Source organism: Silurus meridionalis, chromosome 29, assembly GCF_014805685.1.
Source record: "Silurus meridionalis isolate SWU-2019-XX chromosome 29, ASM1480568v1, whole genome shotgun sequence".
Taxonomy (NCBI): domain Eukaryota; kingdom Metazoa; phylum Chordata; class Actinopteri; order Siluriformes; family Siluridae; genus Silurus; species Silurus meridionalis.
In genome coordinates this window covers 7,996,169-8,068,257 of record NC_060912.1, presented here as the reverse complement: position 1 = coordinate 8,068,257, position 72,089 = coordinate 7,996,169, and the positions used below count along the sequence as shown (strand labels likewise).

At 39.3% G+C, this 72,089-nt stretch overlaps 4 protein-coding genes across 4 annotated transcripts in view; 2 read left to right on the top strand and 2 right to left on the bottom strand.

Annotated features, from left to right (window-relative positions):
• srd5a1 (steroid-5-alpha-reductase, alpha polypeptide 1 (3-oxo-5 alpha-steroid delta 4-dehydrogenase alpha 1)) overlaps positions 1–2,513 on the bottom strand; it is a 5,956-nt gene extending 3,443 nt beyond the window's left edge. Inside the window, exons 1-3 of the mRNA XM_046843649.1 lie at positions 2,084–2,513; positions 555–721; positions 135–236 (exon numbers count right to left, since the gene is read on the bottom strand). Coding sequence (XP_046699605.1) covers positions 135–236; positions 555–721; positions 2,084–2,403 — 589 coding nt within the window. The 5' untranslated portion in view covers positions 2,404–2,513. The remainder of the gene's footprint in view (positions 1–134; positions 237–554; positions 722–2,083) is intronic.
• Positions 2,514–3,067: 554 nt separating this feature from the next.
• nsun2 (NOP2/Sun RNA methyltransferase 2) lies at positions 3,068–21,540 on the top strand. The gene is made up of 19 exons (XM_046844329.1): positions 3,068–3,280; positions 3,987–4,144; positions 4,269–4,373; positions 5,321–5,426; positions 5,639–5,710; positions 5,808–5,892; positions 6,000–6,192; positions 8,126–8,200; positions 8,813–8,943; positions 9,418–9,491; positions 9,617–9,747; positions 10,216–10,312; positions 10,806–10,930; positions 11,058–11,150; positions 12,000–12,135; positions 13,377–13,457; positions 16,649–16,787; positions 17,871–17,910; positions 20,873–21,540. Exons 1-19 carry the CDS (start codon positions 3,206–3,208, stop codon positions 21,219–21,221), a joined length of 2,265 nt encoding a protein of 754 aa, XP_046700285.1. The 5' UTR covers positions 3,068–3,205; the 3' UTR covers positions 21,222–21,540.
• An 11,356-nt stretch (positions 21,541–32,896) lies between these two features.
• On the bottom strand, positions 32,897–50,078 carry ube2ql1 (ubiquitin-conjugating enzyme E2Q family-like 1). The gene is made up of 3 exons (XM_046844203.1): positions 49,419–50,078; positions 48,282–49,250; positions 32,897–36,840 (listed from the first exon to the last, which is right to left on the bottom strand). Exons 2-3 carry the CDS (start codon positions 48,990–48,992, stop codon positions 36,709–36,711), a joined length of 843 nt encoding a protein of 280 aa, XP_046700159.1. The 5' UTR covers positions 48,993–49,250; positions 49,419–50,078; the 3' UTR covers positions 32,897–36,708.
• A 235-nt stretch (positions 50,079–50,313) lies between these two features.
• med10 (mediator complex subunit 10) lies at positions 50,314–55,124 on the top strand. Its single transcript, XM_046844204.1, has 4 exons — positions 50,314–50,578; positions 52,417–52,500; positions 54,384–54,486; positions 54,610–55,124. The coding sequence occupies exons 1-4, from the start codon at positions 50,457–50,459 to the stop codon at positions 54,703–54,705; spliced, it is 405 nt and encodes a 134-aa protein (XP_046700160.1). The 5' UTR covers positions 50,314–50,456; the 3' UTR covers positions 54,706–55,124.
• Positions 55,125–72,089: the final 16,965 nt, after the last annotated feature.

Here is a 72,089-nt window from a genome sequence, read left to right as displayed (position 1 = left end):
ATTATTCATATATAATGTGGTGAGAAGATTCTTTAATTAACTGATTGTTATTTTAACATTCTATTATTATTTTTTTGATTATAGCTAAAAATTGTCTTATGCTATGTGGGTGTGATCGAGCAACTCTCTCTAACCTCTGGGTATCTTGTAGTCCGTTTCTCCTGGACTGCGCAGGTTCCTCAGAATTTGGTCAGAATGAAGGTTAATTATCCATCCAAGAAGCCACAGACAGGAGCCTGCATGAAAACGACCGATTACAAATCCATCACATGACCCTCATCAGACGCAGATCACAGTGATAAATGAGGTTTGTGCCTCAGAGAATAAAATACAATCTAATCAGATTGCCAGAGGTGTGAGATGATTAGTTAAAGCGTAATTCAATAAATAAAATAATATCAATAACAATGTCCAGTCATGTAGGATTAGTACAGACGTTCACCCGGTGACCAGCAGTGTAGATATCAGGACTCATCTGTCCTCTGTTTTATGCATCACCGCACCGCTCTTTCAGACAGTACGTGTAAAAAGAGGCTCCTTACTCCGTTACCCACCTGTGATAAAGCAGGGATGGGAAACCCAACCCTGAGGGAAGTCTGCATACTGGCTCAGGTATCTCACTTGCAGATATCCGTTATAAATGCAAAAGACAAATGCCAGAGCAAATGATGCAAACGGTGTAGGCTTTCCTCCTCGGATTAAAAACGGATATACGAGTGACCTGAATAGAAAAACAAAAAAATACAAGAAATCAGATTTTATCGGGTTTTATGGAATAATCTGCATGTAGAACATTACAGACTGTAGTCAGGATAATCTCAGTGAATAATCCAAAGTTTAAGATCTTTCCATTTGACACAATCTTGTCTGTTTATGGGTGTACAGTAATCCTCTGTTTATTGCGGTGTTACAAATTACATTCCAAAACCGCCGCCAAAACAAACAAAAAAAATGATAAACGGACACCACTGCATAAATGCTATAAATTTTAAGAATACAGTAGTGTACTGTATTTACATTTTACTTTATTAATACATTTTATTATCTCAACATAAAACTCAATAAAAAAAGTTTTTTTAATCTATCGTGCTCTCCGTGAGAGAGCAGCAAAAATCAGCAAAACGAATTATTTATGTGGCATAATGCAATTCCGTGAAAAAACGGGGGGCGCCAGATTCGAACCGCAGTAAAGCGGATGATTACTGTATATGTATGTATGTGACAAATAATGTGCGATTGTGATTATGCACCATAAAAAAACCTATAAACAACACAAATTAGTGCAAAATGAAGAAAAAGTATATACATTTTTGGCAGACACGCTTATCCAGAGCAAACTCTTACAGATGAGCGTTAAGGGCCTTGCTCAAGGGCCCAGCATTGACCTGGGATAAAAATAAATAAATAAATAAATAAAATAATAATAATAATAATAATAATAATATATATATATATATATATATATATATATATATATATATATATATATATATATATATAAATACAAAAATATAAATTTATATATATTTATAATTATAAATTTTTTTTCTTTTTTTTTTTCCTTTTTTTTGCAACACCAACAATCCCAGTATCTAAGTGGCCACCATACAATAAAAATATGCATTTATAATAAAAAAAAGGCCAAATATTATAATAATTATTGGATCAATGTTAGGTGTTATAATTAAATAAAATATAATATAACAATATTAACACTGCATAATATGTTCTGGATTTAACAATTATGAAATAAACCTTTTTGAAAGTTTTTTTTATATGCATTATGTGCAGAACTTTGTTTGTGAAAGGACAGGATCTTGAGTTTCCTCAGGTTCTCTGGTTTCCTAGCGGGTGCACTGGTGACTATAAAATTGCCCCTGTGTATAAAAAAGTGTATGAAAGATCTTCATGCGTCCCATCCAGGGGGTAATTCCTGCCTTTCACCCAGTATTCCCAGTATAAGCTGTGGATCCACTACAACCCTGACTGGGATAAACTCCTGACCTGAATGAATGGGTGAATTGGCTCAAGTGCATAAATGAATGAATGAAAATATGTGTAATGAAATTCCACCACCTCTTACCTTTGAACATAATGGCAAAAGTACATGCATAGAAGAAGCTGGTTAGGTAGGTGTGATATCTTCAAGGCTGAAGCCCAGAATATTAAACCCACAGGCACAAGCAAAGCAGGGAGCTCCTGAACAAACCAAGCCACTTTAACATTCACCGGAAACCCATATTTACTCGAGGTGTACCTGCCGTAAGGTACATTCTCAAAGAGCAAAGTCAAACCTGTCAGAAGAGCCAAGAGCATCATTAAATATGAGAGACAGTCCAAAATATAAAGTTCCTCCTCCGAGGAGGTAAACAGCATCTCCACAATACTGTCCATGAACTCCATAAAAGTATTAAGAGCACCTCAAATTACTGTAGTTTATCGCGATAGTATCGATAACAACGATTTGTATTGCTTCCGTTTGATCAAACCGCAGACATGTCTACCTAGGAGCACATGGCTCCTCCTCCTTTCCTTGCTCCGCATTTTTCCACCAATCAACACGTGGTAGGCGGGACTTGTATTCAGAAATGGACCAATAGGATGAACGCGTTGGGCATTTTTCTTATTTCTAAGCCACGCAGCATATTTATTGCATAATTTACGAATATTTATATCGAGAAAATGACTGTACTACTTTATGTTCTGCAAAATAATATTATTTGTGTTTAATGTTTATAAATCCGCCACGTTTTACATTGATTATTATTTTATATTTAATTTAAAATTGTTGCTGTTATATACTTGAAAATATTTTTTCTACTACTACTACTACTACTACTACTCCCACAATCACTAATTATTAATATTATGATGATTTTTATTATAATTTGTAGTCTAAAGATTTCAGGCAACACCACCGCCACCACCAACGGGTCCTAAACGCGGCTGCTATGCAACCGAAATTCAAATCTCTCCTCACTCCCTACATTAGTGCACTATCTAGTGTTTCAAGCAACGGCTATCTCATACCGAACTAGTGCACTTCATATTGACTACCGGGTTGTTTGTTATTCGGCGCGTGTTTCATAAAGAGTCCCCACGAGTTTCTTCTCTCTGTTGAACCTAGTTTTCTCTGAGCGTCTTTACTTCCCGGTGTCACAAAACGCTCCGTCGCTTTATATCCCGAGTTGTGTGTTTGTCCAACATGGGAAAAACAAACAGGAAGAGGCAAAACTATAAAGATGGACGACCGGAAGTGAAGAGGAACAGAGATGATGCTGTGAGTGTGTTAGCATGCATGGAGCTGGGGGGGGTTTAAGGGTGATTATTTATTTTAATAAACTACATCCTAATGACAAAGAAGTGATTGTATCCTAGTGATGACTCACTTGGTTATGTAGATCCTCCATAACGTGTGTGTGCGCATGTGCATATGTGTGTCTTAGTGTCCATGTGCTTCTCCAAACGTCTCCATATTCTCCTGATTGAACCTGAACATCACCTGATCACTTGTTATGATGTCCTGGATCAGGACCATTTTCAATCCCCTGGGTCCAGAACCACAATACTGATCCTAACACTCCTCACTTTCCTCTGAATGGTTTTGAGGAGTGAGTTAAAGTGATCCCTTTAAACTTAATCAAAAGTATTTGCCTTCAAATGTACTTAAGTATCCAAAGTACTATGATCTATTATGGCTATAACTTCATATTATCTAATTTTTTTGCCTAATCAACTGGAAATATGATATGAGTCAAAAACTGATCTATTCAAATGATCATGAGCCCAAAACCTTCTTTTCAACTCCCTCAAATAAATCATGCAAATAAGTCCACAGGTTCTGTGGCGAGTTCGAGTCAGGAGTTTCTCTCGAAAATGTTCTACTCGCTGTCAAACTGTATCGCCAATCAAAAGTTGAAAATGGAGATCATCTACTCTTCTGGTTATCGTGTTATTAAATCCCAATTACGATGCTCTGGTCTCAGGGCTGGGGTGCAGGTTACGCCGAAATCGTCAAGGAAAACAAGCTGTTCGAGCAGTACTACCAGGAGCTGAAGATCGTTCCCGATGGAGAATTCGAGCAGTTCATGGAAGCCATGAGAGAACCGCTGCCTGCCACCATCCGCATCACCGGCTACAAAAGGTGACGTTTCAGAGGAACGTCCACGACCGCTCTGGCTGCGGAGATTCTGGTTTGCATCTCCATCTCTCATCGTGGATCAGTTGGACACCACAGTAATTCACTTTCTTTTGTCTTTGTGTTTTAGTCACGCCAATGAGATCCTGCATACCCTGAAGGAGAAATATTTCAAAGAGATACAGGATCTGGAGATCGACGGGCAAAAGATTGAAGCTCCTCAGGCTTTAAGCTGGTAAGATCCAGAGATGTATGATATTTATATATACTGTATATATACTTTTTAAAAAAAATTATATCGTGTATGTTGCTTTAGAGAAATCACAGCTATAGAGTTCAGGCATACATTATGTAATGAAGTCTAGAAGGTGAGACATTTACAGTACGTTCTTCAAAAACGTGTATGTGTTTATAGTTTCAGTGCAGTGAATCGATAGCGAATCGTTAAAAACGTTTCTCTAAAAATAAGTGATTAAAATGTTATAAAATTAATTTTATTAAATTTTAAAATACTGTTTATTTGTCTGTAACAGCCAAAATGTCAGTCAATTAGAATTAAAAAAATTTACAAATTTGACTCCAAAAATATTGCGCACGTAGAAAAATGGCTTTATAAAGGTAAAAAAAAAAATTGCCATTACGTATAAATTGATTTTTAGCATATTGGAAAAGATTTATTTGTTTTGTGCAACGGATCGCTCATTGTTTTTTAAATTTGGCGATTAATCTTTATTTTTTTTAAGGATTGACTACATGGAGCGGTCACGTGTCGACGTGAACTGGACGTGTTAATGGCAACAGCGGCGGCTAGCGCATTCAAATCGCACGTACGAGTGCGTTTCCTTGCTGTTACTTTTCTTGTAATAAAAGAAAAGCTAATTATAATAGTCTCCTCCCCCTTTTTTTTTTTGCTGATCTTGAAAAAAACGTAACGTGATCCGAACCGTGAGTTTGGTGAACCGTTGCATTGCTGTGAATTGACCACCACACGCAATATGAAGAATATCACACATTTCAGGAGGCATCTGTCCACATTGGTTCTTTAAGGTTATCAGCACAATTGCGGACTCGGCAAAAAATCATTGATATAATGTTTTTTGTCGATATCGCACACCCCTACCATTAGCTGTGTTTGTGTTCATTTTAATATGTATTCAAAGAATATTTTTTTTTGGATCTCAGGTACCCGGATGAACTGGCATGGCACACCAACATGAGCAGGAAGATCTTGCGCAAATCTCCACTTCTGGAGAAGTTCCACCAGTTCTTAGTGAGCGAGACTGAATCTGTACGTATAAACGTCGGCTGTTTGACATTATTTATTGAAATGTTCAGGGGTCTGAGGTGAAATTTGCAAGAAACCTGACACAAACCGGTGCAGTGAAGCACGGTGGTGGTTGTACCATGTTGAAGTTACTCCTGGTTTATTTTAAACTGAAATCAGACCACATAGATAGAATTGTAAATCCCCTAATGGAGCATTTCCTTTCCGTTTCTCAGGGAAACATCAGCCGCCAGGAGGCGGTCAGTATGATTCCTCCTCTCCTGCTGAAAATCGAACCTCATCACAAGGTACAGTTTGAGCCTTTGCGATGGAATCCTTAATTACGTTGTTTTTTTTGGAATCTGTACAAGTTTGCTTGTTTTTGGGGGGTTTTTTTTGGGACAGATTTTGGATATGTGCGCAGCTCCAGGATCAAAAACCGCTCAGCTTATAGAGATGCTCCATTCTGATATGAACGTGCCCTTTCCTGGTAATGAACTTTTACTGCGCTTTAAGTCGTGACGAATGAAGGTCATATCTATAAAACTGACTGACTGTCTGTCTGTCTGTCTGTCTGTCTGTCTGTCTCTCTCTCAGAGGGTTTTGTAATCGCGAATGATGTGGATAATAAGCGCTGTTACCTGCTCGTGCATCAGGCTAAGCGGCTGAACAGTCCGTGCATCATGGTGGTGAACCACGATGCCTCCTGCATCCCACGACTGCAAGTGGAGAACAACGGCCAAAAGGAGGTCCTGTTCTATGACCGGGTGTTGTGCGATGTTCCCTGCAGGTGAAGGAGAATAAATACACACACACACACACACACACACACACACCTCAAAAGCACACCCCTCAAAAGGGATTTTTTTTTTTATTTATTATTATTATTGTTTTTGTGTTTTCTCCCTTTCTCCAAACCATTTGTCTCTTTCTTACCATTTCAACGTGTAAAAATACATAGAAGCAACCGGTTTGAGCGCGTCGCTAATAATTATTGTAGCACGTTTACCAGTCACTAAAACAATCCATCTTTATGGGCAAAATTGGCATGTTTTAAGAGGGAAATACAGGCAGTTTTCTTCAATTCTTCTTTGGGGGGCCGTGTTTGCATCTCTCCGAAATATCGTAAATCCTTTTGTGCACCAAGTGTGTGTACATCACCGGTACTGTATACCACGATCACTGGCATCTAAACTGAGAACAAATACAGACCAGGTTCATTTACTGTCCGTCTCTTACTGCAGTTAGAATTTAGTTTTTGATATTATTGTTAAAATTTATATACGATGCTCCGTTTCTGAGAGAACTTTTTTTTTTTTTTTTTCCCTTACGTGGACCTGACCACGGGTTCCACACTCATACCTGTTTTCCCAGCATGCACTCTTGGTGGCTCTTTGTGGGTCCTTGCGTTTCTACCCGGCACGATTCGTTTGTCGCTGCAAAAGAAGGCAGAATGTCGGCCACCCGCCGTGCGGTCAGTCTGTCTCAGCGCTTCAGTATTCGTGAGATGATCAGTGCTCTAAAGTAACGTATGATTACAGCTTGTGGATCGGGATGCTCAGAGTTTGAACTCTTCACCCAGAATAGACGAAAATGTGCTGTTTGCATTTCTTTTCTTTCTGGTTAAAAGAAATAAAGCCGTCACTGTGTGGATGAGGTCATCTGATCACAGGACGCATGCTCACGGTTTTCCTGCCTGGAAATATTGGACGCCGTATTGACCTGTTTTAAAAACTTATTTTTTTTATTATTTGTCCACAACAATTTGCCACCTTTCCAGAAAACTACCCTTCATCCTGAGCTCTTTCATACTCGCACTGGAGACTCCTTACGTAAATGTTATAGAAAAATTCTACATTTTGTTACCACTTTATTTCAAGGATCAGAAATTTAGTCAGCAATTATTGACTAATAACTGCATTCTATGTATATACCATTTTCCAGCTTTTTATTAGGCCTCAATTGATTTATTTTTGTCTTGTATCCCCTTTACACTTATTTTTGTCTTAAAGAAGAACGTATTAGCTGGAAATAAAAACGATTCGTCTTGTATTGTGCAAAATACGTTTGTTGATTTCTAATAAGAGAAGAGACATTAAATCATTTCAATGCAGTGAGGAATTCAGACTTTATTGTTTTGTGGTTCGACACGAGAACAAACCGCACGTGACCCAAGTCTTGAATAATAACAGTTCGTCGCCGAACACGAAACATCTGCTTTGAATCGTAACAATCTGAAACGTTTGTTTAACATAAGTTGAAGGACTCCTTCTTTGTGAGGACAAAAACAAGTGTAAGACAAAAATAAGATGATGACAATAAGGGTTTTGTACTAAATTTATATCTAGTATACCTTCTACTTTTGGCTTCTCCTATTAGGGGGCGCCACAGCGGATCATCATTGTAACTTGTCACTTACAAATGCAGTTTTTAATCATTAATTACTGACTTATTTCGAACCTTAAAATAAGCGATACCTACGTTTAAAGACATTTTTACGCATCCCTGTGTACATTTCTTTCTAGGGAAACAATGCTGTATTATAACAAATGCCTTACTGATGGCGTCCACCACTAACCAGATTTAAGTCACGGTGTTTTAAATGCAGCTGAAAATGCCATTTTAGAGAAGCACGGTGGCGGTAGCTTTATATTGTGCATGTTTTTATGAGAACGGAAAAAAACGTGTGATGCCGTGGACTTACATTTTCCGTGCATCCTCAGCGGAGACGGAACAATGCGAAAGAACATAGACGTGTGGAAGAAGTGGACAACCAGCAACAGCCTCCATCTGCATGGGTAAGAGACAGACATGTCGATTCTTTTTTTCTTTTTTTTTTTTTTGGCCCAGAAGTATTATATACACACCATATGGACAAAAGTTTGTGGACACCTAGCTGTAAGATTTTCATGCTTTTTTTTTTTTTTTTTTTAATCCTCCCAGTCTATATTTAGTTCCCATTTGCTGTTATGATAACCTCCACACTTCTGGGAAGATGTTCCACTAGATTATGGAGTATGGTTGTGGAGATTTGTGCTCATAAGCATGTTGGTACAGGCAGGTACTGATGTAAGGTCGGGAGGTCTGAAGTGCTGCCTGCGTTTTAATTCATCCCAAAGGTGTTCAATAAGGTTGAGGTCAGAGATCTGTAGCAGGCAACTCGAGATCTTTTATTCCAACCCATGTAAACCGTATCTTCATGGAAAAATATAATGCTACAGCATCCATAGACATTCTATATAACTGTGTGCATCCAACTTTGTGGTAACATTTTGAGGAAGTGTGTGTGTGTGTGTGTGTGTGTGTGTGTGTGTGTGTGTGTGTGTGTGTGTGTGTGTGTGTGAGAATCATTTGCATATGTTGGTGTCTGTATAGCAGCAAGTTCTTATTGACCTGTGTGTGTATCCCAGGCTGCAGTTGAGGATTGCGGTGCGTGGCGTGGAGCAGCTAGCTGTAGGCGGCAGGATGGTTTACTCCACCTGCTCTCTGAACCCGGTCGAAGATGAAGCGGTGATCGCCTCCCTGCTGGAGAGGAGTGAAGGTACAGCTCGTCCTCCTTTTCACCACTTGATCTCGAGTAGACAGAGTTCTCGATTTTTCGTACACGGAAACTATTCTTAGCTCACGGGTGTGTAGACAAGCTGGAGTCTGCTAGTAAAGGCTGATGATTTTAACTAGGAATTAGATGGGAATCAAGAATGGGGAAAAGGTGCTTTAAGTGTATTGGGAGGCCATGATGACATTACTGTGTCTTGTTTGTCAATCAGAGAAAAAATTATGAATGTGTTCCAGCTCCTGGTTTTCTCCAAATTTTGGTCAGTTGCACTAAAGCTCATATGAGTAAAGATCCCAAATTCATGTGTCTCAGAGGAACCAAGTTTGGAAAACGGCTCGATTAATTTGCTATGTAACATTTTTAATAATCAAAAAAAAAAAAGTCTGCCCTATTTACATACTTGCGACGTATTTATACGAGTCATAACAGCACACAGTGACTATGCCCTCTATCCCTCAGGTGCCCTCGAGCTGGCTGATGCCTCTGCTGACCTGCCTGGTCTGAAATACATGTCCGGAATCACATCCTGGAAGGTAATGATCTGTTAAAAAAGACACTGTATATATTCTCTAAACAGACCTATGGGCCATGTAATGTGCAAGTTAGGGCTCTACACAGAGTAATATATGATTCTGGATTCCATGTATTCATTTTCCAGGTGATGACCAAAGAAGGGCAGTGGTACTCTGATTGGTCCGAAGTTCCCTCGAGCCGTCACACTCAGATCAGACCCACCATGTTCCCGCCTAGTGACCCTGAGAAACTGAAAAGCATGCAGCTTGAGAGATGGTGAGCTCAAAAGAGTGGAGTGTTATTCTTGTGGGTTTTTTTTTGTTCCCTCACACATGTTCCCCTTCCAGCACAGTATATCAATGTACTGTAATTTGGTGATACCACAAATCTCCACCAGGGGGCGATGCCTGACAAGCTGTGTAATTTTACCTGTTTAAGGGTTTTTTTTGGTCTGAAAGTGAGATTCTCATGAGAAAACTCACGTGTGAGGAGAGCTCTGTGACGAGTGCGCACGTGGTCAGAATATTGTCAATATTGTTGTTTATTGTCGCATGGCTTCTGATGTACTCAATGACTTATGAAATTCGGTTCTCCCTGTGACCGTGCACGCAGCCTCGTGCTGCCATCTGTTGGTGTGTTACAAAACTAGACTCGAAGCTTTTTGATACCACCAGCTAGCATTTTTTTGTTGTAAAAAATGAAATAAGATTTTTAAGATGTTATATGGGTATTGTTTGTTTGCAGTATGAGGATACTTCCTCATCACCAGAACACCGGCGGCTTTTTCGTGGCTGTGCTTGTGAAGAAGGCACCCATGCCGTGGAACCGCCGCTTTCCGAAGGTTAGTTTGTTTTGTAAAAGGTGGATGGTATATAGTAATATTATTTGTTTATCCAATCAGCTTTCTTTTCTTTTGTTCAATGAAAAAAAACCTTGGGTGATGGAATTACAGGTTGGTAGTTTTTTTGAGATTTGACATGAGATGCAGAACTACCCGAAATTGCAAACCCTAAGCTGCATCGATTGATATGATTTTTATATCCGTGAGCACCCGAGGCTAAAGCGCACCTCTCAGCCGAGCTGTACAGCAAGGATTTCTGTCTGTCTGAGAGGAAATGGAAGTCCATGCCCTCAGAACTCGATGGAAACGCGTAAAGAAGCCTCCGGACGTTCTCCTCCAGAGCTCGCATGTTTTCGTACTTTCCCCTTTCCCTTCCGATTTATGATCTCATCTCTTACCTGTCTTTTCGCAGCCCAATTAGAGCCCTCAAAATAGCTCGTGGGAGCGATTTCTAACAATACCATGTTCTCTCACCTTTTTTCCCTTCCTCCAGCTCCGGAATAAAGAGGCCACCAGCACCACGAGCGAAGAAGCGCAGGCTGAGGAGGCAGAGGCAGAGAGAGACTCCGTTGTGGAAAACCCTCCAGAGACCGAGGCCAAGAAAGACGGAGTGTGTGGGTGAGGCTCTTTTGTGTCCGTTTTGGTTCTTTTATTCTCTTTCTCTCTGTGTGTGTGTGTGTGTGTGTGTGTGTGTGTGTGTGTGTGTGTGTGTGTGTGTGTCCTGATCAGCTCTACTTTGTTACAGTCCTCCACCTTCAAAGAAGTTGAAGCTCTTCGGCTTTAAAGAAGATCCCTTTGTGTTTCTGACGGAGGATGACCCAGTCTTCCCCCCCATCCAGTGAGCGCACACACACACTTCATACGGTTCTAATTTGCCATATCATACACAGACTTCCAAATATTATAATCTACTTTACATACATGGATGACATGACACACACACACACACACACACACACATGCACACCATAAAGCTCAAATATATAAAATATTAAAATACATGCTATGCACACATGTTCACACACACCCCATACAGCACAATTTGGATAAAAATCATATACACACTTCCAAATATTTGCCAAAGTTTAAATACATGGATTACATGCTACACACACAAACTAGATTAAATGTTCTCCTGCAGCACACACACTTCCCAGACTTCAGATGTATTCAATGTGCTTATTGATACACCAATAGACTCAAAGATCTCAATAATATAAGATGATGCTACCACCATCATGCTTCACCATAGTGGGAATTGTGTTCTCATGCAGCACACACATTTTACAACAACTTCAGACGTCTGTGCTGTGTGTTGATGTAGTGCAAGACGCCATGTTCTCAAGCGTATCCATGGCAGCAGCAGCGTTTCCTCTGGAATGTTAAATGAAACATTCTCGATTCTGATTGGGCAGAAGGTGAGCGGGTGTGCGGGAAGGATAAATGACACCTTTTGGCTTTGTTCAGGCGCACCCAGCCACTCCTCCTCCTCGATAAAATAAACAGTGTCAAAAAAATCCTTGCAGTGATTAAACTCCATATGGAGACAGATGTGAGCTTCACACTTGGCCCGCTTCCAGGTTGATTCAGACGCGATCGACTTCCACCTCTACACCATATGTCTCGATAACGAACGTTTTGGACTTTCATTTTCTCCTGCGTTTCATTTTCTTCTCGTTTGTTCCAGAACGTTCTACGACCTCTCTCCAGACTTCCCCAAGCTGAACGTCTTGACCAGGACGCACGAGGGAAAGAAAAGGCACTTGTACATGGTGTCCAAGGAGCTCCGCAACGTCCTGCTCAACAACAGTGAGAAAATGAAAGTGAGTCACGCGCGCACACACACACACACACACATACACTTGAGAATGGGTTTATTGTAGTATTCAGCTTTTCAATACTTATTAAAGAAAAAAAAATCATAATGGTTAAAGGCTTTGTTCTTTAATATTAAAAGAAAATCTTTAATCACGATTTGTATATGCGTATATTGTATAAAAAAAAATCTCTTTCCCCATTTGCTCTTATAACTTCTAGAAATTTCCACTAGAGTTTGGAGCACGATGGTAGAGATATGGGTTTATTCATCCCCAAGGGTTTTGGTTATCAGGTACTGATGGAGTGATCTTCCATTCCAAACAATGTATGGCTGATCTTCATGGAGCTTTTTGCTGGAACAGGTCTGGGTCTCCTAGATGCTTCCACGTCCAAAGACATCTTGTACAATTGTGTGAATCAAACTTTTGGTAACAGTTTGGGGGGGAAGAACCACATATGGCTGGAAAAGTCAGGTGTCCCCATACTTTTGTCCTTGTATCTATGGGATAATTGTACGTTGCTCTGGGTGAGGCCAAATACTGTAAATGTAATTGAATGGATCTTATTTTGTTCATTTCAGGCTCTGATTTCAGTTTTCTGTCCCAGAAAAAAGCTCCAACCCCAGTCTATGCATTGCTACTCAGTTCTATGGTTTTTCTGAAACTAAAGTCTTTGACATGTTGGAACTAAGCAACATTCTGCCAGGACCAATATGCTTCATAAAACGCTGTAAATTAACTAAAAACTAACCCGGAACAAAAAGACTTGCATATATGAAGTGTGATGATTGGAAGAAATTGACCATATAGATATATTTTTCTACAAAAGCAATTAACATCCCTTCTAAATAGGTAATTGTTATAAATGTAGAAAAAAATACCTCCATTATATATCTATTATAAATCATATCGGCCAGGTGCTTATATTTGCCGTGAAATATTTGCCCTAAAGTAGACGATGTGTACAAGAATGTATTGTGTAAGTTCTGAAACACTCATCACCTGTAGAAGTGGTTGAGGAGCAGATGGGCTTCAGAGCGGCTTCAGCTACATCTGTGTTCTGGGCATCGCGCTAGCACTTTGACTTGCCATCTGCCGAGAGTGGGATGGGGTGGGTGGCATTTATAAGACTGAGACAGATCATTCAGGAGCATGCACACACACACACACACACACGTCTGTAAATGTCAGCAGCTTCAGTCGGAAATGTTCCTCTGTGATTTATGTGGTGCTGTTTTCCTCCTCAGGTGATCAACACGGGAGTGAAAGTGTGGTCGAGGAATAATGATGGGGAGCAGTTCGGATGTGCCTTTAGACTGGCCCAGGAGGTAGGACAAGAACCCAAATCAAAAGAAATGGAAATGTGTACAAGCTGAGTAGAACGTATACTTCCTGCAGCGCTGAACTCCAGCTTGAAACACACCATTGCTGAGCTTTAGATTCAATCCTATGTATAACCTGATTCAATTAAACACAACCACAACATGGATGAGATTGATGGGTAGATGAATGTGGATGGTGGGATACGAGGATGGATAAATGGTTTGATATAGGGGTGGATAAAATAAATAAATAGGTGGATCGATAGATTGATGAATAATTGGATAGATGGATAGTTGGCAAGATGGATTAATGGATAGATACAGTATATGGATATACAGTATAGATAGATGAATGTTGAATAGATGGGTCAGGTTAAAAAAATGGATGGCTGGGTAGATAAGTGTATGGATGAATAAACTGCATATATAAATGAAAGAATGGACGGAGGGATAGCTTGATAGATAAATGGTTTGATTGATGTATAGATAAATAGATGGATTGATGGCTTAATGATTGGATAAATTGATTGTTTAAAAACATTATCAATTTAGGGATAACTTGGTGGTTAAGATGTTGGACTTCTCTTCTTCTGTTGAAGGTTGTGAGTTCATATCCCAGTACCACTAAACGGACACTGCTGGGTCCTTTAGCAAGACCCTTAGCCCTCAACCGTTCACTTGTATAAATGAGATAATTGTAAGTCGCTCTGGAAAAGGGTGTCTGTCATTATAGTTCCATCATTGTTGACATTTACGACGTTTGGCAGACATTTTGGTTGATTGCTGATGTACACGTAGGATCCGGTCATTGTTTTGTGCCATCACATACTCAATCTGTCCATGGAATTAAAAGCTCATAATATATTGATACATAGCTATTTTCTAAAATACCATTTTTGTTGTATTATGTATTATTTTCATGTTTCCCATTTAGAGAATAATACAATAATACTGATACGATTCCTGAGACACAGGATATCTGCACAGTGTATTAACCTGTTTTCTATTACTTAACCTCCATACATTGACTAATTTACACACAGTTCTGAAGTGGTGACTTGAGAGACACAGGTAGTAAAATGGCACTCAAAATGCAAACTGTAATTTTAACACAAATTGCCATAACCATTGGGGGAAAAAAAACCCATAACCAACAAGATAATGAGAACATGAGGGACATCATTAAGGGACATTGGGAGAAAATCTCTGACCATGCTGATAATGTAGCTGGTTTAGCTTTATTAATCATAGCAGCAGGTGACTCAAGGGAGACATCATTGCTACAGAATGACAACTGTTCACATGCGTTTACATACATACATGCTACAGGTTAAATGTTTGACCACACGTATGGAATTATGCAGTAAACAGAAAAAGTGTTAAATAACCCAAAATATGTTTAATATTTTCAATTCTTCAATGTAGCCCCTTTTTGCTTTGACATCATTGCATACTCTCTTGGCATTCTCTCAGTCAGCCTCATCAGTTATTCACCTGGAATGGTTTTCCAATAGGATTGAAGGAGTTCTTAGAGGTGTTGAGTACTTGTTGGCAGCTTTTCCTGCACTATCTGCTCCAGCTCGTCCTAAACACTCTAAACTGGATTTAGATCGGGGGTTTGTGGAGGCCAGGTCATCTGATGCAGTACTCAAGCACACTCCTTCTTGGAGAAATGGCTCTTACATAACCTTGATGTATTTGGAAGGGGTCATTTTCCGGTTGGAAAACATGATGATCTGAGTGCAAACCAGATGGGATGGAAAGAAGGGATTAAAGAAGGGATGCGAAATGCTGTGGTAGCCATGCTCTCAATTTTGATTAAATCACCAACACCAGCAAAGCTCCCCCACACCATCACAGCTCCAAACCACACATTCAGGAACAGTCCGGTCAACCTCTGTACGTCTTACAAAGGTGGTTAGAACCAAAAGATAAAGAGCAGAGGACAGTTTCCCACTAATCTAATGTGAATTTCTTGTGTTTCTTGCCCCAGGCAAGTCTGCTTGTTCTTCTATTGGTAATGGTTTCTTTGATGCAATTCGACCATGCAGTATTGATTCACATCATCATCTCTGAAAAGCGGATATGAAAATGTCTGCCAGTTGAACTCTGAGAAGCATTTATGTGAATCATCAGCTTCTAATTTTGGTTAATTCTTATAAAGATATCATATGCAGCAGAGGTAGCTCTTGGTCTTCCTTTTCTGGGATTGTTCTCATGTGAGCCTATTCCAGCATTGCATTTGCTGGTGTTGGAGACTGCACTTTTACAGAGATATAGATTTTTTTGGACTGACTGACTTTGATTGGATTTCACAAAGTAATGATGGACTGACTGTTTTTTTTTCATTTAACTGAATATTTCTTGATTTGTACAGTAGTAGTAGCACTGATAGGGCTGTTGACTCTGTACTCGGTCTGTCTGACTGTCTATCCAGCCATCTATTTATTCATCCATCAGCAGGTGGCCAACAAAAGCAAAACGTTTACTAAATACAGACCAGGATTCTGGTTACAGGCAAATCAGATAGCATTAATAATTCAAGACCTAAACCTCACTAACCACACCACAGCCCCAAAAATAGTTACACGCCATATCTGTGTATCAGATAAGCTGTGGAATCTGTGTCCATTCATGAGATTGATTGTGTATGCATTTAAAAGGAAATTATTTGTAACAAAGTATTTGAAAACATAACCAAACATGGCTCATGTGATGTTAGAAAGACATGCCATTGCAATATGGCTCTGCCATTGTGCCTCATTGTCACTTGCCTTGTGAGGGTTTGTTTTAATAGCAACGCCAATACTTTGAATCTGTAATGAAAATACAAAGCAGGCAGTGCAGATTTTGCAGACTTTTGTGTCATTAAGTGAAAAAAAAAAAATGCAGTCTGATGCAATAATTAGGACGTCTATGATGTTTTTGTGTGGTATTTTGTAGCCCAGACTCTGCTTTTGTTATACGTGGGTAAGAAGGGTAACCAAATTCAGCATTGGTATTTACGATTGTGACAATTGAAACGGTGACAGTGTAAAAGATTGTGGGTCATTTTTTGGTGTGAGATATTTTAGACTTCCAGTGCCATCCTGCTTCTACAAAAACCTTAATTTTACAAATGATGATCTAGGGGGCAAAATATTTGACCTGTGCACCACTCTGAAGCTTGGTCCTGTTTCTTTTTTTTCCCCATTAAGGGTATCTACACTGTGTGTCCCTACATCAGAGCACGTGTGATCACCATTAGCATGGAGGACGTGAAGGTTCTTTTAACCGAGGAGAATCCTTTCTTCAGCAGGCTGGGTGATGACGCTCACGCCCAGGCCAAGAAACTCGGTCAGTGGCTCAAATCGCACTCCAATCACAAAACCCTTATTTACAGTCAACTACAGAATTACAGTTTTTCTCGCAAATAATGGCATGAACTTCATATAAACTCCTTAAGTAATAAGTAGCATTCATAGCTTTTTTACTTGTTCGATCTCCTACTAATACACTGCTATTACCAGTGGTATTATATGTAAATGTCAGTGTAATAGCAGGACAGCTTCGTATAACCCTCCTGTGATTGACATGACTTGATTTTTTTTTTTTATATATATATATATGTCCATGATTTGTTCAGCAGCATTAATTTAGATGTGTAAAATGTCTTAAATTACTACAAAGTACCTCAGAAAAGCTGGATATCTGTGCTTTTCCCTCTTCTACTGCTGATTCCATGTCAGCTAGCATAGAAATGATCACGTTGTTGTTTTGTTTTTTTTCCTTCATATCAACCCCTTTTTTCTTATTCTGAAAACTCCCCAATGCATTAAACATTTCATAATAAAAAAAATGGGAAAAGCTCATTATGTGAAGATTAAGTCAATAGCTAACAAAATAAACATCCTTGCTAATGGCAGCAAAACTTGCTGCTGAGGTACATTTTCTTGCTAGTTAGCAAACATCACTGGGTAAACGTGTCTGTTTGTGCTTCCTCTGTTGAATTATAAAGTCCAGTAAGATTTAAAAAAAAACATGTTTTTGTTCATTTAGACAAATATTTGGCTTTGAAAAACAGCTCTGGAGCCTAGTTTGGTTAGCATTAACACAAGTTTGTCTGTAATCTAGCTAGCATTCATAATGGCCTGAAGTAAAATGCTAATTTCTTCCAGATGCAATTTGAGCATTATTTTGACAGTCAAATAAAGTGTTAATCCCTTCTTTCTTTAAAGCCGTACAATCGATAGCATCGTAAATGAAATGCATTTTGTTTATGCAGTCAGTTCTTTTCAATGTGTAGCCAATATCTGCCTTTTTTTTTTAAGCTAAGCCAAAAAAAAAAAGGATTAGCTCAGTTATGGTTGTATAAATTACATGAAAAAATATATTAAATGTGAACCATGTCTTTTTGTTTTTTTTTTCCTCCACTTCCAGAAATGGGCAGCATCGTTCTAAGATACGAGCCCGATTCTAAGTAAGTGCTTCACTCATTCTATCGCTTTATTTCTCTATCGTTCTATCGCTTTATTTCCCTAATTGACACCGGTGCCAAAATACTGATTAGGCCCCGCGATAGCCGAGGCTTCAGGGAGGCTGCCAAGACTCTTCAGCTGGTTGTGTTTGTTTGTGTGTGCCGGAGGAAGAGAGGCAGATGCTACCACTTTAGCCTCTAAAAAGTCGTCTTGTTTGTACACTAAGATCTATACAACGTTCCCCGTGCTGTTCATCAAACAGTAGGGCGACAGAAGGTGGAGAGCAGCCGCCGCTTCTGTGTGATAATTAGACGACTCGGGACGATCTCGGGCCTCTTGTTCTCTCTGATTAGGGAAATGCACGGTAGCTTCTTATTGTCTGTCTCACCAAAAAAATAAAAATAAAATGCTTGTCTGTCTTGCTAGGAAGCCATGTTACACATCAGTTGTCAGGACACCATTTACCAGAGTGTGTGTAAGATCTTCACTGATGCATGTAATATAGCATATAACATATTTGGACTGAACCCAAGTTAAACATCCTTATTCAGATTTAAGGACAGGCTTTTTTCCCCACCCCTACTTTGATATTACACAAGTTGTATTTATGGTATATAAAAGAGAGAGGAGGAAAAAGGGAGCCATTTTGAATTCAGCTGTGGATTAACGGTAACAGTGATGCATCAGTAGCCCATGACTACACCAGACAATCGCTTGAATGAAGAAGCCCACAGTCCTGGAGTAAATTTACACTAGAAGTGTTGAGTGTCACTTATGGTTTGCTTCTTCCTGCTCACTGATGCGTTTAGATTTTGATTGTAGTGCAGCTATTTATATCTATTTATATAGTAAATCATGACTCTTCTTTCAGCAATTAATATTTCTGACAGGACTCATATTAGTTGCTTGATTATGGGTCTGATTTCATATTGTGAAAAACCTCCACTCCATATTTGTTTGCATATGAAATATTTTTGTCTATCTGATGTTACACACTAAAGATTTGGTCCTCAAAATGTCAGATTGTCAAGAAAGGGAACCCTTTTGTTGTTTTTTGGATATTGGTAAGATTTTAAATATATTTGCTAAGCACTAATTGCTTTGCATGAAGAGAAAATCTAATTTCTCTTAAAAATAAAAATAAAAATAAAAAAATAAAACATTTAAATCCCTGAATTTCAAAATTAACTGCATATTTCTCTGCTTAATGTTTATGGTGTATCAAATTATCTTGTATCATAATATTTTGATATACCAAATTCCTTATTTACCTAAATCACACAAAGGCGTCCCTCAGGGATCAGTACTTGATCTTTTTTTTTCCTTGAAAATTCTAATTTTTTGCGGATTAATTTGCATAGACTCCCCCTTTTTTTTATTTTTTTATTTTTTTATTTTTTTCCCCATTAACCTAATTGGCTGTTATTTCATATTTACACTTCTCTATTAATTAAATAAATTTTTCTAAAGTGGTTTTAAGCACTGTCCATTTTCCAGGCCTCTACTTGTCCATTCACTCGAGGTGATAATGACTTTTGATCTTTCTTGTCAAGTTTAGGGTGATTTTTCTTTTCAGTCAGAAATTGCCCTTGTCTTAGTTCTAAGCTTAAAGGAAAAGGTGTAAAGAACGCTGCAGTGAGGCTTCTCAAACATGCTGTAGGTGTGTTCATCAGGCTCCATTGGCTAACACGGAATTCCTGTGCATGTTTTAGCAGGTCCTGTTTTTTTTTCCTCATGATTGAGCACAACAGCAAACTTTCAAAAAAATGAAAGGTGTACCGTACATATGCACTTAATGAAATCAACAGGATGGATTTGAAGGTTTTTTTTAGTTTCATACTAGTAGAAACCAATATTAAATTGACCTTGCACTGCAATATGTGGTGTGAAATCAAGTGAGACTGTAAATGTAATAATGTAAGTAAATTAATTTTTATTTGTATAGCACTTTTAAAGTCCTATTAAAGAATGTATAATGTATATTTAGGACAGGGAAAAACTCCCTGAGATGAAATTTGGAAGAAACCTTGAGAGAAGTAGACAAATTTACAAAACAATTCTCCGAGTGTAGTTAAATTGCTAAACAAAACAAAGCAAACGTTTATTTCTATTCAAATTACTTGATTTACTGGAGGAATCATTTCAGGTCTACTCAAAAGAGAACCCGTACCTCATCTGGCACCGACTGTCCGTTCATTACAGTTCATTAATTATTTATTATTCGCATAAACAAAATGGACGTGTGTCGTTTCAGTTTGATAAGTGATTCATCAGTAATGCTGCAGGACACATCATGCGTGATTTTGATATTCTGATATTGGAGGTTGGCTTGGAGACCACTAGCCGTCCGGCTGTGCTACGTTGCTGATGCACTTGTTAGTTTCCGGGAATGCAAATTGAGACCTGATAAAACTCCTGTTTGTCCCAGACATAAACGGGATTTTATTTGTCCCCATGTGGACAAATAATCATTTTATTAGCATGATGAGTGAATGCTTCTAACACATGGTTTGGTTGCACAGAAATTATAAATATCATGTGTAACACAGTGTGTATTGATACAAAGGGAAATGTGCGTATGTAATAAGCGAATTGCCATTGTGCTTTTAATGCTTTGGATGCTGTATTACAATTTCATTTGAACTAGGAGACCCAAACCTGTTCCAGCATGGCAGTGCCCCTGTGACAATATGCTTTACATGGTTTGGAGTAGATGATCTTCAGTGGCCTGCTATAGAGCTCAGACCTCAACCTCACCTACTTTAGTACATCAGCAACTTAAACCCTTGTGGCAAAAAAGCAATTACACCAATAATTGGTGGAAGGGCTAAATGGAAATTATTTGAAAATGCATTTTTCTTCTTTTTTTTTTTTTTTTTACTTCCAGTTGTGGCAGATGTGGAACAGTGTATTATCTCCCTGTTTGATTTGTTTTCCCTGTCTTTTGAATCTCTTTCCCCTTAGTGATCCCAGTGCTCCTCAGTGCCCCATAGATCTTTGTGGTTGGAGAGGAAAGACCTCGATCAGGGCTTTCGTGTCCCGGAACGAGCGCTTCCATTACCTGCGCATGGTGGGCGTGGAGGTCTTCCGTGACAAGCAGGGAAAAAAGGACGCAGGTGCTGCAGAAGCTCCGGATGGAGGCGCAGGAGAAGCTCCGGATGGAGGTGCAATAGAAGCTGAGGATGGAAATAGGTTAGAGGAGGCAAAGAAAGGACAAGAGGAAGGAGACCTGCCGAAGGAGAACTCGGATGCTGAACCGAACGGATCCTCAGAATCCGAAATAAACAGAGCAGAGGAAACGAGAGGTGTTTGAGTTGGACTGAACCAAACTGGAAGAGCTGGGGGAGGTTCTCCTGCCAATAAAACCTTCTATGGTCCATATATTTTGCCAAGCAACTCAGTAAGTCTGTTTAGGAATCAAAACTAAGGTTTAACTCTCTATTTTTGTAAGTGTTTAATGGCTCTATTTTATTTGAATCTAATTGGACCATCGAGACGTCGACCTGTGAGCCGTTCCAGTGCTCCCGTTTTTATTTTGTTCCATCGAATTCCCCCAAAACTGTATTTCATTTAACACCTGTATGTGTTCTATAGAATGTAAATACAACTTTTATTAAAAGCTTTAAATCTGAGCGTCCGTGTTTTCTCAACGTCCCTGTGCTCCGGTTCCGATTCTCCCTGAGCAAGCATTTTTCTGTCTAATTGGCGTCTCGAATATCGTTTCAGACACGCTGCTGGTCTATTTGGCCGGCGTTTAGCTTGGCACAGCCGTCCTTTCCCCAGCGCCGTGACCATAGTAACAAACTCCTTGGTGTGCTGATCTATTCTGTGTTCGACAAGCCAAATCACAGGGACGTAGAGAAGGGACAAAGACGAGACAGCGGCAGACAGGCCAAGGACCCCACATATGCTCTGTAGGTTCATGAAGGGGTTATGTCAGTGTCGTGCAGCTCCATAAATCGTGTTCCAGAAGAGGGATCATTAGATGCTGTGGAAAAGGGGGGGATGTTTATTTTTTTTATACTTAATTTTTTTTTTTTATTAAAAATTAATTTATTACATTTATTTAAATTTTTTCTCTCTATAGCAGTGTCTACACCCTCATCTCTCTTTACCCTTTTTAAAGTCTAAGATGTGGGCAGAACGATGGCAAAAACACAACGTATTATTCATTAATTAAAAAAAATAAATAAAAGGCCTTCAACTATATATAAGAAAAAATCTTTCCTTTAATAAACATGCACAGTACGACCGTGTTCTTATTTCTGGTACATAACAAAACCTCAGTGTCTGAGACAAAAGGAGTTCATGACGAGGGCGGAATATATAAGATGGGCTCCCCCCCCCTCATCCCTGGCTTCGGGCACTAGACTGTGCTAAGCTAGGCTAAGCCTGCTGGACATGAATACACATCAGGGATTATATAATAAAAAGGTTATGCAACGAGCATGAGCAGACACTGAGAGAGAACGTCTGCTAGGGATGATCTAGGGTTTTGTGGGGGATTAGATTGCTTCTGTAGCTCTGGCGTTAGAAGGGTCTGGGTTCAAAATCTCTTTTTCTATTTGTCTCTGTCTATTTACAATACTCAAGCTTACTGCTGTCAGGAACAATCACAGATGCACATTTAGGTATAGAACTGTACATTCTGCCCCAATTATACAGATTTCTGCTCCCTCCTGGTAGGATTAGCTGCAGTAAGTGCTTTAAGCAGGAAACACAACCCATCAACATCCATTCTTAAACTCGGAGGCAGTAAAACCTGATTTATTTCTGCATCTGGGTGTTCGGACGCATGATGCGGTCGTGCGTGAGCATATACTATACGCGGGTGGAATATCCCATGAATGTGTCCACTAGAGGGCAAACTTCTCGTAGCGATGTATACCCGAAAAAGAGTAAGAGAAGAAAATGAGCGAATGATTCTAAGAAAATCTTTTAGAGGAATTTAACGATGAGAAAATGATGATCGCATAGTGGAATGCAGCAACTAGCAAAAATGCTAATCTCGTAGTGAAACGCAATTACGCGAAAATAAAAATCTCGTAGCGGATCATAGCTATGAGAAAAATCTTGTAATGGAACTGCGTCAAAAGACGATAATCTAATCGCGGAATGTGATTTATTAGAAAACAAATTTGTAGTAGAATGTAGTTACGAGAACAATTTTGTGGCGGATCTTAGCTATGTGAAAATGATAATCTCGTAGAATGTGGCGGCGAGCAAATAATCTCGTAGTTCAAAGCGGCTATGAGAAAACGGTAATCTCGTAGTAAAACGTAGTTACGAGAAAAACGATAATCTTGTAGTAAAACGTAGTTACAGAAAAACTATTTTGTAGCGGAATTTAGCTATGTGAAAATTATAATCTCGTAGAATGTGGCGGCGAGCAAATAATCTCGTAGTTTAACGCGGCTATGAGAAAACGATAATCTCGTAGTAAAACGTAGTTATAAAAAAAACGATAATCTTGTAGTAGAACGTAGTTACGAGAAGATATTCTGTATCTTTTCGAGGAATTTGGCTACAAGAGAAAAGATAAACGCACGGTAGAACATGGCTATGAGAAGATTATAATCTTGTGAAACACCGATCACGTGAACCGGACAGAACTTGTAGCAGAACTTGGCTATGAGGAAATCGAAATCTCGTTATTAATAGTTTAAAACTGTTAATAGAATCAAGGTTTTCCGAGGTTCTTTTGTGTATATATATGAATGACCCCCGTGTGCCCTACATAGAGTTCCGATAGAAAATGTGGAGAATTCCTTGAACATGAAGTGCATGGGATGTGCGCTTGAGTGATAATGACGCTCTGAAAATACTGCAAGAGACGATCATTACATCTCTTTTCTCCACCTCTCCTTTACCTCAAGAATCCCCTCCTCCACCTGCTTCCCTCCCTCCCTCTTTCTCTTTCTGTGCGTCACAGCTCGGTCTCCAGAGAGCCTCTGCAGTGTGTACTTCTGGGTCACGCTTAGCGCAACGGCACCTCCAGGTAACTGTTGATGGAGTGTGTCAGTGATTGAGGGTTTGTTCCTCAGGGCCAGCACACTGTCTTGTCCCTAAAAAAAAAAAAAATCAGCTGAATCCTCTAGCTGAGTGGCCTGAAGATCTCAAGCATGAGTACAGTGTGTGGATCAATCATTTTTTCCCCAGGTTCGCTAGTTAACCTGTGGGGCTGCTGTAGTCCTGCTCAATGTCCAGAGTAAGGGATTATGGGAAGGAATGAGAGGTGGGTTTAGGCTCTGAAAGCTGGGTGCTAATCTTTATTTAGCACATGCCTGTGGGTGTTGCCTAGTAACAGAAGCGAAGCAGTATGATGAGGGGAGGAGGTGTGGGTCTCTCTCTCTCTCTTTCTTGTTTTATGCCTTCCATCTCCTTCTTCCTCTCTTTCTAAAAACTCTAATTGCTCATCCATGCTTCTTTTAGACTCCCCACACACACACTGATATTGTTTAAATAATGTATACAGAGGGTACAACCTGTTGCCAGTTTATTAGAAATATCTGCTGATTTGTGCATTTATACAATCAGCCAATCACGTATCAGAAACCTTTTTATTACACGATCCCTAATGTGAACTCATATTAATTAGCCTAGCTAAGCATAGCGAGGAGGAATGGGATGCCATTATGCAACTGGCTACTCACGTCTCAGCAGCCCAATGTGAAATAATAATACAATCATCTTGAGATGATCGGTGTAAGACCGTTGGAGGTTTCTGGTTTCGAAAACTCGTCTCGGAAAATGCTGAACTCCTGGGATTTTGTTACCATACAACAGCTGACTGGATGACCACTATTTACAATTGTGGTGAGCAGAAAAGCATCTCTGAATGTAGAACATGTCAAAACTTGAGGTGAATGCGCTATGAAAGCAGGAGGCCAAATCTAATTCCACTTCTGTCAGACAGTATAAAAACCCGAAGCTCTCTGGTGGGAAGTTCATGATTTAAAAAAAAATCTCCAGATCTTTATCAGGAGCCTTTCTTCAGCAAGATATCATGCTTCTTAAAAATCATAAAAGAATATCTTGGTGAGACAAGTGTGGTGTTGCTGCCCCATAACTCCAGAATCCCCAAGTTTGATCTTGAGCTTGTTATGTTGCTGGAAAACAATGAAGCTATTCTTGGTGAGGACACCAGCTTTGACACTGGAGACTTCTTTCCAAACAGTCTTTTCTTGTTGATCAGTAACAGCATGAACTACTTCAGCAATTTGAGCCACAGGAGCTTGTCTGTTGGATCGGACCACACGGACCAGCCTTCGCTGCATCAATGAGTCTCGGCCGCACACAACCCTGTCGCCGGTTCACCACTGTTTCTTCCTTGGAGTACTTTTCATAGATACTGACCACTACAGACCAGGAACATCCCACAAGAGCTGTAGTTTTGGAGATGCTCTGACCCGGTCGTCTAGACGTCACAATTTGGCCGTTGTCAAATTAACTCAAATCCTTACGTTTGCAGATTTTTCCTGCTTCTAACACGTCAACTTTGAGAACAAAATGTTCGCATACTGCCTAATAAATTCCACCCACTAACAGGTGCCATGATGAAGAGATAATTTGTTGTTCACTTCACCTGTCAGTGGTCATAAAATAATGTCTGATCAATATAAAATTATATTTGGCTGACACCATTTTCCAGAGCGACAGTTTCCTCATTTTTTTCGATCGATTGAGGATTAAGTGCCTTGCTCAAGGGCTCAGCAGTGGCAGTTTCGTGATGCTGGGATTTGAACTTGCGACCTTCTAATCCACATTCCGACACCTTACACAGAGGGAATGAAATGAAAACGAAAAGAAATGTAAAAAAAAAAAAATACTATACATTTACTATTATAATACTATTACATTTATTCTAATGTTGAAAATTAGAACTATTACGAAAACAGTGCTTGTACATTCTCTTGTATATACGAGTAAAACTGATAAACAAATGGATTATAGTCGCTAATGGAGGCCATTGCTGCAGGCAATAAAAAAAGCTTCCCTGCGAGGTCCTTGTACAGCGAAAGAGCGAGTGAGGAAAGAATTCCTCTATTTTAATCTAGGCTAAGGGTCACGGTGTTGCCATGGTTTTTTTCTCCTGGCTTCTACTCTGATTAGCACATCACCATGTACTAATGAATGTTCTTCCACTTTGTCTCGTGTGCATTGTATCTTCAGATAGACTTAATGGACAGAATTTTTTTAAACACCAGACTTTTAGAGGTATATGTGGTTCTTCTTTAGACTGTAACCACAAACCATGACAATGGAGTGGAAGAGCTTGAGTGGTCTGGGATGAGTTGGAATGGTGACCTTCTCACCCTACTTTAGGACCTGACTTTACTAAAAACCCTTGTGGCTGAATGAACCCAAATCTTTATGAGACCACAATTAAATCTAGTGGAATATCTTCCCAGATAAGTGGAGATCATTTTAACAGGAAAAGGGGACTAAATGTGGAACAGGATGTTCAAAAAGCACATGGTCAGTTGTCCACGTACTTTTGTCAATATAGTGTATCTACAGCGAAAACCTAAAACTAGCGTAATGTTAAGGCTTTATTAGGATTTTCTTGATGTATTACTATTACTTGCATGCTAACGGGGTTTTCTTACATTATTCCAGGAAATATTTAAACGCACTCATTTGTGCGATGTCGTCTTCTGAAACCTGAGCAAGTTGACAGCTTTGCATCAGTTACTTGTATTAAATATGTAACAGGTGCAGTGGTAATAGATAGGCTTAGTGTTTCTGGTCTGTTCCAGACTAGAAATCACCTCACAATATAAAAATAATTAGTCACTGTTTGGCTCGAGTGCTACAGGAGCATGTCCTGATTGTCTTTCCTCCCTTTTTTTTTATTTCATATTCAGGGATTTTTTAATGTCGTCCTCTTGACCTTTACCACAGCTTTTGGCTGCCAAGAGGAGGATGGCATATGGACATTTGTTTTTTTTTGACCTTACATTTGTTCTCTCTCTCTCTCTCTCTCTCTCTCTCTCTCTCTCTATCTATCTATCTATCAATCATTAATCACTCTGTGAGACCCAATCACAGATTTCTCTGTGGTGTCATGGCCACTCTATTTACCATATTTACTAGTCATCATAAGTGCAACTTCCCACAGTGTAGATCTCAAAACACTCAAAGAGGAACGTCTTAAATGATAATAGCCTCTGAGGCAAAATCCACAACAATGGTGACTAAGGGAAAATCATTTCAGTAGCCATGGCAGATTACTGAGAGGAAACATGGCTTTTTGTATGGCATTAGCCAACACCATGGCTATTAATCGTTTGTCTATTAGTTCATGCAGTTTATATGCCCAAGATTTTATGCCATATGATCAGAAGGTGTGGATTTATACCAATCAGACACAACATGGCTGCCTAATATTGTGTTGGTTCTTCTTTTGCTGCCAAACAGTTTTGACCCATTGAACATTACCAGCTTTAACTTCTTCAACAATGTCCACTACAGGAGCTTGTCTGTTGGATCGGACCACACAGACTAGCCTTCTCTACCCACGTGCATTAATGAACCTTGGCCGCTCATGACCCCTCTGGCGGTTTACCACTGCTCCTTCATTGGACACTTACATTTTTTGTTGGAGGCGCACAAATGTACATGTTTTTTTGAATGTGTTACTAGTATTAAACTTTCTTTTGATTTGATTAGGAAATCCAAACATGTTCCAGCATGACAATGCCCCTGTGCACAAAGCCAGCTCCCTGAAAATATGGTGTATATGGGTTGGAGTGGAAGATCTCGAGTGGCCTCACAAACATCAGTACCTGACTTTACCAACACCCTTGTGGCTGAATGAGCATAAATCTTCACAAGCACACTCCAAAATCTAGTGGTAAAATTTCAGAAGAATGAAGGTTATCATGAGGTGGTAAAACATTTCTAGTTTTGTAACATGCTAACAGATGGCAGCACAAGACTTCATGCACAGTCACAGGGAGCACCAAACTTCATAAGCCAGTGTGCCAAAAGACTTTGTCCTGTTTACATTGTTAGCTGTGCAACTGCTGCTATTCTGACCATGTGTCCACTCTGTCACCGAGCTCTCTTCACACGAGTTTATTTTGCCAGAAACAACACAATCTCACTTCCGGACACACGCCAGATTAGGCTCTTGCGCACTTCGCCCTCGTCCCGAAAATGCCGCTCAAGGGTCTCCATTTTGACACCTTTTCAGAGATCCAGCAAAAATAGCAGAAGGTGCTTGACACATTTAAAAAAAAAATAGACTTTTTAGGACGTATTCCAGAAGTGGCAGGAACGCTGGGAGCGCTGTATTTCTGTGCAAGGGGACTGTTTTGAAGGTGACAGTTTATAAACGTAGATAAATAAGAGCGAATCTTGCAACTTTTTGATACCACATTGCATAACAGCAAATGGGGCCTGGTGGTCTAGTGGTTAGGACGGGGCGCTCTCACCGCTGCGCTCCGGGTTTGATCCCCTGGTCAGGGAACCAACCCCAGCCACTCTTAGTGCAAGTCCCAAGCCCGGATAAATGGGGAGGGTTGTGTTAGGAAGGGCATCCAGTGTAAAAACGTGCCAAATCAAACATATGGATGATCCGCTGTCTATACAGTGCATACTACACATAACAACATACTGAAGCAATCAGGTAATTAGGAATATGAAAATGTATTTGAGTCATCTCTAATCCCTGTGTGTACTGAATAATAGAAAAGGTGTCCTCTGTGCTACGTGTATACGTACTTAATGCTGTAATATTCTCTCTCTCTCTTTCTCAGAGGTCTTAGCCTGGGTTCTGTATTGAAGCCAGCAACCTGGTGGTAATTCCCTATCTGACTCTCTCTCTCTGCTCTGTCCTTTCCCCCCTCTAACAACAGACCATTACATAAATCACTCCATTCCTGCGGGAGAGGAAAGAGAGGAATCACCTTCAGTGTGATCCGCCTGCAAGAGACAGCAGGACAAGTGAGAGAGAGTGACACACAGTGAGAGAGAGAGAAATAGATAGAGAGAAGGAGGGAGAGATAAATGTATGTGTGTGTGTGTGTATATGTATGTGTGTGTCTGCTTCCCTACTGAGCTTTCGAAAAAGAAATGTCCAAAAATACATTTTGTCCTCATGTGTGCTGTGCCATAAAACATTTATAGTCAGTCACAATCTGCTACAGTCCGGTGTTGATGCAAGAGCACTGAAATATTCATGCTGCTTGTTGCAAGCTTGGCTGGAGCTGGCGAAATATGACAGAGAGAGAGAGAGAGAGAGAGAGAGAGAGAGAGAGAGAGAGATGCTTACCTAATCAGCCAGCCATAGACACAGGTCTATACAGAACATTTATTCCACACACACACTTCTCTGCTGCAGCACAATAGGACATTATACTGCTTCTTCTGTGTTACTGGATCATACAATTAAATATTAAATATATATATAAAATATCTGTTTTTAGATCAAAATGATTTTCTTCCCTAACAGCAGTCATTCCCCTCAACTCCTCTTCAACATGCACCACTTTGGGTCATACAATCCCCTATTCTAAAGACTTTACTGTGGCAGAAAAACTTAAATCTTTGCTTCCAGCTGCTACAATAGAAAAATCTTTTCACAAACCAAAGTGCTTTGAACGTCTTATACGCTACATGGTCAAACGTTTGTGGATACCTGACCATTAGGTTCATGTGCTTTTTCCTCACTTCTGGGAAGATGTTCCACTAGCTTTTAGAGTGTGTTTGTGGAGAATTTATGCTCATTCAGCCAGAATGGTGTTAGTAATGTCAGGTCCTGATGCAGGTTGATGTGAGAAGGCCTTCCAAAGCCACAAGTGTTCAGTAGGGTTGAGGTCAGAGCTCTAAAGCAGGCCACTCAAGATCTTCCACTCGAACCCATGTGAAGCATATCTTCAATGTCATGCTGGAGCAGGTATGGGTCTCCAAGTTCAAGTGAGGGGAATATTTTATACTACTGCATCCAAAGACATCCCATCTATATATATATATATATATATATATATATATATATATATATATATATATATATATATATATATATATATAGCATAAGTAGCAACGATTTATAATTCCATCTATTTCTCCCCACATTTCTGTTCCTGTGTATTTATCAGGTTCGCCTTCATTACCGTGATAGAGAAACCGTGAGCTTCTGTGATGATGTTCTTATATTTAAATGAGGAAGCAGCTGAAGAATATGAATATGTATCGTTGTTATCAGAGTTATTACATAGTTATAATTATATTATTATTGTTAGCATTAAACCACCTGCCCTAAAGCGCGTCCTCTTGCTCTATTTCACGCCGTTCCATCAGCCGAAGGGTCAGGCAGAAATCAACCTCACACCGCACGCCAGTGCTGCAAATCTAATCAGCGCCACCCTGGGCCATTAATACCCGAAACACGCCCGCTGGCTTAATGAGCGCTGGTTTTGTTTGGCTTTGTCGTGCTTCGTTTTGTCTGGTCAGAGAAGGAATAACCTTCAGAGGACGAGCGGATAAGAGGGAAGTGCATTATTTACTGCCGTCCTGGTGCCCAGCGTTGTTTGTTTACTGCTTTCACTTGATGCTTCTTGGCACGATATCTGAGCACAAGACACAACGTTCCCCCAACAGTGCGAAAATTATCTTTATACACCGCAGTAAAACATAAAATTATTATTATAATTTTTTTTTTAATGCCAAAATGACATTTTTTATTTCCCATTTGTGTTTGGAAATAAAAGCAACCTCACAAAGCTTTTTTTTTATTTATTTTTTTTTTACGTTGGACAAAGCTTGAGGTTAACGCTCTTGTTTCCGAACAACACACCCATGACTAGTAAAATTACAATTTTCCTCTGGCACAGCATTTGGCAGCAAGCAAGTTATTGCCCATCCCTGACTCTTCATTTCCACGTGCAAGGAATCAACAAAACCAAGGTTGTGCTCAATTACGGGAATTTCTGCCACGAAACTCATAAATAAAGAGATAAAGATACAATATATGACCTACTCCAACATACACACTTCTTGCTAGTGTGTTTCACCATAGTCTGAAAGTTATGTCAAAATTTACACGTGGAAAGTTCTGCAGATTCAGACTCTGGTTGCGCACATGCTTTGGTCAGATTATAAAGAAATCACCTTTGAGTACTCCTTTAAAAAGGCATCTGAGATGTTTGATATGTTAAATTTATCCCTTAAACATAGATTCTTGTTCTAAAAACTAAAAAAAAACAAAAAAAAAAAAAAAAGGAAAAGAAAAGAAAAGACAGACTGAAAAGCAGATGGCGCTTTTCTTCGTTCCTGCCAAATGAAATACGATTAAAGGATATTTTATGGATTTAAGATCAGCCTTCCCATTTCATTCCAGGGTGGGTTTTTTATTTGTGTGTGTGTAAAATATTGTGATTACATGAAAATATCAGACAGCCATGATGGACTTCATAATAGTCTTCAATTTGAACTGATTGAGTAAAACCACAAGAACAATCGAGAACATCAAGGAATATTGAAATCTAAGATACTACTCTGTTTTTGGTGAAACTCCCACTCTGCTCCGACATGAGGCACAACATGAGGCATAAGTGAATTAGTATAGTGAATTACTATTAGTGTACTTCCTCAAACTATTAACTACGAAGATCTCTGATTAATCACAAAATGATTTTTTCACTGTTTTTTTCCTGTGGGATGTGTTATTCTGTGTCTGCAGTGACAATATTTTATTTCTCTGTCATAATACATCTGTGTAGCCACTTATAGATTCAAGCAACATTTTCTTTCCAAAAGCCATTCTGATGAAAGCTGAACAGGAACACATTCTACCAAACGGCTCTTGTAGAGCATCTGTGCCATCTGATATTAAAAATCAAATAAAATATATATGCAAAAAAACACAAAAGTGAACCAGTTTTAGGGGTCAGTGGCATTAGCTTGAATTCTGAAAGTGACTTTTTTGATGATTTTCATGGTGATGCTCAGTTTCTCCACACGAAATCTTAAAATAAATAAACAAATAAACAAATGTTTATTTACCTCATATATAATTTTCACAGCTCCAGTAAAAAGTGACCCAGAGCAGCACAGTTAGCTAACCAGCTTATTAACATTATCCTACACTGCCAATGAGCAATGTTGCATTAGCTTAAACACATGACTAAAAATAATAGCTACAAGCTAAGCAGTTAGTAGTTATACAGCTTATTTAGTTTTGAACACAAAAGTACACCGAAGTGATGGTTTATGGTTTATATAAAATTCGAATTTTATTTGTATTGCAGAAATATAATCTGATTAATAAACAATGCTAGCTAGCTAGCAAACTACCACTAGCTACCTAGCGTGTGCCATATACAACCTCTTAGATAAAGTTTTATGTATATTGTTTATGATTGACATTATTTATATGATATAAAACTTTCTTCGCATTAAAGAATCACCTGGCTAATATATATTGCTAGCAAGCTACTTAACTCATGCTAGTTATCTAGGATGTGGCACATACTGGCTAGCGATATAACTTAGCTACAGAATTAGTCTGAGTGATATATGTAAGCATATCTGATGGGTTATAATTTGTATTATTTTAAAACTTTTTGTATTAAAGAATAAGCTGACTAATATATCTTGCTAGCTAGCATTTTTTAGCTACAGGACTAGTTTAAGTAACGGTGATTAGAAATCATGGTTTACTTTATCTCAGCGTAGCAAAAAAATATAAATAAATAAATATATGTTAACTGTTTTTTATTTACTGTGTATTAAAGATTGATCTGACTAGCATATCGGTCAAGTTGAGTATGAAGTGTTAGCTTGCGTTTTGCGCCAACCTATGACTAAATATCACTGCGATCATGGACTCCAGGATTTATCAGTGAGCATAAGCACAATCCTGAACATTTGAAGTGTGTAGAACCAATATCACAGATGCAAGACCTTGTAAAGGTCTACCACAAAATTCTACTGACCAGTGCTGAACGATCAGGACGAATCAACACAAACACAAAACAGAGGTGCAGGTTTGAATAAGCCTACAGCATTTATTGCACATTCCTGTTTGGTTTTGTTCCCATCGTGTCCTGTGATGTCGCTTGTGCAGTCTTGAAAAGAACAATTCGTCCCTCGGTTTCATTCTTCCACGCTGGAGCCTGAGATCACTACACCGAATCAGGCGCTTCCTTCAATTCTTATCTTTTTTTTTTTGGAATCAGTGACAATACCTGCAACATGCTTCCGAATCGTCATTTTGGCAAACCACAAATAAATTAAAACACAAAACATTCATATAACACAATCTGACGTTTTAGACATTAATGAAAACAAACAAACAAACAAAAAAGGACAATAACAGGGAAAATAATTCTTTTTTTTTCATATTTTCTCCATATTTTTCTGCCTTTTCTCTAAAAAAAAAACGCTAGCTAAACAATCACAGACCACATGCAGATATAATACAATTGTCATCTCACTTGTTTGGACATTTAACTCAGTTAGTGTCTGCAATCTACCAGTCTAGGCTATATCACAAAAGAATGCTCTTAAAGCCGGCAAACATCCACGTTCGAGATATCGCGTTAATTAGTCATTGTTTATAGTATCTCCTCTCGCTAAATCCGTAAGGTATACACACACGAGCACTTTTTCAAAAAAGAAGGACTGTCCAAACGGAGACTGGAGAAGACCAAGAGCGTGGACGAGATGTTTTTTTTGTACCGGATTTTGAGAGAAAAAAAGGCTGGAGTAAGTCGGGACGCACGAGTAGCGTAATGATGCTTCGAATCCCTGCTGCGATACACACATCGTTAAGTCAAAATCCACAAATTAAAGGCAATGACTTCGAATTGCTTTAATGCACTTGTACATATCCAGTTTGTTGCATTTTGTAAATTATGCTAGAAAAACAAACCAAAAAAATTGTGAGCAAGAACCAACACTTTCATTTCTGATTCTGAATCCTCGAGCTTTGCCTTGACATGAACAAACAATAAAAAAAAAAAAAGAAAACACATCTGGGCTCAGATCTTGTCTCGACACGACAGGCCTGAACTGAATCATTTTGAGAGCCCGTGCACTTGGGCGACGATCCGACGCGTCGACGTTCTGAGTCACGTTCTGAACCTGCATCACGCTGCCTGAAAGGGCATCGTCAAGCTCGGAGTGTCTAGAATTTATCCGCCTAGAATTACTTTCCTTTCTCTTTTTTTTTTTTGGTCAAATGTCATGTTAATTAGCAGCTTCCCGCATGACATTTAATGTTCCCCCGATGCACCGGAGGCTATAATCAGGCTTTTTGCCTGATGCAAAGCGTGCAGTCATATAAACCAAGAAATACGAGATGTAAAAGACACGCTGGCTCCTTCCACACTCAATCCTTCGTATGAAGAACTCGTTAAAAAGGAGAACTCAAACACCTTCAGCAGGTTTATACGGAAATATCTGTGATGTCTTAATGGATTCTTGGTTGGTGCTGTACAAAATGTCCTTTGTTTAACAACTCATGATTTGCTGTTTTATCTTTTAACAGGGTTTCTGCAGGTTTCACAAAGCCAATTTTTTAAGATCTTTTTAAGACCGGTGAGAATGAAATTCAAGCCTGAAATCACGTCAAAAATGCACACACGTTCATTTTGTTCACGCAGAGTATCGCTAAACTTGCACTTCATCGTAGTTAGAAAAATGTAATCCGTTTAATCCAATCCTTGGTACAATCTAAGAGAGATTCGTGCTTATAACAGAAAGCTGATTGGCTGTTGCATGTTGGTCTCATTTGTAGTCGTAATACATCGAGTCATATTTGGACTCGTGAAACAAAGAAAATGCCACGGTACTGACTGCACGGTACTGACTGCACGGTACTGACTGCGGGTAGCGGTAGCGTGAACGTCGGATAATGAAGACTCGTTTAATATCATTTAAGACCTAAAACAGCGTATTTAGATTTTTTTAATTTGAGACTTTTGTATAATACTGCATATACTGCATTTCATTGGCTCTGTACATGTACCCTGCACAATGACAATAAAGTTGAATCTAATCTTATCTAATCTAATCTAATCTAATCTGATAATGTTCGAATACAGTGTGCAGATGACGAGAGAGCTGGACTGACTATTCACTCTATTGTGATGAAGTGAGGCTTAATGTTGGGTCAGTCGTTTCTGACATCTGACATGCCTTGAAAAACCAAAGAAAACCCTCTGTCTAAAAGTGTATTTTAGATGTTGTCTGGCTGCTAAAGGCGTTAGAGGCTTTTTTTCTCCACTTTGTATCTCAAATGCAAATCCAAAGTGAAACAAGTCATATCAACTTCAAGTAAATCGAATGCGGCATGATTTCCAATAGCACCACTACGAGCAGGTGACAAACGGCAATGGGGGTGACAAAGGGAACCGTTAAACGAAGCAAAAATTGACTGACGTGATCAACCAATGATCTAAATATTAATATGCAAAACCAGAGTGTTCCTATAAATGCTGTACTTCCTAAAGACGTCGTGTCTGATTGCGTTCAGAATTAACGCTGGTATTTGTCGAGGCGGTCAATAAATACCAATACACACTGCTGAACAAACAACCCCTCCTCTTACGCTCCATTTTAATTAGCCTTCTATTATCAGTCTGCGGTTACAAGAAGAAAAAAAGACGACGCAGACTGATTATTTTAATGTGATTGAAGCTGAGGCCTGAGTCGTTAGACATTTTGCCGCCTGTGCACTGAGAACTGGGGCATGTCTCACTGTCAGCATAACCACACACCGGTACATTCGGTCTCCGATTGTATTATTTCTATTGTCTCGCTCAGAAGAAAAAAAAAACCCTGACCAGATTCTTGCAAAAGAACGAAAAGAAAATATAAATAATAAATAAATAAATAAAAGGCTCATGCACATTTTTAAACCTCATCACGGACGTGGATCTGCTCCTACTGCGTACACACCGCACGCACACTCGTGCTTCGGGACTCTGACATTCAGTTCTGCCATCTGGTATCAACATCGTCAAAGCTTTTGGTCTTCTCCGAGGGTGGAAAAAAAAAATTGGATAATACTAATGATCATAATGATTAGCAAGAATGGCTCACTACCACTCTTTAATCTTTACAGTACCTCTGCATAAGCAACGAGTGTTTTTTTTTTTTTTTTTTTTGTTATCATCTCCACGAGAAATCGATCACCAGCTATGCAACACAGTGATGTCTAAATTTAGCCACGCGCATAGAGAGAGAGAGAGAGAAAGAGAAAGAGAGAGCACAGCTCCACATAAATTACAATCTTCATGTTGCATTGAAACCATGAAAAGAAAAAAAAGAAATAGCAGTCGCAGAAGAACAGATCTTAAATGTACTGCACCCATCTGCCTTGCTATTAAATATCGTTACAATGCAATTTAAATGAGTCTGATGGCGTTCAGTGCAATGCGTCATCATCTTCAAAATGGTGAACGAAGAAGAAGAAGAATGGAGGAAAAAAAGGATTGATGTGAGCACACCGATAAACACATAGAGGTATAGAGCGATAAAGAGGTACAGAGTCAGCGTGAGGGTTTTGGGCCTGTCCCAATTACTTTCCCCAAGACTTCCTCAAGACTCAAACTTCCTTCAAGCAGACACATCAGTAGAATCCATTCATTGTTCCTAAATGTGATGTCACGGCGAGCGAGTGGTCCATGGCACCTTAGTGAGGAATGGCAGACGACCAAATGAAGTGTCATCGACATACGATGTGAGATGATACCTCTTTTTAAAAAAAAAAAAGGATGTTTGGAGAGGAGAAACTGGAGAAAGCTGTGTGGAGAAGGGTAAGGGGATGACGTAGAGACGGTAAGTTCTCAGCCGTCGGAAACGGGAGGAGAAACCCAGCCGTACTTCTCGTGGGTCTTCACGAGGCTCTTGAACGTGGCTTCGGCTTCCTTGCGACTGAAGGCTTTCTTGGACTTGCCCGCTTTCCTGCAGATCCGGCCCTGGGGAGAGGACGGAAAAAGAAACAACACAAACGCTGGTTATAGGAAAGCCATGCTTTAGTTTTGTATCTCACAATCACCTGAAAGTGCTATCCACCCCCTTTTACATTCATGAATGCATGGTTATGATTATTCAATTACTCTCACTCGAGCAGAGGAGAAAACGAGTCAGTAGTTTAAACATCGGTCTACTGAGTGGAAGGTTGGGAGCCAATCTTCCACCGCTGGGCCATTCAGTGAAGCCATTATCCCATATTTGCTCAGTTATATATATATATATATGAAATATGACAGAAAGTCGCTCTGTCTGCCAAATCCTGTAAAAGTAATATTCTTCGTTCTTGTCACTCAGGTTCTACTATATTGAAAAGGTGTCTGAACAAAAAGCGTAATACCCTGAAAAGCAGCCAGTTTTGCTCTCTTGGCTCTTTGTCACGGTTTACTGAAAAGGATCTGGACATAATCTCCCGATGATAGACTGACCACTTTTCAGTTGTGCCACTTCAGAACCCAAAACCTGGTATTTAAAAGGACTTATATTATAAATCGTTCCTACTGCAGAAACAAGGGATGGGATGAATAACAAGCAACTCTTATAAATCTAACCCCTTAAACTTAACACACAGGATTTTGCTGTACAACACAAGAACAGCAGACACAAGAACAGCAGACACGGTCTGGATCCAGTTTACCGATTTGTTTCTATCCGCTAGACTACGAGGCGCAGGATACGATCTGACCAAATATGACGAAATATTGTCACGAAACATACCACAATGACACAATTCCGACACAGTATACCATTCACATGCTGTAAAATATACAGGTTTGCTTAGGGCCGTAGTTGAATTCTCGATTCTGATTGGTCAAAAAGTGTCGATTAATTTTCACAGGATTTTATATATTTCTTTATAGACAAATTTACACACTGACTTTGAAAGCTTTTTTAGTACCGTAATTTCCGGACTATTAAGCACACCCATATATAAGCCGCACCCACTGAATTTGACAAAGATTTTTATTTTGAACATAAATACGCCGCACCTGTCTATAAGCCGCAGGTGTCTACACTGAAACTAATGAACTTTACACAGGCTTTAACGCAAGACAGTGTCTGTTACACGGTGTAATGGGTGAAATATGTTGTGGCTCCTTTAAGAGCAGAGCGGCATTTTGGGAATAGCCTGCCGCTGCATTTTTCCGCTATTACTGCATGTGTGCAAGACCGAGGAATATGTCCTTATTATTTTCTGATGCTGATTTCTAAGTTTATTTGACTAACTCGTAACGCTGTTGCCAAGAAAAATAAAAAAGCACGAGTTTTGGAAACCTGTCTGTGCTTATATGATTTCTGTTGCAACTGGAGTTAGCGAGCTCTCCCTTCACCCAGACTCAACTCGTTACAACGGCTTGTTTCTAAACAGTAGCCGACCAAGAAAGTCATTGTTCACTGTCTTCCGCCTTCCTTTCACAACTATTTCTCTCGGGAGTTTTTCTTTTGGCATCGTCGTGCGTTTAAAAAAAACCTTTTTTCTCCCGATGCAGTGCAGCTCAGAACACAGGTAAGGTGCGTTTTTTCGTTTCCGTTCGGAAATTTCATTGGTCTAATGTTATGGGGCTCAGTTTTTTTGGCTTGAAGTTTGTAAAACCGGGAAAAAAACAGGAAAAATTCATAAATAAGCCACTTCGTTGTTTAAGCCGCAGGGTTCAAAACGTGGGAAACAAGTAGCGACCTATAGTCCGAAAAAACCTGTATTTTTGTCCATCTAATATGTAACATGCTTCCAATAAAAGGCAACAAATTACCAGTCGAAACCCACAATTTACGTTCAAACCATTATAATTCCTATATTCCTATAATTTCTATATATTTTTTCTCCCTATAAAAAAGACTTCAACACATTTGCCGTTAGACAAAGTGAGAGACAGAGTGAAAAAGAGCAAAAACAAAAGGTGATTTCATCTTATCTTAAAGGAATCTGACTCCTTTCCAGACTACAGATTCCAGTTGAGGGTCTTGTTACCCTGTTTGTGTGATGTCATTCCTTTAAACACCCCCCTGAGCAATACTGCACATCGATACTTGACCTCTGGCACTATAAATGCAACGGTTAACTGGAATTTATCTTAACAAATTCACCTACATCACAGCTAAATAGCTTAGTAGCGATTCGCTAATTCTGGATTAGCGGCGAGCTTTTTTTGTGGTGATTTTTTTCTGAGGTGGTCTTGTTTTCTTGCATTCAATACCAGGATCGAACTTGTTTCACAAACACTAAATGTAACTAGAATCGGATTTAAAAAAAGGACGCTATGGTTCATCGTTAAACTACCACAAAGTAGGAGGTACACAAATGTTCCAGCATGACAGTATTCCTGTGCACAAAGCCAGCTACATGAAAATATGGTTTACATGGTTTAGAGTGGAAGATCTTGACAGGTCTGCTATATGTAGGGCTCTGACCTCAACCCTATTGAACACCTTGTGGCTGATTGAGCACAAATCTTTACAACCACACTCTAGTGAAACATCTTCCCAGAAGAGTGGAGGTTATTACAAGAGCAAATGGGGATTAAATGTAGAATGAGATGTCCACAAACCTTTGTCTATATAGTGTATATTCACACAGACTAACCCTAGTGCTCTTAGAGCAAGCCCCGAACGTTTCCATCTATTTGGATAAATAAGTATCCGCAAATGTTGCAGCTGAGATCGTCTACCAATTAAACAGAACATCGTCATGGAGAAGAGCTAATGATCCCGAGTAAACTAATCTGCTGCCACTGGCCCCTTTTAACACCTGACTTGAATAAGCATTGAAGCAAAACACTACTCTCGGCTTACACCTGCTCACGGACACTCTGAGTACCTTTAAACGTCCCTTTTGCATCTCATCCTTCCCTTTTCCTCCAATGTGAACCAGATGAGAACGTTACAGTAAATGTAGATATCGATGGTGTTTGACTTGTGACTGAAGTCTAAGTAAAGAGTACACAATGTCTTACAGGTCATTGGGGTTTATAAATGGAGAGTTTAAGGTAGAAAAGCTACTTCTAAGGCGTAATTCTAAACGCTGCCATGTCGCGGTTTTAATCCGATCCCCAAGTGTAATAGAGACAAAGTGGTGTAAGAGCGACGCCAGTGGAAAATGTGACCCCGTTCTCGATCATTTATTAAAAAAGGCAACACAATAAAGGGCAATGATTTCACTCGGTAATGAATAGCGAGCTTGGAAATGCGTGCGCCTTGTAAAATATTGAATACTGCTCTGACCCACATAGTGTAGGAAGGTATGGAGAATACAAGGATTCTTTTCAGGATGTTATGGACATGACACAGATCGGATAGTTAGTTTTGATATCGATTGAGTTTCAGCAAAAAATACTGGCCTGGAAATTGTATCGAATTCTGCAAAAAATTTAGTATAAAGCGTCACTGAATTGCTTGTAGTTCAAAAAAGTATACGGAAGTACAGTAACGAATAAATGTAATTTTATTACTGTATTAAGTAGCTTTTTTTGAGTATCTGTACTACTTTACTGAAGTATTTTCATTCGGGGAGACTTTTACTTTAACTACTTTATCTTTTATCTTTATTTTTACTCAACTACAGTTTGCAAAATCTTTTTTTTGTACTTATGAGCAATTAAAAACGTAACTGGTCAAACCACCAATCAGGGGTCGAGCACATGCTCTGTTTTAAACTTGTATTGTTTGCCGCTTGGTGGTGTCTATTTATCAGCTTAACAGCAAGCAGAACATTTTGAGATGAATAAATGACGAAAAAAACACAACACCCATGGCCTTAATTGTGCAATTTTTTTAAGTAGTTGAAAGGTTTTGGGCTCATGATCATTTGAATAGACATCAATCAGTCTTTGACTCATTAATATCATTCTATTAATAGATCGTTATGCTGAGAGTCACATTTGAGTCTTTTCACATAAGTTGATTAAGTCTCGTGACATAAATGATAATCGGAACATTATTGCCATAATAAATTATATAACTTTGGATACTTGAGTACATTTGAAGTCATTTACTCAAGTGAACGTTTAAAGGGACACTTTTACTGGAGTTATATTTTATAGAGTTTAGCTCTATTTTAAATTAACTACATGGTTTGTGTATTCAATCCAGTACGGGTGAAGTAACCTACATAGTTATAGTTATAGTGATAATATTAATATCAATAATAGCAAGTTACCATGACAATAGTGAGCAACTCAAAGGGTTGAAAACCTCCACAAGATACAATCGATTAATCTTAAATCGCACCAATTCCACTGCATCCTCTATGATATCGACAATTGACAATCAATGCAAATCACCTGATTGTCACATCCAGCTAGGACATGTGAGAGATGATTTTATGCTAGCTGTGATGTCAGAAGAAAGAAAAAAAAAAAGAAAACAGACTAATGAAATGATTGTACTGATAAATCAGTAAAAATGATGATGATGAAATGGAGTTTTAGTATCGGAATTGTGAAAAAATGTATCGTTTCTTCTCAACACACTTCTGTTCCATTTACAATTTATATCCGAACATCATATATCGAATCAGAACATGTTTCTGGATCCCACTGCTGAATCTGATCCCACACTCATACACACAATCAAACTGAACAGCAAAACAAGCTCATAGCTGGCTTGAAATATTTCCTTCGAAATGTAGATTTTGAGATGAAACATCAGACAGAATTCATTAAAAAATATAGACACGTTCCTTAGACTTTTTATTTATAGCCATCGACCTTGCTGAATTTTCATTAGCTAGCTAGCTAGTAACAGTGTTCCGAACTCAATACTGCGTTTATATTTAGTAAATGAGTACAATATTCTGTTTTACGTTCCCAGACCTGGTCTCGCATTTATTAAACTGAACTGCAGAGCCACGCAGTTTCTCGTCTGAACCGGATTAGGAGTAGGTCAGCGCTGATTACATTAGGCGAATGTTGATCCAATAACATGACCTACTTGATGACATGCCGATGAAACGGTAGCAACGTTAATAACAGTCTCATCAATCAGCAGAAGTATGGAAATATACACTACGCAGCATGAATCGGTCTAAGTGGGACAAATAGACTTGATTTATTAGACACACATTCCACTCAGTGTTTGTGACAGTTACATGGCAGTGATGAGACGCACGAGGTCCGACCTTGGATCCATGCCAGCGCTAATGCAGGACACTACATCTGTGATTCTATGAGTTCTCTATGTGTAAAAGCCCAGACGTCTGGTACACAACGAGTCGTGATTCCATTGCCTTGGCTCGTCTGAGTTTCATTGATTGAAGCCCAAGTTAAAGATGAATACGAATAAAAGATGAGAGGGAAGTACAAGTACAAAAACCTGAGGAGGATTTTGCTAATAAGACACCAAATCGACTTTTCTCTGCGAAAAAGAAAGAGTTTTTTAAAGTCTGGTTGTTCCAGGAAACAAATAGAAAGTTGCCTTTATATTGCTGGGGTAACATTTTACAGTTACATCCCTGCTTAGAAAATCTAAGAAATTAGAAATTAGAAAGGGATGCATATACCGTATTTTTCGGACTATAAGCCGCTACTTTTTTCCCACGCTTTGAACCCCACGGCTTAAACAATGAAGCAACAAATGATTCGCATTTCCTGTAGACAGTCCGAGTGAGCGGCAGGTCAAACGTCAGAGGAACCTCATCCATATTTATAATGTGGATGAGGTTCCTCTGACGTTTGACCTGCCGCTCACTCGGACTGTCTACAGGAAATGCGAATCATTTGTCACGCTGAAAACAACCGGGCATGAAAAAACACTTCACCTGTGTTCTGAGCTGCACTGCATCGGGAGAAAAGCTTCACCGATGATGATTTTTAAACGCACGACGATGCCAAAAGAAAAACTCCCGATAGAAATTGTTGTGAAAGGAAGGAGGAAGACGGTGAACAATGACTTTCTTTGTAGGCTACTGTTTAGATACAAGCCGTGTAACAGACACTGTCTTTCATTAAAGCCTGTGTAAAGTTCATTAGTTTCAGTGTAGACGGCTTATTTATGTTCATAATAAAAATCTTTGTAAAATCCAGTGGGTGCGGCTTATATATGGGTGCACTTAATAGTCCGGAAATTACGGTAATTGGCTAACATGAAAGAATTGTAAAAACTGTTTATTTATGTATATTAGGGATGGTAAGATTCGTGGATTCGCATCGGCATAAAAGTTAACAATGTGACACATCGAAGTTGGCATTCGTCATGATGCATCGTTTTTTTAACGTTTGCATCGGTAAAAAAAACGATTTAAGTATTTGTATACGTGCTATGCTTTTATTGTTTAGAAAGTGACCAATTGTTTGTGACCGTTATTTTATATGCAGATTGATTTCTCCTCGTTAGCGGTTTTCATCACTGCTGCTACGTGAATATGACGTCTCACTACTAAGGCGTGTTGTGAGAGTCATAGAATATAGATTAACATGGCAGAGGTAGAGCTGCATCTTTCTGGACACAGTTTCCTGAAGAAAGTACATCTGGTTTTATTTAATCATTTGCCTTTTTTTCATATTTACATCATTACTGATAAACCTAGCACCATGTTTAAGCTTTTATCTATAAGCTTTTACCCTTTGCAAGATGTCACCTTAATGATGCGATTAAAAAAAAGCTTCAGTAGTTTTGCTTCGGGAACGACCCTCGAGACGATCAAAAGCAGCGTTCAGAAAGGAATGAACAGCAATTATATTTTAAGCAGCACTCTGTAGCTTGTACTAATCGATGTGCAAAGCTTATGAGTTAACAAAGTGTGTGTGTGTGCTTGTGTGTGGCAGCACAGCAATGTGCGATGCCCGGGTCGTACCCATGCCAGCTCTGATATAAGAGACCGAAATAGCTCGATCGCTACAGGCTCTCAGAGTGTAATGGCCCAGAAGTAACTCAGTGCACTCACATAGAGGAGAGAATCCCGATTCTGCTCACAAAAGCCTGTGATTTCTGGATTAAAGAGGTCTAGCTAAACCTTAATCAAGCCACACAGAACTCTATCTTGCCAAGGTAGTGAGAGGCAGATGATAATGGGAATGGATCGTTCAAAGTTTGGCTGCTGCTTATGTCCTGCAGCACCACCAGTGCTGGTTCGGGTTTGTATCGAGCACCTCTGAGAAAACCCAGACGGGTAATCCTCTGAATAAAGATCGGTCAATGCATGGAGATGCATTGTGTAAAGCTGCAGTTGTTATATAACCTACTTGGGGCGTACAGGGATTTGCTGCTTATGCCCTAGTGCTGCTGAATTCGCAAATCTGATTGGTCAGAATTCAGATCTGACCACAGACCTAGCTAAGGGTTGGTATTAATGCGCTCGTTCTAAAATGAAACTTGCATGTTGGTGGACGCAACACATAATAATTTTTTTTTTTTTAAGTGTTGTTATACAGTATATTACCGAAAGTATGCGGACACCTGGTCGTAAGTATGTTATGTGCTTTTTGCTCATCGCATTCCACATTTAATCCCATTTCGCTCTTATAATACCCTCCACTCTTCTGGGAAGATGTTCCTCTAGATTTTGGAGTGTGCTTGTGGAGAGTTGTGCTCATTCAGACACCAGTTTTAGTAAAGTCAAGGTATTGAGGAGACCTGGGGTGCAGTCAGTGTTCCAATTCATCCCAAAGGTGTTCAATAGGGTTTATAGCTCTATAGCAGGAGATCTTCCACTCCAACCTATGTAAAACACATCTTCATGGAGTTTGTTTTGTACACATTGTCATGCTGGAACAGGTTCGGGTCTCCTAACTCAAGTGTATGGAACATTTCATGCTACCACATCCAAAGACCTCCTATACAAATGTGAGCCTTCTACTTTGCGAATAGAAGCACATATAACTGGGAAAGTCAGGTGTCCCAATACTTTTGTTAACATAGTGTATGTGAAAGACAGAAGTATAGGTGACTGTGACTGTTTAAAGCTGTTATAACTTTATTTACGCCCCCGCAGGATTAAAAGAGAACCCCACTATACGGCATGCAAGCACCATGCTCATCATGGCGTCATCGTGATGGTTGTCATGAGCTGCTTCTCAAAGCGAATACATTCACAAATTGAATAAATCCAGTACATAGATGAAAAAAGACGCAAAAGTTGGAATTTATATTAATTTTAGTGAAACCTAGTTAGTACGTATTAATGGTCTAGAACAGTGACAGTGATGGTGCTCATTTCATGCCATGATGTCACATGGTGCTATCCCACCCCTTCTATTAACCTCTGTATCGCCCCACATGGAGGTGTAGCATAGAATACAGGACGTGTGTTTCAGCCATGTTGAGTACGTGCAGATGAAAGCGAATACATTTCCAAATACGGTCCTTATATTTTAAAATTGTAATCATTAAAAACTTCTGATTCTTTTCATATAAACATCAACAAAGTGCTGAGGGTCGACAAAAAACAATGAAGGATAATAAACCCATAGTATTAATGCTTTTCAGGAAAAATCTTACGCCCTAATTTTTCATGTTCCGTCTTGGCTAAGTGCGGAAACGACAAGACGTGAAAAATCAAAGCTACGCCGCTGTCTTTCAAGCGAACGCGAGATCAATGGCGACTTTCTGTTCCGGAATTCTAACGCCGCTTTCTTTTTTCCTTTGATCATCAAAGAGCCCTCGCTCATGCAGGACAGAAAATTCCCTATTAAAGCTTCGGGCTCTACAGCATCCAATCAGATTCATCAAATTGTACCCCAAAGCCATAAAGCCACCGAGGACTCCAGACAAATAATCATATTTACGAGCTCGGCGTACCACAGCGTCGTTTTCGTGATTCGTTTAGGAGAATAAAGCAACAGATTCCACACAACAAAGCCAAGCATAGAAAGGGTAAGCTCTTGTATAATTATTGTAAATAACGTCTGCAGAAGAAAGGTCATTAAGCGCAAAAAAAAAAAGGCTCATTATTAACCTTTGTAATAAAAAAAAACGCAGTGCCATATCTCTGTTTTAGCTCCTGCAGGACTCTGTTGCGTCAGCACTGTCTGGATTGGTAATTGCCCTTGAATGCTTGAGGCAATGAAGGCGAGAAGGCCGTGCGTTATAAATTTTTTTTTTAACACCTTGAAAGAAAGACGTCAGCGTCTTTCCCCCTATCTTTCGCCTGCCTTCCAAAATGCATGTCGCATTCGTTTCGAAAGTCAGTGCAGCACAAATCCTCCATCTGCACGCTGTAGCATTAAAGCTGCAGTATGTAAATGAATAAATAATAATTAATCAATCAATAAAAAGTGTTAATTGAATTGACATATTCAAGCAGCAAGCTAGCAATATATTTGTTCATATGACATGTAATTATACATGAAGTAAAAAAACTCTACACCCATCCTAATATTTTTGAGCTTTTTTTATACACGAGCACAAGATAGTTTGACTTAATGCTCTGTATTAAAAATTAACATAATTAAATATGCGCATTCACTGGATCCTGTGAACAAGATGCTTATAATATAAGGAAATATCAATAGTTCAAATGTAACATCATAAACAACAAATGAATACAGGGTCATGTTGATTACGTTATTCTTGATTGATCTATTAGGACTATTGCATACAATGCATGTCGATCAAGATCATCCAGGTTACTCAGGGCTGGACCTAAAAAAACGAAGGAGATCTTTCATCACTCGCTTGGTTTAAAACCGGGAAGTTGTGAAACGACTGAATCTGTGAATCTGCAATATGGCTGCTCTTTGTCTTCTTAAGTAAGACAGATGGTGTAAATGAGCTTGTAGTCGCAACACCTATAAAATGAGGAGCTTCAGCTTCTAGAAACAATATATGCTTTGTCCCTGGGGTGTCACTCTTAAGGAGATCTTTTCTAGAGTAAAGCTTTAAAAAGATACATCAGTGGTCCTTAACCCCCACCCAATTATCCACCTCGAATGATTTTATAGAGGTACAAATCTAAAGCACGGTCACATCTGTATTAAAACAACCCTCAATAGCAGATGGAATAAACAATGCAGTGTAGACACGAGCCGAAGCACACTCTGTCCTTCCTCCTCTTAAAGACAGCTGGGATAAACAATGTAATTCTGTCTTTACTCGCAAGAATCCAAAGAAACACATCACGTGACAGTGGGATGCGAACAAAAACAGTACGATCTACAAACCTGCAACATCGTTTTCTTAGTGATGCTGATAGGTTTTTTTTATCCCTCTATCCGGATAATGTAGAAAATAAAAGCCACGTGACTTTTTGAGTAGACGTTAGAGATTGTCCTGCACTAGATATGGCTTTCAAAAAACAACACTGATTACTATTGTTTCCAACAACCAATCACTGATCTCCATTGCTAGCAATGGCCAATCACTGATTAATACCGTTCCCAAAAAATATCCACTAGATCTTTAATGCTTCAGCCAATCGCTAATTACTATCGCTCTCAACAACCAATCGGTGATCACCATTTCTCCAAATGGCCAATCACTGGTTAATATTGTTCCTAACAACAAATCACTGATCACCATTGCTCCCAATGACCAATCACTAATTGCTATGGCTTTTCACAACCAATCATTGATTATCATTGCCCCCAACGGCCAATGGTTAATATTGTTCCCAACAACCAATCAATGATTACTTTTATTCTCAACCACCAATCACTGATCATTGCTCCCGATGACCAATCACTGACTCCAATTGTTCCCAACCACCAATCACTGATCATCATTGTTTCCAACAACCAATCACTGATCGTCATTGTTCCCAACAACCAATCCACTGATCATCATTGTTCCCAACCACCAATCACTGATCATCATTGTTCCCAATTGACCAATCGCTGATTACTATTGCTCTCAACAACCAATCACTGATCACCATCATTCCTAATGACTAATCACTGATTACTGTTGTTCAGAAACATTCAATCACTCATTCCAAATGTTCCCAACAACCAGTAACAGATCATCATTGCTCCCATTGACCAATCACTGATCAATTTCTTCACACTGACCAATCACTGATTTCTACTGAATGTCAAAAACACACAATATTATTTCACCTCTTCTTGCTATTACTTGGTAATTAAGTATATATCAATGTGATATTTAATGAATACTAAAGTAAATATAAACATCCATCTGCACATTTCATGTCTAGTACAGGACTAGTCACAATCCCTGTTCCTTTTGGTGATAGAAATGACAGTATTCTGCATTTTGTACATTAAAAACAGGGGAAAATGAACTATTTATTATTTTTAGACAGGCCATGTTTTCTTTATGTAGTCTACATAGATATTCTAAAACTTAAAAATCATACCTCTGCATTTAGGGTTAAAAAAAGCCTTTTATATGCATCATATTAAGTCGCATCAGATATTTTAAAAAAATGCATATCAGTTTGTGAATTGTTTTTTGGAGCATGCAGAAGTGGAAGCTCTTGCAGGTCATTGCTCCTCACCTGTCCTTTGACGAGGCTGGCGGCGAACTGCCTCATCACGGCCTCCACGGTGTAGGCGCTGGACCACCCGCGCGGCGTCAGCAGCTCCATGCAGATCGCCCCGCCGTCCAGCACGTAGCCGTTCTCCAGCCGCGGCGTGAGCACGCGCACGAACGGCGGCGAGAACGGAAAGTTGTCGGGGAACGAGATGTTCAGCAGGATGTACTCGGTGTTGGTCTCCTTCATGTCCTGCCACAGCACCGAGTCCTTGTCCACCTGGTGCAACTTCACGTTCCAGTCGTACAGATTGTCGTCGGCGAGCTCCACCGTGATGAAGTCGTCTCCAAGGCGCCGGATCTCCTGCAGCTCCTTCATGAGGCGCCGCGTCCTCACCTGCGCGCAGTGCTGCCGGTTGGGGGCGAGCGGAGGGGGCGGCGGCGGCACGGAGCTCGCGCTCGACTTCGCGCTTCCCGTCTGCTGCTGCTTCTCTTTGCTCTCCTTGGTCTCCTTGGTCTCCTTGCTCGGCTTGTCCTTGGCAGGAGCCTTGTCTTTGACGTCCGAGCGCTTGGCCTTGATTTCGGGGGTGCTCAAGATGTTCGTCTCGTTCGCGTGACAGTGCTTGGTGCTGTTTTTCTGATTCCCTTGCTTAGTCCCTTTCGCGTGGTGCTTGGGATCTTCTGTATCCCGATCGTGCAAGCGGATCAGACCGATCTTTCGCAGAAGAGTCGCCATCGTGGTGTCCTTGTTTTTTTTTTATCTCAAGGGGGGCAGAGATAGAGGGGAAGAAAAAAAAAAAAAAAGGAAAAGAGGGGATTCCGCAGCTCTCCCGGTGGTTACGTGATTGTGACCACAATGCACCAGGATCTGTGCTCACCACTGCAGGCGATGGTAGGAGGAGGAGGATGGTGATGAGGATGAGGTTGAGGATGAGAATGATGACCGCTGGGCGCCTGAGAGCAGCCCCTGTTTTCAGTGCATCATCTCACAGGACTGCAATGCAATCACAACACAAGATCGGTCAATATAGTTATGGTAGATGATCTTGATTTGGTTTTTTTTGGAAGATCAGTGCGTCAGGTTATTATGGCTGCAGGAGCATGCAGACCTTCTCATTGTCTAAACATGAGCATTGATCAAAGCAGAAGATACATTACTTACCTTGTTCTCCCTTTTCCTTCTCCTTATTAAGATTAGTAGTATTAGTATTATCTAAGGTCTGAAATAGATCCGATCACCTCCTGGGTTAATCCAGATACGATCTGCTGTGATCAGACTTGAACGCAGATCTGTAATGTCGCTTGCAGTAAACCGGTCGGACAACCTCTCTCTCTCTCTCTCTCTCTATCCCACACACACACACACACACACATACACAAACATACACACACACACACACACACACACACACTCGTAAACGCACCAGCACTGCCCGACTGCTCGCTTGTACCTGGGCGGAATGAATAATCAAGTCTAGTGTGCGAAATGTGAAGACTGGGAGGAGGAGGGTCGAGCTTTCCAATGCATCAGCTGGCCCGGCTGTATCCCAATCCACCTCGAAATCCGACTCTTGTGCACTTTGTTCCTTTCACGTTGTGTACTACATAGTGCGCATGCGTAGGGAGTAGGCTTGTTTTTGGTTACGACCGTTGTCTTTTCTTCTATTTTATTATACTGGGATTTTTTTTCCCAAGTTAGTTGGATCATTTAAATTCCTTAAGGGTTTATTTTTTTATTTAGCTCGTTCGGTTCGTGTTAGTAATGTATAATGTTTACAATTTTAATGTATACAGTTTTATATAAAAAGGCGGCGGATTAAAATTTAAAAAAAAAATTTTTTTCGTTTTTATTATTATTATTTACCAATAATAAACGACTAACAAAAAAGTTTTTTTTCCTTACGAAAAAAAAAACCTAATTTCTATTTTTAAAATTATTTTTGTTTTGATATACCCGCTTATTGTTCCCTCATTTTTCAACCTGACGACACTTTGCGGCAATTCAAGACGCTTTACGTGAACTCCGTTGACGTTACCAGGACAACTCAGAGTTCCGCTTCCAGATTGGCTCGCGCACTGCCGGAAAGTGGAAGAAGCTCACAGGCCGTTTCTTTTTAACTACTCCGCTTTTATTTACGGTGAACGCTGTATGCTTTCTTTTGTAATTTCTCCTTAATGTGTGGTTGTGCTTATTCTCAACATGGCCGAGAAGTTTGACAATCTCGAAGAGCATCTTGAGAAGTTTATCGAAAATATACGACAGCTGGGAATCATCGTCAGCGACTTTCAACCGAGCAGCCAGACAGGACTTAATCAGAAACTGTAAGCTGTGTGTATATAAATATATATGTGTTTATATGTTTTCCTGATATAAGACATAAACGTTATAGTATACAAAAAAAAACATCTACACACTTCTTGCTGCAGTGTATTCACCATACAGAAGCTGTATTGCTACATTGTGTAAGATTACTAGCTAATGGCAATGATTATCCTCTAAAATAGAGAATAGTACTGATTATGTAACATTGTGTCAGTAATGACAACATATTTTAATAGAAAGTAGCTGATAATTGCTTAAATATTAGCTATAAGTTGCTGCAACATGGTGCAACAACCAAATTGTGGGCACAGCAGTGATCAGTGATTGGTCTTTAGTAACTGCAGTGATCAGTGATTGGTCTCTGGGAACAGTGGTGGTCAGTGATTGGTCCCTGGGAACAGTAGTGATCAGTGATTGGTCCCTGGGAACAGTGGTGATCAGTGATTGGTCTCCTGGTAACAGTGGTGATCAGTGATTGGTTCCAGGGAACAGTGGTGATCAGTGATTGGTCCTTGCAAATAGCAGTGATCAGTGATTGGTCCTTGGGCACAGCTGTAATAATGGATTGGCCCCTGGGAACAGTGGTGTTAAGTGATTGGTGTTTAGGAACAGCAATGATCAGTGATTGGTCCTTGGGAACAGTGGTGATCAGTGATTGGTCTTTAGAAACAGCAGTGATCAGTGATTGGTCCTTGGGAACAGCTGTAATAATGTATTGGTCCCTGGAACTTGGAGGAGTACACATCATCAGTGACCTGCTACATCAGCAAGTGCGTTGATGACGTGACCATTTCCAAGACCATCACTACATGCTCCAACCAGAAGTCGTGGATGACTGCAAAAGTGTGTGTGCTGTTGAAACAAAGAGACTCTGCCTTCAGAGCAGGGGACAAGACAGCCTTATAAACAGCAATCTGTCCCATGCCATCAGAGAGGCAAAGCGCACGCACGCAAAGAAAATCCACGACCACTTCCAGACCTCATTCAGTCCGGATTGGGAACAGCATCTCCAGCACCACCACAATGAGAACTGGGGCCCCTCAGGGCTTTGTGCTTAGCCCACTATTGTTCACTCTGCTGACTCACAACTGTGTAGCAATGCACAGCTCGAACCATATTGTCAAGGTTGCCGATGACACGCCCGTGGTGGGTCTCATCAGCAAGAATGACGAGTCAGCATACAGAGAGGAGGTGCACCATTTAACAGCCTGGTGTGGAGCCAACAACCTGTCTCTGAACGTTGAGAAAACCAAAGAGATGGTTGTGGACTTCAGGAGCACTGCATCACTGCCTGGTTTGGGAACTGCACTGTCTCGGGTCGCAAGACCCTACAGAGTTACATGCTGTTATTGTCCTCTTTGTACAGTACGTTATATTCAAAGTGTACAGTAGGTTTACTGGTCAGCACTCTTGTATTATGTGTATTGTCTTGTGTTGTCTGTCTGTCAGTATTGTCTGTCTGTACAGTTTTTCGTCTGCACTGTTTGCACTCGATGCACTTTAGGTAGCGTTGTGTTGTGTTGTAGCTCTATGTTGTTTAGTGTGGAGCACCAGGGTTCTGGAGGAACTTTGTTGACTTGATCAGTGATTGGTCCCTGGGAACAGCCGTGATCAGTGATTGGTCCATGGGAAAAAATGGTTATCAGTGATACATGCAAACATTCTCTAGATTTATCTGTAGGGGTTTTTTTTTTTTTTTAAATACATTTTTTAAATTGTAAAAAAAAAAAACACTATATATAGAGTTGGCACATTTCTGAATGAATTGCTCCCATCATAAATGAGTTGTGTTTGATCCCATTTTAATAACACTGATGTTTTATTGCTTTTTCTTCAGAAATCTGATGATCACAGGACTGCAAGATGTTGAGAAATGCCGACAACAGCTTAATGACATCCACGTACCCCTGGAAGCATTTGAGTGAGTGACACCTGAGTTACTTCAAGAAACATTATTTTGTCAGCTGATTTTTGCCATTAAAAAAAAATGAAAAATTTATTCGGCCAATTGGATGGACTTATTTTTTTTGGACAGAGGTTTTATTAGAGTTATTATACTCGTGAAAAATATATCTTCAGCTACCATCACTGGATGAGTAAGAAATATTCTCAGAGCAGTCCACGAATTTAGATACATTTCTGAGAGGTTCATTTAATGTATAAATATCACCACAAATTTATTGCACAATTAAATACATTATGCACAATTGATCAAACTCTCAGAATTAAGAACCATAAAACTCCTTGGCTAATTGTATCCATAAGATACATACAACATCTATATCCTTATAATATATGTCTTTTAAATGAGTCTTTTAAGCTGCGCTGGAGATTCTCCATACTGAACTCAGTTCAGGAACTTTTCAGTACAATCACAGAAAACCTTTATGACATCACCTCAATTAAAGGAACCAAATCAATAAGTGCTGTTTAACTACAATCTAAGTAGACTAGTGAGGCTGGAACTGGTAACTGTGACTGGAATTCTGATAAACTACATACTATAAATGATAATGTTATGCAGCTAAAAGAAATATTGTTGCTTTATGTGTAAAAGCACAGCAGGCAACACAGTATAACCCCAGTGATATACAGTTATTAGCTTCATTAAATGCATTAGCTTTTACTATCCTCTTAACGAGATGAGTGATAGAGATACTTCTTTCCTCCTTTTTTCTGAGTTTAAACCTTTTTTTTGTCATCTATAATTTAAATTTGAATTCGACTGATTTTGCGAAATGTAGTTGAGTAAAAAGAAATATATATATATTTTTTAAATCTAGTGAGGTTAAAGTAAACGTCTCCCCGAACGGAAATGCTTCAGTACAGATACGTGAAAAAACTACATATGAATTACATTTTACTTTCGTTACTGTCCACCACTTGGACGTAGACGGATTGAATAATCAAGAAGTCTAGGGTGTGAAATGTGAAGGCTGGGAGGAGGGGTCAGCTTTCCATTGCATCAGTGCATCAGCTGGATTGCTGAGATTCGTTATTGGACACTTAAGACTTACACATTTTTTTTTTAAAACAAAAAAAAAGACTATTACTTATATATTATTATTATTAATTATTATATTATTATTCGCTCTTAATGACACAAGACAATTATTTTTTTTTTATGAAAATTCAATACTAGTCGAAAGTTTGAACACACCTTCTCCTTCAGTGTTTATTTTTTGTCAACATGGTACATTAATACTGAAGACATAAATCATAAAAGCACACAAATGGAACGATGTTTTATATTTTCGAAGTAGAAACCTTTTGCTTTTCTGTAAATCAGCGGTTTCTGGGGGCTGCTTATTTTAATAAAATTTTCCTCTGCAGCAGAGGTAGCCCTGAATTTGGTCTCCCTTTTCCAGGCCGGTCCTCATGAGAGCCTGTTTTACATAGCGTTAGATGGTTTAGGCGACTGCATTTGGGGATACATTTTAAGTTCTTAAGATTGACTGACCTTTATTTCGTGAAGTAATGATAAAGTGTCTTTTATCTGTAAAGAACTGTTTCTTTCCATAATATGGATTTGTAGAGTAGCTGTAGAAATAAGGCTGCTGACATCAGACCAGAGAATCTTTTTCTTCATGGTAACTAAAGGTGGTAGGTGGAGGTTGGGAGGTTGTAGCTCAGTGGGAAAAGCATTGAACTCAAGAGAAGATCCAAAGGTAACATGTTCAAATCCCACTGCTGGGCCCTTTTGCAAGGCCCTTATCTCTCATGTAAAAGCCTTCAGCATGGCAACCTGATATTTATTTCTTTTTTTATTTCTCACGTGCAACGTTTTTTATTCTCTCGCCATAGATACATCGATCAGGGCCGCAATCCCCAGCTTTACACGAAAGAATGTTTAGAGCGAGCCTTGGCGAAAAACGAACAGGTGAAAGGAAAAATCGACACCATGACGGTGAGGCAACCAATTATTTCACTTTCTGAAAAATCTCTAGCCTGATGTATCGTACGCAGCCGATTCGTCACGATCTTCTTTCCTCCTTCATAACTCTTCATATCTCTTCTGATTTCTTTACAGAAGTTTAAAAGTCTCCTCATCTCTGAGCTCGGGAAGGTTTTTCCTGAAGAAATGGCCAAATACAAGGCGATCCATGGAGACGATCCTCCTTCATAGTCTCATTTAAAGCTCCCGATCCAGTTTGTACATATGTCCATATTTACGTTTTCTACAGTTCCGAGCATCGGGCATCATTACTACTCATTTCTACGGCTTTTTTCACGGTTTATATTTGCATTTATATTTCTCAGAGATAAAAAATTTGAACAATATTTTCTTTCGTTTTGTTGGTCTCTGTGTGTGTGTATGTGGATGGATTGTAATTTTTTTTTTGCCTTTGTTTTATTAAATAAATAATTATTGTAATATTATAATGCTCTTCGTTTTTTTTTTTTTGTTTGTTTTTTTAGTGGACCAATCAGTATTTTACAGATCTGGTAAAAAAAAAAAAGGAAATGTATTTGCGACAATGCTTGAAACCATGTCTCTTTAATTGCTATGATTTCTTAATAAATAATAAATCCGTAGGCCATGCATTCAGTGGCAGTAGTGCTTAGTTATTATTCCAGAGTGACGAGCTCCTCTCTTCCATGCAGATGACATGGTGGGATGACGCATGCAATAAGACCCTCAAAGGTCGAGTCCTTCACTAGCGTTTCTGTCATTCATGCAGGAATGAGCAGTTTTCTTTCTTTCACTGACTATATAAGACTGTAAAAAAGGACATTACTCATAATCAAACACTCATGTTAGTTTTCACTCTCCATTGTTTTGTACTGTAAGATTTATAATCACCCCCCTGATATCACCCAAATGAGGATGGCCTCCCCCTTTGAGTTTTCTTTCTCATACCATCTAAGGGAGTTTTTCCTTGCCACAGTCGCCCCCAGGCTGCTCATCAGGGATAAATACACATCACTCACTTAAATTCTTAAATTACTTCTGCGAGAGTGAAAGGGAAAGTTTATAGGACTGTGGTGAGACCTGTGATGTTGTATGGTTTAGAGACAGTGGCATTGAGTAAAAGACAGGAGGTGGAGCTGGAGGTAGCAGAGCTGAAGATGTTGAGGTTTTTGTTGGGAGTGATGACGATGGACAGGATTAGAAACAAATTTATTAGAGGGACAGCCCATGTAGGACGATTTGGAGACAAGGTGAGGGAGGTGAGATTGAGATGGTTTGGACATGTGCAGAGGAGGGACATGGGGTATATCAGTAGGAGAATGCTGAGGATGGAGCCACCAGGAAGGAGGAAAAGAGGAAGGCCAAGGAGGAGGTTTATGGATGTAGTGAGGGAAGACATGCAGGTAGTTGGTTTGAAAGAGGCAGATGTAGAGAACAGTTGGGTATAGAGACGGATGATCCGCTGTGGAGACCCCTGATGGGAGAAGCCGGATGAAGAACAACGAAAAATAGATATGTTAAAAAAAACTGTAAATATGTATGCAGAGTAGAGAACAAAACCAGATACATTTGTGCAATAAAATGCACAGTGTGTAAAATACTATGCAAAAATATTGTGTAACGTGAACTGTGTATACCACAGTGTGCAATGCGTGTGAAAAGTCCAATGTGTGTGTGAAATTTCACAAAGAGTATGCAAGGCTACGAGGATTGTGCAAGTGCTGCAATGAGTGTTCGTAATCAGTATCAATAATCAAGTCCAAATAATAGGCCATGATTGTAAGCTGCTGTCAGCTGTTTAGGAGTCTGATGGCAGTAGGAAAGTAAGAGTTCTTTACCCTAGAAGTCCATTTCACACTTCTGTACCTCCGGCCTGAAGTGATAGAGGTGTGAAACCTCTGTGCTCAAGGTGGGTGGGGTCCTTGAGGATGGAGGCAGTTCTCCTGCGGACTCTACGATAGTAAATGCTCTGTGATTCCTTATGATCTTCTCACCACCACTCTCTGCAGGCGTTTGCAGGCCATAACAGTAGTGCTGCCGTACCACACAGTGATGCAGTTGGTCAGGATGCTCTCGATAGTTTCTTTCTTTCGGCTTCTCCTATTAGGGGTCGCCACAGTGGACCATCCGCATGTTTGATTTGGCACATGTTTTTACGCTGGATGCCCTTCCTAATGCAACCCCTTCGCATTTAGGACCGGCACTAAGGCTTGTGCAAGCCTAATGGCTGGGGTTGGTTCCCTGTGCTCTCGATAGTTCAGCTGTAATAATTGATAAGGATCTTAGGAGACATATCAAAATTCCTTAGCCTCCTAGGAAATACAGCTGCTGCTAAGCCCCTCTCAACCAACTTTGTTGTGAGGGTCCAAGTGAGGTCGTCACTACTGTAGATGCTTAAATATTCCCGGATGAACAGTGGTTGATGAGGTCATTTGGACTCACAGCTGCAATGAGCGTATCTCTCACCCTGTGAGATGCCCCACTCTCGCTAGTGGTCGAAGTTGTCTCAGTGTTTATTTTTTTCTGTTTTCAAACAGCAATTTTAGTGATAATTGTCATGTCTTCCAAGCCCCCAAGTATGTCTCCTGCTTGTAGTGAAAAAAGAAGAGGAAAGCCATCAGTTTAGAGCAAAAAATGGAAATGATAACTCAGCATGGTGCAGGAAAGACTATCGCAGTCATAGCACCATCTTCGACTTACGATATCTTTGACTTACGATGAGGTCGTCGTAACGTATCTCCATCGTAAGTGAAGGACCACCCTCATATATAGTGCATCTGGAAGATATTCACACACACAAACTTTTACAAACAATACCCCATAATGACAATCCCATTCTTCTTTGCAGAACATCTTAAGCTCCATGGGTAGCCATGGGATGGGGAGTATCGGTGCACAGCGATTTTCAGATTCAGGTTCAACGGGGTTTAAATCTTCAAGAACAAAAAATGTTCAATTGCCGCCTAATAAATTCCTCACGCACTAACAGTTGCCATGATGAAGAGATAATCAGTGTTATTCTCTTTACCGTTCATAATGTATTAACGTCATAACTCGGTGTGTATATATTACTGCGCCACAACATGCATTACTACATTACAGGTCCAACATCCCTGGTGTGATCCTGAGCTCAGGTTACTGTCTGTTCTAGTTCTCCTCGCTCTCTGGTTTTCTCCCACCCCTCAGAAATCCACACAAGGATTTTAAAGACTGTCTGTGTGATGCCTTAAGAGTAGGACTTGCTTCCCTTTTACGGTGTGTTCCTATCATGAAAGTATTGTAACTCTGTTATATTTCAACCGGAGTTCCCATTATAAAGCAGGAAACAAACATATAAATATAACAAGTAGTTTTTAAAGGGTTTATTTTCCCCTGTCATTTGCAATGTAAATATACTGTATTAACCTCAGAGATTTACACCGTATGAAAGAGCGTGAAGATTTGGGAAGTTGGAAGTTGGGTTTCTGGGCATTTTATATAATCACAGTTTTTGTAATACAGCAAGATCCTCTCTTTATTGTTCTTGTTCTTTTGCATTTTAAATCTGAAGCCAATATGAAGGTACTCATGCATATATTAATTGCCTAATGCCTGCTTTTATTTTATTAGCATCATCCCCTTGTGAGGCTCATGGAACGGAAGGGATTCGTGATTCATCTTTCCCACGCGTTACAAGAGGAGAGTTTTAATGGGGTGTTCAGTAATTTAGTGGCTCCAATGTAAAGGTAAAGGATCCCTGTGGTTTAGGAAAGAATCATTTACCCTGTGAAGGTCATATTACGGCAAAACCCGTTGGCCTTCTGCTGCTAGAGGAAACCCTCCTCCTTCCCCCAAGGCAGACAAAGGCTTGTGCCGGGGGGGTGGGTGGGGGGAGGTGTGTGTGTGGGTGTGTGTGTTTGCGTGTGTGTGTGGGTGTGATGCATATTCACAATGCACACACAACCATCCTAGGGTTCAGGCACTGCTAATCCGAGCCTGCATGATTTTTAATATATCTGCCGCTGAAGGGTGAAAACTGAATGAATAGGCCGAAAGTAGTTTTTAATGAAACCAGCATATTGTCATCATTTTTTTCCTTCTTTATGCAGAAATCTTTGAATCTAACACCAGGAACACATCCTGAACAATATAATACAACTGCATGACTCAGAGTCCATTATAAAAAAACTAAAAACTGGTGTCGTGTATGACTCAAAACTCTCAGTGGACCCCGATCCTGCATTAGCTGGTGACAGGATTGTGTGTGTGTGTTAAATACTGTATGATAGCATTGCAAAGAAAGTGTATACGGAGGTAGAATGTGCAGCGCTGAGAGAGGATGTTGCTGGCGATATTGCTGGTCTCCATGGAGACGGGTGACTCGCTTTCTCCATCTTTTTCTCATAAACAAAAAAAGAAATTGCAAGAAGCCGTAGGTTTTTTTTTTCAAGGGAAAATGCTATAAAGCTAACAAAAGCAAAGATACATGAAAGAGACTAAATAAAAAGGTTTGTCTTAAATGTCCACTTTGGCTGCACTCTTTTGTGGTATTTTAGTAGAGAGTAGAGATAATCCTGTTGCTCACGGTGGTCACCTTTTGTTCATTTTACCTCAGGTTTATGCTGCCGCTTTGCGCTCTATTAAAAACTTGGCACATTATATAAAACTGAAGTTATTTCAATGAAAGCAGTCTTACTGCAAAGTTCTTTTTAATCAACATTATAAACAAGCTAACACTAGCCAATAGCTAGGGTTATAGCTAGTCAAAATGGAATAATACAGCTAAAAACTGTGTACTGCACAAATTACTCAAACTAAATTTATACCAAGATTTTGTTGGTGGCTTAGGCTAAGGGAACCAGGCTAAATCTACACTAATCTGGATAAATTTGAAAATGGAGTTTTAGTCTAAAAACGTCTACACTTTAGATTTTTAGTTGTTTCCCAAAAGTTGTTTATCCACACTGAAATGCCTGAACACACCTAAGCAATAGCAAAACGGAAGACGCTTCAACCTGCGTCATTTCCACCTGATGTTTATTTATTTTCCGGCTCGTATCCTCTTTGGGGAGCGTTTTCAAAAAGCTACGTTTTCATTCACAGAGAGAAACATATGCGTTTGTAAATAAAATCGTATTAGTGTCGACACCTTAGTGGTTAAGGAATTGGATTTGGGATCCAAATGTGACCCTAAGCTGCCACTCCTAGCCCCCTGAGCAAGGCTCTTAACTCGCTACTTAGTTACTTAGTCACTCTGGATAAGGGCATCTGCCAAATGCCATGAATGTAATTTATTTCATCGAAATGTTGCAGGGAACCTTAAACTATCTATATCAGGTATTGTAAATAATTGGAAATGGGGAAGCGATGGCTCAACGTTAAGTCTCTGGGTTGCTGTCTGGAAGGTTGGTAGCCCCAGAATTGCCAAGCTGCCACTGTTGTTCCTTGAGCAAGACCCTTAACCCTCTCTGCTCTGGGGTGCTGTATTATGATGCTTTAATCCCAGCTTTCCAACTAGCTGGGATATGCGAAGAAAGATTTTCACTGTGCTGCATATATGTAACATTATGAGGTTATAACATTATGACTGGTAAAGTGAATAACACTGAAAAGCTCTTCATCGTGGTGGATGTTGGTGGCTTGGATTTATTTGGCAGCAAGTGAACATTTTGTCCTCAAAATAGATGTGTCTGAAGCAGAAAAAATGGGAAGTGCAAGGATTTGAGTGAGTTTGACAAGGACCAAATTGTGACGTCTAGACGACTGGGTCAGAGCATCTCCAAAACTGCAGGTCTTGTGGGCTGTTCCCGGTCTGCAGTGGTCAGTATCTATCAAAAGCGTTCCAAAGAAGGAACAGTGGTGAACCGGTAGCTAAAAATGCTGAAGAAGTTAATGCTGTTAATGCTTGACAGGTCAGGACTGTTTTGGCAGTAAAGGGGGACCAACACAATATGAGGCAGGTGGTCCTAATGTTATGCCTGATCGGTGTATATGTGACTAGTAAAAACATTCTTGTTGGTAACTTTGTGTTTTCTAAACATCCCTTTCCAGATTTACTCCCGTTTGCTATTCTAACAACCTCCATTCTACTCAGAAGATGTTTCAGTAGATTTTGGTTGTGAGGATTTGAGTTTATTCAACATTCAAGGGTGTTTGTAAAATCCTGTTGTCATGTAGGGTGAGGAAGCCTGGGATCCAATTCCAATTTATCCCAATGGTGTATGATAGGGTTGAACTTTGCTCAGAAATAGCTATCATTGTATGTTAAATGAAACAAACCAAGCTTGGGTTCCCTAAGGCTCAATTAACACTGTCTGAATGCAGCATCTGAGCTTTATGTTATAGCTTTAATGACCTGATGTGATTCAGGGTGGTTGCCCAGACTTTGTGTCAGTGGAAAGCAAAAACATACTCACATTTATAGAGATCCTTACTGATCTTGTTAGAGATTATTTTAATGCATATCTCCTTGTTTTTGCACTTACTGCCTGCACTAAACATGTATGCAGTCCTATATTCTTAGAAGGGAAAAAAAAAGGTTCCTGAAGGATTTCTAGATAGTTTAGAGGGACATATCTTCCTAGAGTGTTCCTATCTGGAATGCTTTTTGAAGGGGAGGTAATCTGTTGGACCGAAGAGCACTTCAGTGTGCAGTTACCATTTTGTTTGTATATTACATACACAAAGACTGTGGTTAAAGCATTGCATTACTGATTAGCAGGTCTTGGGTTTAAGTCCTTGCACTACAAGTACTACCCTTAACCCTCAACCCTACGTACTCTGTTAAAAGTACAGGAATTAAATAGCTTAAAAAATAGCTCAAATAAAACAGACTTATACTTCAGAATATTTGAGAAAACGTTATATCTAGGTTACGCATTACCATGCGAAATCCCTCCTGCTGATCAAAATGTTAATTAGAGTTACCCATAATCCCAAATTGTCATACAGGAGACAGGCGCTCTTTTGTGATCAAAGAGCTCTCCCGAACCGGCGAAGACAATACAAGGCATACGTCAGTCGCCATAAAACTGCCTGTCTTTGTGCTGCCATTTGCTCTGAGCTGCTGTTTCCTTTGTGGAGGTGTGGATGGTTGTGGAGCTCTTACTCCACACATCACCCCATTCTGGAAAAAGAGGTTACGGATTTTTATTATTAACGCTATTTGACGTCTGTACAGGAGTTTGTGTGAAAGTTTGTTGTGTTTAGTGGACATTTAAATAAGAATATCTTGCTGTTCCATGATTTTTAGTGGGAAGCAGTTGGTTTGGGGGTTGGAGGGTCAGTCTGTGTGAGTGTGTGTGGGGGAGTCTTGGACTTTTATACTGGGGTTTGAATAGGCACTGGGGAAGGACTCGGATACCCCCTGCTTAATAATCTGGAACGAGAGACATTGTTTTGTGACTAATGCTCCAGCTTTCTCCATGGCAGCAGATGCTGCCTTGCAGACGGTGTGTATAGGGGGTCATGCGCTTATGCACGTGTCCCGAAGAGAGGGGGTGTGCGTTGGTGCCTCAACCTCAGCAGACTAATTCTGTGCAAATCTAAGGGGCATTAAGTCAAGCTCTTTATAGGTTTAAAAAGGAGGAGGATATCCTTCGCTCTTTAACCGTCGCAAAAGAAAAAGAGGCGGCCATCTGCTATCTCTTTTCACAACTCATCCTATTAGCTCTTGTTTAAACAGTCTTTACAGCAGTAAAGTGTCCTAATTGATGACATTTGACACACAGATTACAGTGTAAACTGAAATCTGAAGGGCCATTGCAACCCACAATGTGTGATTCAGACCCACACCTCAAGGTCTTTCATTCACACATGTAGCCTACACTGCTGGAGGTGTTCAAGGTAAATCCATTCAGTTAATCCATTTTTTTTTCCCCAGAAAGGAAAGTAATTGTGCAGTGTAAGGTCGATAATTTAGACTGTGAACATCAGCTTCATTATTTAATAGTTAACTTTTCTCTCAGCGTGTTTAATTGGCTCCCTATTGTCACCCTTCTGCAGATTGATATAATAGAGACATTTGTTTGCAATGAAATAAAAAAAAAGGAAACATGCGTGCATGCTTCAGTTAATGTTGGCATCAAACGTAAAGACAATTAAGAAAAGTGTGATTTCTGTCAGTTTGGTTGAGACGAGTTGGATTGTGTATTTCAGAAACCATTGATCTCTGGATTTCACACATAACAATCTCTAGAGTTACACGAAATGGTGCGAAAAACAAAAACCGCTGAGCGAGAGACAGGTCCGTTTGCAGAAACTCCTAGTTGAAAAGAAAAGACTGATTGGATATGTAACTAATCACTCGTTTCAGCTGTGGTGACCAGAAAAGCATCGCAGCATGCGCAAAGCATCGACAATCTTCAACTGTGTCATTAGCCTTAAATTCTCTTTTGACAGACCCACGCTTTTATGCGGCATGCTCTCGGTTCCAGAAACAATCGTTTCAGCTCCACATGGATGCAAAAAATGTTTTATTTATAAATGTGTTTAAATGTGTCAAATTTGTTGAATGTAATTATTCATTTTTTTGGTTTTCACAGTGTAGACTAATAAGCATTTAAAGCTAACAATGACATTTGTATTCGTCAGAACAACATTCAGAGAAAATAAGCCTGTGCTCTACAAAAATGGCCGCTACAAACTACCCCAAGACAAACTCACCTTTGTTTGGTTACAGTCACCTGACTTCTAAAATAGCACACTCGCTAATCATTAGCAGCACTTTTACACGCACATTTCCTGTGAAGTACACAGCTCAGTTTGTGTACTTATCTAATCTTTATCTAGCCTTCACTTACCGTGTTTGCTCTTTTGTTGATTTTTCGCTTGCCATTTGACCTTTGTTACTTGTATAAGCCCTGGTTATCCTGTTTGCTTTTTGGTTTAATCCTTGTTTGTATTTTTAACCCTGATCTGAACTCTGAAAGTGCTGGATATATTTAGCTAAAAATAATTGACCTCAGTTGCATTGAAATTGCACTAAGAACAATATGACTACCTGAGGTCAATATTGAACTTTTTCTTGTCTTGAAATTTTGGGTTTTGGTCAATCTGTGCCCATAAAAAGCAGTGATTTTTCTTCATGGAAGTGGTAGCTTAGTGCTTAAGCCTCCGAGTTACTAATCCGAAGGTCGGAGGTTCCAGCGCTGACAAGCTGCCAGTTTGGGCCCTTAAGCAAGGCCCTTAACCCTCTGCTACAAGGGCACTGTATCATAACTGAATTTGTGCTCTAACCCCTGCTCTCATACAAGGAGAATTTCACTGTGCTGTATATGTGACATAAAAGAGTGAATATTTTGTAAAAGGGGTGCTTGTCACGTGTACGTTACAGAACAGTGAAATATTTTCTTTGCACATCCCAACTTTTTTAGGAAGGGTCAGAAATTATATAGCACCTCTATGAGTAACATTGTAGCCTGAACCCCAAACCTTCCAATAAGTAACCCAAGGACTTAACCACTGAGCTACCACATTCTGTGCATGCTGAGATGGCTCACCACAGTTGAAAAAAATGATTACTGCATCCTTCCTGGCAGCTTGATCTAATCAGAGGTTGGTGTTTCTGCCTGAAGAGAAGTTCTCACTCAGTGTTTTTTGTTTTTCGCACCACTCTGTGTAAACTCTAGAGCAGTGGTCCCCAATCTTTTTTTGCGCCACGGACCGGATTAATGTCAGACAATATTTTCACGGACCGGTGTGGCGGATAAATACAACAAAATAAAATGATGCGACCGAGGCATCATGACATGGATCAAGAGTGAGTCATAGACAGATGTGGCGGAGAGAATCCTGTAATTTGCCAAAATGAAACATCATTCAGAATCAGTTAATAAATAATTTCTGTGCGGCCTGGCACCAATTGACCCCATGGACCGGTGCCGGTCCACGGCCCAGGGGTTGGGGACCACTGCTCTAGAGACTGCTGTGTGTAAAATTCCCTGGAGAGACATAAATCACACTTAATCTTCTCTCTGATGTTTGATGCCACATTAACTAAAACACTTATTTCTTTTTTTTTTAAAGGTATGGAATAGATGTCTTATCAACCACTTTTTTAAACTAATCTGTTCAGATGTGTCCTGTTCAAGCCTTTTTCTTTTAGAAACAATGCTTATTTATATTTCTAATCAGCATTAATTTAGTTGTCAGGCAGGATGTCCTAATAAGATTTAGCTCATTTTAGGCCTGCTGTTCCCAGAAAGCCTCCTCTTCATTGGAATTGATTAATTAATCACTGAAAACTACATGTTGTTTGCTGAAGTGAAGTATTGTTCCATCTAATGTGTTAAGTAAAGGTGTAAAAAAGGACTTCAAGCAAAAAGTAGGCTATTTAAAAGGTTCCTGGGCAAAAAAAAGGGACTGTCCCTTTTGAGGAACTGCCGGCTAAGCACTATGCTAGCATACTTATTTGGAAAAATGGCTTTTTGGTACATACTGGGCATTTAAATGGAGCAGTAATTCAGGACTTAATTGTGTGTGGCTGTGTGTGTGTGTGTGTGTATGATGTGTATATATATATATATATATATATATATATATATATATATATATATATATATATATATATATATATATATATATATAAAAATCATCGCATAATGTTATGCAACCACAGACAAGAGTAACTACAGACCTAAAAATAAATGTCCTTATAATTTTCTGCTTTAAGTACGATAATCCCATTAATCCTCATTATGTTTGTTAAGGTGTACTGGAGCAATATAATAATCTGGAACAAGGAAAAGTTGTGGAACAAAAATGTACTTTTTATTTTTTTAAGGGATTTCAAGCATGAATAAGTCATAGCACTGCGGTGCAGAGGTCATGTGATTCGGCCTAATAAAAAGCAAAAGGCAATGCATCAAATAATTTCCTCCACTAGCACAAGACTACAGGCGTGCTTGTGTGGAAGCTTCCCAAAGGGCCAGGAAAAGTGATGACTGTAAATTATTGAGTGAGCAAGACTACAACAACACCTGTCGAAAGTAACGAAGCGAGCTACACAACCTTGGCCGTGCATTCAATCTCAAATCAAAACTTCTCACTTCTTTCCCGGGACCTTTATTTTTATATGCTGAGGAAAAAAAAATCGCAGCATTATGATCTGACCTTTTAGAAAGCTTTTTCTTTATTCTTTCTTCATTCCTCATGGGAAACGTATGCTACACAAATCACACACGTATAGAATTAGGACCGAATACATTACATCAGTGTACTTGACCAAACGGGAGTTAATAACGCCTCTTTTCTCTGGTTGTCCCAGGAGACTCTCATGCTGCCTTTGGAAATGCGCTGAAGTTGGCAAAATTTGAATTTGCTATAAGATTGAACTCCACAGCCAAAACCAAGTCAGCGAATTGTCTTCTATTCAATAGAAATGGGAATACTTCACAGCAATAAGCCTCCTTTTTTGGCCTTGGTGCAGGATCTAGCACAGATGGAACGATGAAACCCATGAAAAAACTTGACAAGACCTTACAATCTTAAAATATTTTGTACAATTACTTTTGTACAATATAAAAAATGACATGGTAAGGAACCTATAAAATGAATGATTGGGGTACAGTTTTAAGGAAATAATCAGCAATGGGGTTCCTTAATGTGGCCTGACAGGAAGTGGAGTTACTCTTTCCACTGTTATGAAAAATATTATAAAAAAAACTCACTGTATGATCTTATTCATTTCTAGTTACGTTTACGTTTGTGGAACAGTATTGGTATAACTTGATGTTAAAAAAAGAAAATAATCTATTCCAGGTTATATAACCACAAATATATATCCTGTTAAAATACTCTGTCTGGAAAAAATGTTTCCATGTGGAAATCCACTGTGATTGGAGACTCACACAGGCTTTTTAATCAGTTTATGTAAAGCTTTCATCCATCCAGTTCCATGAAAAATGTGTTAATGAAGAAACAATATAAACAGATTAGAACCATATATTGCATTAAAATACACTTATGGTTAACATTCAGAACTCTAGTCAGAGCCAGTGTTATAGAAAACTAACCACCTTTTGACCAATCAGAATTTAACAGCACTGTAGTATTGATACACCGGCCAGGCATTACATTATGACATTACAACATTATGACTGGTAAAGTGAATTATCTTTTCATCAAGGCACCTGTTAGTGGATGGGATATTATATTATTATGCTGCAATTAACATTTTGTTCTTAAAGTTGATGTGTTTGAAGCAGGAACAATGGGCAAGCGTAAGGATTAAATGAGTTTGACAAGAACCAAATTGTGACGTCTAGAGGACTGGGCCAGAGCATCTCCAAAACTGCAGCTCTTGTGGGATGTTCCTGTTCTGCAGTGGTCAGTATCTATCAAATGTGTTCCAAGCAAGGAACGGTGGTGAACCGGTGGATCCGATCCAACAGACGAGCTCAAACTGCTGAAGAAGTAAATGCTGTTAATGCTCGAAGAGTCAGAACTGTTTTGGCAGCCAAAGGAAGACCAACACAATATTAGTCAGGTGGTCATTTTGTTATGCCTGATCAGTGTCTGGTTTAGGTTCATTAAAGGTGACCTTTTTGAGCTTAGTTATCCATAACCAGTGGTCATAGAAATGTTTCATTCCCCCTCTCCTCTGTCAGGCAGAGTGACACTCGGCAGTTATGGGAAAGTTGATGTGTATGGAAGATGGCAGTTAGCTTTTACTCCCATATGTGTAGCAGTTTGGAGAGAAATGCTGACATATTTCTCAGAGAAATCTCTCCACTAACTCACAATAACCAAATTGGTAGGAAAGAGAGAAAAACTATACAAACAGTTTAGAATCCAAATGGCACGAATACACAAATGATGTTTGCCATTGTAAGAACAGATAATAGTATTTATATATATATATATATATATATATATATATATATATATATATATATATATATATATATATATATATATATATATATATATGGGGTGGTTTTGCATCCTAGTTTCACTCAGATGAATTGAATGCCACATAGGTGAACCACCATTTCTCACACTCTGCCAAGAACCATTATATCATTACACGTAACTGTTCTCCGGAGGATCTCCAGAGCAAAGCACAGATTAAATTAGTGTGTGTGTGAGAGAGAGAGATTGTGAGTGAGAGAGAGTCAGGATGTAGTATACCTCCAGGAGGTAACTGCTGTTAAAGATCTGTGTTCACACCATCACCCTTGTGAATCGGTGTGTGTATCAGAGGTATTTATGTATGTGCTGCATCTCCATGAATGTTTGATAGCAGTGAAGGCCGGGTCAGGTGGAAGGAGAGGACAGAGTTAATCAGTAACAGAGGAAATTAAATGAAGCCATTGGCAGCACTGTGGCAAGAAACCGACTCATTAGTAGGCGAGGCGCTCTCAGTGCCTCACTCCATAAGCGGGTGTGTGTGTATATGTGTGTGTGTGTGTGTGTGTGTGTGTGTGTGTGTGAGCACAGGGAAAGCATATAAGATTAAATAGGAACTAAAAATATGCTTGTGATGCTGCCTGGGATATTAAATTATACAGTGAAGCAATGACCTTTTTCACTCCTTGACCAGTAGCCAAGAATGGAAATGACCACAGGGCAAGTCTGAACATTGTCCCTTTAAAAAATGTCCCCTCTGAGATGTGGGCAGAGGACAGCTGAAGAAGATGACCTTGTCAAACAGAAAACATCTCATTATAGAACAAATGCCTTTAACATGCCACCTTCCCTGCTGTTATCGCATATGCCTACTATGCTTGCAGTATTATTGAGGTTGTGCAGATGCTTCCAGCTGTGCATAGCATTAAACTACAAACAGTGACAGAATGTCAGTCCCGGATCATTTCGTTTTTTTTTTTTTTTTAGAGAAGGGAAGATAAGGTCAATCTGTTCCTCTCTAGAGAAAAATAAAGCCTGCTCCACATTTCTATCTATATCGTAGAGAGAAAGGAAATGGTGTACAGGACCCATTTAAGACTATGGAAATAGAGTGATTCATCGCTAAACTGTATAGCGCAGACTATTTATAAAGGAAAAAAGAAGAAAGCAAGCAAGTGTCAAACACGGATCCTGCATCGATTAGTTGAAACGTACTATTAGATTGAGACAGGTAATAAATCAGAGACATGGTCTCGTGATTACGCTAAATCACACTTAAACACAATGAAAGGAAAAGAGGCATGGAAGCATATTTCATATTCTGCATGTAAGACTGATTTATGATTATTGAATGATCACATTCTCTAATTAAGGAATGCTGCTGAGTTTGAACATAAATGATCTCATTAGATATTAGATATAAGGTCCATCTACATCACTGGGGATTAAATCCAATTCACGTCCAACTGTCCTATTCATTAGCATCAGGCTAGTCAGGATATTGAATTCTGCAATTTAACAATAACTAATGAAATTCATATGTGTTAGTCTTCTTTCATGGGGTTTTATTGTAGGTACAGTATATATATATATATATATATATATATATATATATATATATATATATATATATATATATATATATATATATAAGGGCTGTCAATCGATTACAATATTTAATCGCGATTAATCGCACAATTGTCCACAGTTAACTCGCGATTAATCACACTTTCATTTCTTCTGTTCTAAATGTACTTTACAAGGATATTTTCAAGTTTTTAATAATCATTAACATTGGAGTGAACAAATATGCTTGCTTAATGCAAATATGTTTATTACAACAATACAGCATGTACAGCAGACTCAAAGATATGCTGAAAGCATCAGATTGCAAACTAAAGCAAAAACTAATATTCATATTCACCTGAACGTAACATCATTTAGTAATTAACTGAACATCCCTTCTATTGTAAAGTGCATTGGTCAACCAAAGACTATTCCCTTTATCCTTCACACTTAAAGCAAATAATCTCACACTATGAAATTGTGTATAATCATACAAGGTAGAAAATAAAGGCTCACAAAAACATTACCTTCTGCTAAGTGAGATCAAAACAGGGTGATAAAAAAAATCTATTTATCAAGCTAAATTAACTGTGCAAATAACAGTGGGGAGGGCAATTGGGGACTGTGCAAATAACAGTGTGGAGTGCAGAACCAATCTTTTCAAGAGAACCATCTGGTGGGGTTTTGAAGCTAAATTTGCCATTCAACAGACCCCTTTCTTCATCAATTTCTTCTTCTAATCCACACAACGTTGCTGCTCCTTTGCTTCCTAACTTGACTTCCAAACTATGAGGCAGGCCGAAGATCAAATCTCAGAAGTGGTGTTAAAAGGAATTTGCTTCGACAGCCCTATATATTTATTTATATATAAATATATATATAAAAACAGCTACTTTATATGGGCAAAAATACTGGTACACCTGACTATATATTTGGTTTACATGGGATGAAGTGGAAGATCTTCAATGGCCTGCTATAGAGCTCTGACCTCAACCCGACTAAACACTTTTGAGGTGAATTGAAATGCCCTTGCATCTGAATGAGAACAAATATCCACAAGCACACTCCAAAATTCCCTGATGGTTATTATAACCAGTGGTGATAAAGTACACAAACTATGTACTTGAGTTAAAGTAGAGCTACACTCAGGAAAATATGACTCCAGTAAAAGTAAAAGTGCTCCCTTTTAATTTTCACAAAAGTATTTACTTTTAATATCCAAAGTAATATGAATTAATTGTGGCTATAATGTTTCTATTGCTAATATTTTTGTCACAAGACTCATGTTTAATCAACTGAAAAGACTCTAATGTTACTCTTAGCACACTAATCTATTAATAGAATGATGTTAATTAAGGACACGGATGTTGTGGCAAGTTAGTCAGAAGTTCCTTCCATCATATATTACTCTCAAAATGTTATGAACTGATACTGAACTGTATGTTTGTACAAAATTGAGACATTGAGACAAATGTTATAGTCAGATGTCAAAATGGCAAACACAAAAGTTGTCCATAGTGTATTTGCGATACAAAAATTAAATAAATCACACCAATTTTTACCTTATTTACCTTATTGTAAGAGAAATGCAGCCTCAGAGCATGATGCAGCCACCACCATGCTTCACTATGGGTATGGTAAATCTGTGTGTCTTGTTTTAGCTCCAAATATATCTTGCTTAAAAAGTTCTACTTTGGTCTCTTCGGACAATAACACATTTTGCCACAAGTTTTAAGGTGATTTATTTGTATGCTCCATCCTGAACAGCACATCATTCATTAATAGCACATCTTGGAATGTTTTATTCCTTTTATACCACAGCAATTGACAAAGGATTATGCTTTTTTATCCTCTACTAATTATATTTTAATGTACAATCCAAGAAACCTGTTATTGCTTGTAGCAGCTATAAAGATGAATTCCCTCGCCATCCTCAATTCAATCATCAATTAAAAAAAAAATCACAAAATATCTTGTAACTAATACTCATTCTTATGTTGTAAACATACAATGCTGATACTGGAGACTCTATCCAGAAAAATCTTTTTACCTTTTTTTGGAAGGTATGGGGGGAGCACGATGCAGAGAGAGAGAAAGAGAGAGAGAGAGAGAGAGAGAGAGAGAGAGAGAGAGAAAAGATAGAGAAATTAAGAGAGAGTGAGAGAGAAATTGAGAAAAATAGATAGAAAGATAGAAATGGATAGAACTAAGAGAGAGAGAGAGAGAGAGACAGTGAGAGAGAGAGAGAGAGAGAGAGAGAGAGAGAAACAATATGGAAACAATAATGCGACAAATTATATTATAATAAAATATAATATAAACCTGTGACATGAATTACAGTCAAAACTACAATTAGTGCTGCATTTACTGAAATGAATCCACTTTTCCCACAATGACTGTTTACCCCATACCCATATTTTTTCCAGATGTTTGAACTAGTGAAGGTGATATAAATGAGCAGGTGACACAAAGTCAATCTGTACACCATGTGCTGGGAGGAAGAGGTAAAAGTAATATGACTTCACTTTCATTGCCATCCCTGATAATGAGATTTGCACATTTAAACCTAAGTTATTTTCCTTCTCATGCTAGCTGTTCCATGATATGGGAAACCACAGTGTTTTCAAGCAGGACATTGCACAGATTGTATAGTCAAACATGCACCCATACTGAATTGGTGAAGTTGGTGATACCACACAGCAATGACAAACAGCAGTGAATGAGAGAAATGTACGAGACTGTCGTAATTAGCATGTGAATTCCCAGTAGCGTGCGTGCACTGCTTAAAAAATGCTGCTTGTCCATGCTTTTGTGTGCTTTCTAAACGTCTGAGGCTGAATGCTAGCGAACTCTCTGGGATCATTTTTCACTCTCACGCTCTCGTTCATGCTTCAGTGGCCATGTTTACTCTCTCCTTCCATATTTAGTCCATACTAATTAACAAGCTGTCATTTTACAAGTATTTTTAGCATGTCCTTTATTTCATTCTCGGTTGATTGCATTTCAGAGGACATTTTCCACATGGATGTTTGCCCAGCCGTGTCTTCCCTTGTATCCAAAAGGGATTCACCACCATTAGTTGGCAGCGATTCCTCAGACTTCAGCAAAACACAAAGGTTGGCTGTAGACAGAACACGCTGAACTTGAGCGATGAAAGATAACAGGAAGATCACAAATGCATCCTGTACTGCCTGTAGTCCTCT

Bases quoted from the DNA above. Each gene is read 5' to 3' on its own strand.
- med10 (XM_046844204.1), top strand. From the start codon at position 50,457: ATGGCCGAGAAGTTTGACAATCTCGAAGAGCATCTTGAGAAGTTTATC. The intron at 52,501-54,383 runs GTGAGTGACACC...CTCTCGCCATAG, and splicing joins GTACCCCTGGAAGCATTTGA to ATACATCGATCAGGGCCGCA. The intron at 54,487-54,609 runs GTGAGGCAACCA...ATTTCTTTACAG, and splicing joins GAAAAATCGACACCATGACG to AAGTTTAAAAGTCTCCTCAT.
- ube2ql1 (XM_046844203.1), bottom strand. From the start codon at position 48,992: ATGGCGACTCTTCTGCGAAAGATCGGTCTGATCCGCTTGCACGATCGG. The intron at 36,841-48,281 runs GTGAGGAGCAAT...TCCTCTCCCCAG, and splicing joins CCAGCCTCGTCAAAGGACAG to GGCCGGATCTGCAGGAAAGC.
- nsun2 (XM_046844329.1), top strand. From the start codon at position 3,206: ATGGGAAAAACAAACAGGAAGAGGCAAAACTATAAAGATGGACGACCG. The intron at 4,374-5,320 runs GTAAGATCCAGA...TTTGGATCTCAG, and splicing joins GCTCCTCAGGCTTTAAGCTG to GTACCCGGATGAACTGGCAT. The intron at 8,201-8,812 runs GTAAGAGACAGA...TGTGTATCCCAG, and splicing joins AACAGCCTCCATCTGCATGG to GCTGCAGTTGAGGATTGCGG.